This window comes from Triticum aestivum, chromosome 3B (assembly GCF_018294505.1).
Source record: "Triticum aestivum cultivar Chinese Spring chromosome 3B, IWGSC CS RefSeq v2.1, whole genome shotgun sequence".
Taxonomy (NCBI): domain Eukaryota; kingdom Viridiplantae; phylum Streptophyta; class Magnoliopsida; order Poales; family Poaceae; genus Triticum; species Triticum aestivum.
Window position 1 is genome coordinate 345,416,724 of NC_057801.1, and position 72,089 is coordinate 345,488,812.

Consider the following 72,089-nt stretch of genomic DNA (forward strand, 5'->3'; position numbering starts at 1 on the left):
TAAGGAACTAGGATTCTCTTCCTTTCATCAGGATCACGTGTTACTAATCTGTAGACTTATAAGATTGATGGATTCAAGCCTCTGTTCAGTTTCTACTACTTCAGTATGTTGACAGTTGGTCTAGGAACCTTGATATTACGATGTTAAGTGGTTATGCCACCTTTTGTAGCATGTCTCAAATCTTCTTAGGCATTTACAGCTGTTATGATGTCCGAGTCGTCCCAGGTTTCTAAACAGTCTGATCCGTTTGCAAAATCCCTTCCTCCCGTTTCAATGTCCCTTTGGGCCAGATTAACCACACTAATCGGTGAGTTGAGGTACTCTGTTGCCTTGACATATATGTTGGAGTTATTATTATGACCCTAGGTCTTAGAGTGCCACCTAGTAATCTAACCATTTTTTGCGTTCCCAGTGTGATGATTCTGGCCATTATTCTCGAAAGAATCCCGTGATGCCATTTAGTTAGCATGCATTCTACTCCTGGGTTTCTGAGCCCAAGATTCACCCTACTTCGTGTTGATAGTGTTTGCTAGTTCCCTTAGGTTATTATTAACCTTCGTGATAATCCTTGAGGTCTGTGGTATTTCTTTCTTCCAAATACCATGAACTACTGATGGTAGAAGTTCCTCCCTGATCGAAAGATCACAACCAGAGTGCCCTTGACAAGTTCTCCATTCCAATTTGTGACTCTGCCAGTTCAACCTTTCTTCATGGGTTATCCGGAAGAAATATGTTGAACTCGTTCGACATGCTGGTCCATTCATCCACAACTCAGAAAATCATATGTTCTTTTGGGTTGTCCCCCTTTAGTTGTCTTATGACCTCGTCTATCAATTGATAGTCAAGAGTATGCGTGCATTCGTTCATCGATGCCTATTACCCCTGTGGTCTGTCAAGCCATTCTATTCGGAATTACTAGGAGAAACAAACTCCAGTACCTCTTCCATATCCAGGATTGGGTCAAAGTAGTTGTATTCTGCAGATCAAAATGCCAATCCAGCTTTTGCTTCTGTTCTACCCTAAAGTATTACCGTCGTACGTCAAGAATGTCATGGGAATTGCACACCATCCTATGAACTCTTGATACAGTGATACTCTCTCCATCATTTTCATTCCTCGGTCTACGTGTTATTATAATCAGAATGCCGATAGGTGAACTATGTTTTGTGAAATCAATACCCCTAGCAACTTCGTTGTTGGGTAGTTAGAGGATAATAACTTCATTCTTAGCGTGTTGGTTCTTGAACCAGCATTCTAAGATAGATTGTGTTACCTAGTCCTTATTTCCAGTGCACTCTTCGATCAATGAGTTAGGATTGTGTCAATCCCTCGCTCTTTTGATCATATCGTCTTGCCCTGAAAAGCAAGATTATTCTTGAGCTTAGTAGCATATTGGTGGTTCATGATTTTCCGAATATCTTCTCGGAAGTATTACCAGGTTGTCCCCTGACCCTTATGTTGAGTTCGTGATCAAGTTGGTTTATTCCTGTAAACCACCCTTTATCCAAGAATCCGTGTTGGATACCCCTGAGCTAGTTAGTTAAGCTAAACAACAACTTGGAGAGCTGGAAGATAAAAGCTTGTCCGACTTAGTTCATGTTAAGGGATATCTTGTATATATGTTGAAGGAAGATGATATCTTCATCGATTGGTCCCTGTGATCAGTTGTTGGACCTATTATATTATCAAAACTTTGATTTGAGTGTGGGCTACTCTAGAATCAAATCAAAACCAATGATATTCATAATGTTGTCTTACTCGTGGTTGTTTTCCTCGAGCATACACCATTATATCTTTCGGGTCTGACCGATGCTATCACCTTGTTCACATAATTGTGGAATTACACTTCTATGAAAACCTGGATGAATTGTTGTTGAGCCCATCAGCAACATAGTTACCTTCTCCATGATTTGTGTTGAACATCCAGCTAGTATTGGAAACTTTATAAGCATTATCTTCATGTTCCTTTCATGAGGCATATGCTTGGATGAAGGGAGTGACTTTATCTAATTCACGAGCACTTGATGTAAGTTGCCGCCGTGGATCCGAGAAAGATTGTTTTGCTTCCTCTGGAATCGTCCCAAGTTGGTCATGCACATGTGTGAAGTACTCTATGGTTTGGTAGGTTGGCCGCCTCCATTCTATATGTGTTCCTAGCCCACCAAGCCACTGATTGACTTGTTCAAGGAAGAGAAGTATATGCTTGGCATCTAATCCATGGACTTGCGTAAAGACTTGGATATCCTCGACGAGGGTTCCCCACCTGAACTCGGTAGTGTTTCGTTGTAAGACTACTATGTGGTCATGTTTGTCTGGGACAACATGTTCATATGTGTGTAGCAGAACCAGCTCATGTTTTGGAGCTTGCTATCGCAGTTCATTTCCCGAGAATCTTGCAACGCCGTCTCGTCGATCTGTGTTGCAAACCTTCATTTTTCTTCCTAGACTTGAAGAGTCTGGAATAACCTGACACCAACCAGATCTAAATCTCGGGCAGATAGGATGGTTGGAATGTGTCCCAAGAATTATAATATTGGTCTCTCTATAACCCGGTAACATGGATGTCGTGGCTAACACACCTAGCCAGAAGGCCTATTATTGTAGTATCTTGGTTGGAGAGGTTGACCACCTCCCCATAAGGATTTCGTAGGGTTTACTTCAGTTGTCCCTTATGGATTCTTGTGCTCCTGAAGTCCGACCTTTTACTTGATGTTCTACGTACCAAACCATTTAAATAAATGGGTTGCACTAGCACATTAAGGAGAACATTAGAAGCGGAGTGCTAAATGTCTCTTGGTCGATCATCCAGATTTCGTCCCCTTGGCCTCGCTAAGGTGATATCCGAGAAGGTGTTATCTTCCTTTGCATCTGCATCATCCATCACTATTCATCATGGTAGTATGTTGTGTTGCCAGGATCCTTGACACGGATATTGGTAAAACCCTGATGAATATGGAAATGCTTAAGTTCTTGAGAGCACGTGCAAGCTCTAGGTTTTATCATTGGCACTAACTAGGATTGCTCTCAGTTTTGCTCGGTTATGATATAAATCTTCAAGCGGTGGACTCACTCTCTACTGCTGAGCTTCTCCCCAGTTACTAGAATCATTCCCAGCATTTGTATTTTGTTCCCAACTTGCACCACCATTGTGCCATCCGACCATGGACTACCTTTCCTAGTAATTACTAATCAGGATCATTTCCAAGTGGTCCTACCATGGGCTCCATCCATCCCCGATGATAAGCAAAATCATCCATTGCGTTTTCTTCAACAAGGTAATCTACATCATCCATACTAGTCTGAGTATGCCATTCTACCGAACTCCTCCAAACAATCGCTCGAGATTTGCCCTAGGCTGGTATAGAGAGTCTCAGTGATCTCTATATCAAAGGTAATTCTTTCTGCCACTTAAGGTATTGATCCTACGAGTCACCTTCCCTGAGGTGTCTCGATATGGTGTCATGGAAACCTAATTCCTCGCTACGTTGACAACCGTTCAACACCTTCTTAAGTGTGGGGTTGTTGTCTACCTAGTGAACCCTCGTCATCTGTTCCACTCCATCCCTCTAGATGTGTGCTTCGTGTCTTAGCTCGAGAGATGTTGCTATGTCTCATTCCGTGAGTTGATCCTAAGTTGTTCGACCTTCGATAAGATCGATACTTCTAGAGTCTTTCTTTCTCTCTCTCGTTGTCATGTTAGTTGGAGTCCTCAGAGCAAGACATCGAGACAATGTTGGTGATTGAATCAACGTTCTTATGAAGTGCAACCTGGATCGTGAAGATTGTGTTAGTTTGCGTTCCCCCTTCCATCTTACCCTACGCTTGAAACTCGGGACGAGATTCTTGTTTAGTGGGGGGTGAGTTGTCACATCCCTAGTTCTGGTCTGCCTAGTGCTAGCATCTGGTATTGCATCATGTTTAATTTTCTTAGAAACTTGAAATGGGGATGATAGAAAGCCCCAGCACCCCCTAAACTAACTAGGGTTTACTAAAATCATTTTCACTGAACCCAAAATGCCCTTCTATAATGTTCATCATCTTTGCCTTGGTCTAGAACGTCTGACAAAAATGGTGCACACTTTTCCAAGACAATAGAGGGTCACTGAATTAAATCATATAATATTTGCATTTGGGCATTTAAATGCTATAAAATATTTTAAATGCCCAAATAATCATAAACTTGAATGTTTGCTGTTGGATATATTCCAAGCAGTGGGCTTGAGCAAATTTCATGATTTTTGAGCTAGTCCTAGTATTTTTAATAAAGCCCTAAAGAACACAGAAAATAGAAAACAAAAAGAATTAGAACATTGAGAGAGAGACGTTGCCTAGTGCTTACCTGCAGCGCACTGGCCCAGCTCCTGTTCTGGCCCAACCGACCACCGCAACCCCCTGTCGTCTTTCTCCCTGGACACAAGGACAGGGGCGCGTGGTTGCCGCGCGAGGGCACCCGTCCTGGCCAGCTCCTCCCTGCCTGCTAGCCCCGGCCTCCCCTGAGGGCGCCACGCGAGCCCCAGAGCCGTCCAGCTCTCCCTCCCTCTCGCTCAAGCGCTCTTCCCTCCTCTGTCTCGCTCTTCTCCCCGTACCCAAGCGTGCCCGAGAGCGCCGTCGTGTACCACCGCAGCCACCGTCTCCCCCTAGATTCCTCTCTATGCCCTAGAGCTCCGCTACGACCTCCTTTTCATCCTCACCGAGCCACGTTTCGCCAGAAGCTCTGCTTCGCTCGCACGTCGTTGTCTTTGTCCTCGGATCACCGGAGATTCCCGTCGTCGATGCACCATCTCTAGAGCTGCGCTGACCATGCCGAGCCTTCCGTTGCAAGCGCCATGAGCCACTCTCCCTTCTTCCTTTGCTCCCATTCTTGTTTGCATGCCGTAGCACCGTTTCCACCGTGACCGGAGCTCACCGCCGCCCGGCTTTGTCGTCGCCATGGCCTGAGCTCAAACCACCCATGCCCTTGCACCGCATCGCGCTCCTGGTGCCTCCAGGAGGCCGCCTAGCCCTCTACGTGCTCGCCTGCTAGCTCTAGAGCCATGCTCGCACGGAGCCGAGCTCCGGCCGCTGCCTCGCTCACCGCCGTTGCTGATTCCGACCACCCCAGCACCTCCCGCTGCTACCAAATGACGCGCCTCGATGCGCTGCATCCGTAGAGCCCAGCCGCGCGAACTCTCGTCGCCAGAGATGGCCGGGCAAGGAGCGCCGCCGCGTTCTGCTTAGTACCGGCGGCTAAACGTCGGTTAGGTGACGTGGCAGGTTAGTTTAGCCACCAACCCCACTATTAGTTTAACCCGTGTGCCACTAACAGACGAGCCCCACCCCTTAATTAACCACAGGGTTATTCCCTGTTTAAATTAAGCTAATGCCCGTGGCCCACGGGTCAGTTTGACCATGCCACCTCAGCGTTGACCCGACCCACTGGTCAGCCTCTAATGTTGGCGCTGTTACACTAACGAGCGGGTCCCAGCCATCAGCTTTGACCTAGCTGGCGCTGTGGACCTTCTGACGTGTTGGTATCATCATGCTGATGCAGTAAATGTTTTCTGGAGTTTTAAATAAATCAAAAATGATTTATTTATTTCAGAAAATATCCAAAACTTCTAAAATTCATAGAAATTAAACCGTAACTCCAAATGAAATAAATTATATATGAAAAACGATCAGAAAAATCCAAAGAATCTGTTTACAGCATTATTATGCATGTTTGAACAACTTAAATATGTTGTGTACAACAATTTGGATTAATGGCATTTGAAATTTGAATCTTAGGTTCAAACCAACTCCATTTAACTTGTTGCTAGTTGCCATGTCATGATCATGCATCATATTGTGCAATGCATTGATTGTGTTTCCTTCTGTGTTGCCGGTATTTGTCCCCTCTCGATAGACGTGGTTTCGACGATGAGTTCGATGACACCGATGAAGAGCTATACTATCTTCAGAAGTGCCAGGCAAGCAAAACCCCCTTGTTCATTCTGATACAATCCCACTCTCTCACTCCTACTCTCTTTTACTACATTGGGATAACAACGACTCATGTGTTAGTTGCTGCGGTAGTTGAACCCCCTTTTCCTCTGCATGACCTGTCATTGCCATAGTAAATAGATGAAACCCACTAGCATGAGTAGGAGTTGTTTGAGCCCTGATGTGCCTACTCATTCATGCTTGTTGTCATGCCTGCTACTGCTTAGAGTTGAGTCAGGTCTGATTCATTGGGAATGAATTAGAACAGTGATGAACATGTCCTACTGTGTGTGAGCTAAGTGTGTGAACACGATTTGGTAAGGTAGCGGTGAGAGGACATGTAGGAGTACATGGTGGGTTTTCTCATTGAAGCCGTCCTCAAGAACCGAGTTCTATGTTTTTGATCCATGAACAACTACTACCACTCATTGGGATCCTTAATTGACCCTCTCGGCTTCTTAACCACCCTTGTCCTCTGTTCAGGAGTTGCAAGTAGTTTCCGGTGTTTGTAGTATGCTGGAGGCCATGCGCAGCGCTAACTCGAGGGGTGGGCTGTGACGCGGTAGGCACATGGCACGGTGTACCGGGCACCCGTTTGGTGTCTCAGGAACCCTGCACACATCGTTCATGTTCCTATGTGGAATCCTCGGCCGGACTCCCTGCGGATGGAACCTGAATAGGCGATAAACCTGGACTAGAGACTTGAGTGTTTAGGTAGGCTGTGGCCGACACCCTCGTTGGGCTTCCACTTGAAGGTTGTTGAGTACATGTTGTGTAAACGGCGATAAATGGTGAGAGCATGTGTGAAGAAATACAGCCTTGCAGGGTTAACATAATCTATTCGAATAGTCGCGTCCGCCGTAAAGGACCTCTGGGTTGCCTATACAGTTCATAGATAAGTGAAAGTGGATACTCTAAAATACGCAAGATAAGCGTGAGTGCTATGGATGGCATTCTTGTAGGGAGACGGGAGCATATCCATAGTGGTGTATTGATACGGTGAATATGTGGACTCTTGTGCGCCACCTCAAAAGAGTTACTTGCAGTCGTAGTTCAGGATAGCCACCGAGTCAAAGCTGGTTTGCTACAGTTAAACCCCACCATCCCTTTGTTGATAATGACGCATATGTAGTTAGTTCTGATGTAAGTCTTGGTGGGTACATTTGTACTCACGTTTGCCTATTTTATGTTTTTGCAGAGAGACTTCCGTCTCACTAGTAGTTCCAAGTGGACTTCCACATTTAGCTTGTTACCTCAGCTACGATCTTGTGCCCTCGGCAGGATCTGGTAGATAGTCAGGCTTCTCAGCCTTTTTCATTTATAGATGTCTGTACTCAGACATGTTAAGCTTCCGCATGTGCTTTGACTTGTATGCTCTGAAAATTGTGTCATGAGACCCATGTTTGCAACATCTCGCTCCTCGGAGCCTATTCAATAAAATACTTGAGTTGTAGAGTCATGTTGTGATGCCATGTTGTATTTGCACATATCGAGCATATTGTGTGTATGTTATTGAAATGCTTGGTATGTGTGGGATCTGACTATCTAGTTGTTTATCCTTGGTAGCCTCTCTTACCGGGAAATGTCTGCTAGTGCTTCCACTGAGCCCTGGTAGCTTGCTACTGCTCCGGAACACTTAGGCTGGTCGGCATGTGTCCTTCTTTGTTCCCGTGTCTGTCCGTTCGGGGAAATGTCACACGGTGTCTACCGGAGTCCTGTTAGCCTGCTACAACCCGGATTCTCCGGAGTCTTGCTAGCCCTGCTGCTACAGCCCGGATTCACTCGTTGATGACCGACACGTTCGTTGTTGGGTCATGTATGCCTGTCCCTGTAAGTCAGCGCCACTTTGGCTTCACGACTAGCCATGTTAGGCCGGATTCTTTGTCATATGGATGCTAGCGACACTATCATATACATGAGCCAAAACGCGCAAACGGTCTCCGGCTTGGTAAGGCGACACCCGTGGGAATACCATGTGTGAGGCTGCAAAGTGATATGAGGTGTTACATGCTAGATCAGTGTGGCGTAGGATCGGGGTCCTGACAGTCCATGACGGGAAAAACCATGGTAGAAGCGAGGGCGAGGAAAATATTGGGGAGTTCTCGGTTACGATGGGTGGTCTGGGGCTGAGCGATGCACATTTCTCTTGTACACGTACGCATGGGTGTGAGGCGTTGGGCTCTAACTGAACCCGAGCGAGGCCTTCGCCTACTGAACTCGAGCGATTTCACTTCAGGCTACGCGTTACTGAACCCGAGCGATCGATCGATCTAGCTGCTAACTGAACTCGATCGAGCAATTCCTTCGCTACTGCTGCTAACTGAAGTCGATCGAACCTGATGCCTCCTTCCCTTGATGTACATTGAGTGTTTTTTTGGGGGGGGGGGTTGGATGAACAGTTCCCGGTGGGGGTTGGATGTACAGGACTCCATGGTAGTAGAGGTTGTTGCCGCTGGATGAACAGGACCCTGATCGGTCGAGCTAGTTGAGGGTGGATGAACAGGACCCCGTGGAGGGCTGGATGAATAGGACGACCCTGTGGAGGGCTAGTTGAACAGTAGCCGATGGAGGGATGATGAACAGTAGCCCGTGGAGGGGTGGTTGAACAGGACCCCATGGAGAGGGTTGGTTGAACAGTAGCCGGTGGAGGAGCGGTGGACGCTGGATGAACAGGGGCCCATGGATGTACAGTCGCAGGTGGAGACTGGAGGAGGTCGACGGTGGATGAACCGTAGCCTGTGGAGGATGGAGGAGGTCGACAGTGGAGATGAACAGTAGCCCGTGGAGTCCCGTTTTGCGGTATGCCACACCCCTCCCGATGAACATGACCCCCGTTTCGACCGTAGCGCTCCAACATAAGTCTGTTTCCTCCGTTTTGCGGTATGCCACACCCCTCCCGATCAACAGGACCCCGTTTTGACCGTAGGCACTCGAACACAAGTCTGTTTCCTCCGTTTTGCAGTACGCCAGACCCCTCCCGATGAACATGATCCTATTTCGACCGTATGCGGTCGAACACAAGGACGTTTCCTCTGTTCGGTATGCCAGGCCTCATTTCGATTGGCTGTTCCGTCCAAACCGATTGCCTCCTGATGAACACGACAACGCAGTTTCTCCTTTCCAACCCAGCTGGTTGGCTGCCAATGAAGAGGACACCGTTGCTGCCTCTCCATGTACACGAGCCCTGGGCGTACGTATGCGTGAGTAGGCATTTGAGACCCTGCCTGTATGTACGTACGTGTCCGTATTTACTTTCTTGCACCCTGGTTGTATGTACGCGTACATGCTACGTGCGCGCCTCTACTACAACACGTGCCCTTCCTTAGTCGGCCATGGTTCATCGTTGCGGCCTGCAGATAGACTGATCAACTAGTATGTACGTACACGTTCGCGACCAGAATGACAACGCTACGTAGGCTTCGACCAGGTGGGTCCCGACTGTCAGGCACTTCCTTGCGTGCGAATATGTATATGGTGGGTCCCAGCAGTTGGGGGGGACATTTTTTCACGAAATACTATGGCCCGTCCGATGGTTCCCCGCTGTCGGGTGCAGGAATTATTATTTTACGCGTAATAAGGTTGCACTTCCTTGCTGCGACCATGGACCCAGCTGTCAGCCTCTCCACGTACAATACTCTTTCGATGGAAGTTGTTCCTTGACCACATTGACCACACCACGCTGAGAGCACCAAGGCGGTGGACGGCGAGGCCTAGGAAGGGGACGATGTGGATCGGGGAAGATGCGATAGTGGATGCCCACACGGAGAGGAGTACGAGGGTTGACGGGTTCGGCTGCGGTGTGAGGCTGCTGTCGCTGCTGAATAACAGGGGTTATGTGAGAGTAGAGGGATGGCCTGGCCAGAGGTTGGAGTAGGGTGGGGCGGTCAGGCCTGCGCGACAGCAGAGCCGGCCACCGGAGGCAGGAGCAGGAGGCACGATCGACGCTCATTTGTGCGGCTGGAGCAAAAAGACCAGAGGTTGAAGAAGCACTAAGCCGTTGGATGGACATCGTACGGTCACTGGAGCTAGAATCGTTCATATTGACTAAGTAATGAGGCACTTCCTTGTGTGCAAAGATACAGCTGGTGGGTCTGAGCTATTAGTGGGGGGAACGTTTTTCGCGAAATACAAAGGCCCTTTCGGTGGGTCCCTGCTATCAGGTGGAGGAATAATTTTTTACGCGTAATAAACATGCACTTCTTTGCTATGGCTGTGGACCCAGCTGTCAGCCTCTCCACGTATAGTACTCTTCCGCTTGAAGTCGTTCCTTGACCACATTGACCATGCCGCGCTGAGAGCAGCAAGGCGGTTGACGACGGCGAGTCCTAGGAAGGGGACGACGCGGAGCCAGGGAAGACGCGGCAGTGGATGCCCACACGGAGAGGAGTACGAGGGTTGACTGGTTCGGCTGTGGTGTGAGGCTGCCATCGCCGGAGAATAACACGGGTTGTGGGTGAGTAGAGGGATGGCATGGCCAGAGGATTGAGTAGGGTGGGGCGGTGAGGCCTGCGCGGCAACAGAGCCGGCCACCGGAGGCAGGAGCAGGCGGCACGACTGGCACTGGTTTGGGCGGCTGGAGCAAGAAGACCAACGGTTGAAGAAGCACTACGGTCGTTGGATGGACATCGTACGGTCACTGGAGCTAGAATCGTTCATATTGACTAAGTTGACAAAGTCCTTCGTCTGCGTCAACTTTTAGTAGGCCCACAAATCATCCTCCCACTATGGTGGATCCCAGCTATCAGGGGGAGTATTCATTTTTTGTGCGTAATAAGGAGGCACTTCCTTGCGTGCGAAGATACAACTGGTGGGTTTGAGCTATCAGCAAGGGGAATGTTTTTTTCATGAAATATAGAGGCCCTTCCTGTGGGTCCTAGCTGTTAGGTAGAGGAATCATTATTTTGCATGTAATAAGGAGGCATTTCCTTCCGTGCGACCGTGGACCCAACTGTTAGCCTCTCCTCATACAGTCCACTTCCGATGGATGTCGTTCATTGACCACATTGACCACGCCACAGCGAGTGCACCAGGGCGGTTGACGACGGTGAGGCCTAGGAAGGGAACGACACGGAGACAGGGAAGACTCGGTAGTTGTTTCCCACATTGAGGGGAGTATGAGGGTTTACTGGTTCGTCTGCCGTCACCAGAGAATAACAACAGGTGTGGGTGAGTAGAGGGATGGCTAGCCCAGCGATGGGAGTACGGTGGGTCGGTGAGGCCTGCGCGACAGCACAACCGGCCACGGGAGGAGGGAGCAGGCACTCCCGCCGGCGCTTGTTTGAGCGGCTGGAGTAGGAATAGCAGAGATTGAAGAAGCACGACGGCCGTTGGATGAACATCCAACAGTCACTGCTCTTGTGTGTTGACTAAGTTGACATGGCGTTGCATGTGTGTCAACCTTTTTTAGGAGTGTACGCGTCAACCTATAGTAGGCGCACAAGTTAGCCTCAAATGTGTGGAAAACAACATACAACCCATCTACCATTATTTCTAATAATTTACAGCCATTTGCTAATTCTTAAGGATTTTTTTGGAGCCATCTTCTTTTTGTTAGCATTACAGCCCATATTGTGGGCACGGTTCAAAATTACACGATATTTTGCATATTTTATTGCGGTCAACTATTTTTAATTCCGAAATTTAGAATCACATTCAAACTTGTTTGAAAAATAAATTTATATAAATATAAAATCCAAATAATTGTCCACGCATAAAAATCAATAGAATTTAAAATCTTGAAATAAAAAATGAAAAAAATTCCTGGTTTGATGTGTTCTAAAAATGTACAGGCCATTTCTCATTACTAATACCCATTTTTTGGGCAAGCCGAATGAAAGTCTCCTCGTCTTGTAAGCGTTGCAACCCAGCAGGTCCGACAAAGAAAGGAGTCCTTGCTTGGGTATTTCTTTAAAAAGGTAGAACTGGGCTAGCCATTTTCAGCAAGAAAAAAACACAACTGGGCTCATTGTGTGGTAATCATAAATAAAACCCTGGCTAGACGGGCCACAGCCCCCGCACAGCCCCGTTGTTACCCTGATCCGCCTCTAAAATTAGTATAAAAATAACAACGGCTTCTTCCTCAAAAAAAGTAAATAACAATTGCACGACCTGTTGGGTCCCTGTTGTTAGCCGCTCGTTGTATAATTCTCTCGTTTATTGACTACGTTGACAATGGCTTGGGCCCCAGATGTCCAACCATTAGGAGGAACCATTTTTTGGGCTTGTAATAACGAGGCACTTGCTTGCGTACTGCCATGACCCTGGTGGGTCCCTACTATCATCCTCTCCACTTACAGTCATCTCCCTGTTCCTCTCGGTTGTTGACAACGTTAACCTTGCAAGAGGGCGGCGCACCATGCAGGGTGAGCTAACCAAGGCGGAGGACGACGACGAGGCCTCGGGCGGAACGAACAGGAGCCGTGGAAGATGCGCCAGTCCAGTCACAGGCGGAGGGGAGTACGAGGGTTGACTGGTTCGGGTGCGGGTGCGTGTTGTGGCTGACATCGTACTAGAATAACAGGATGTGTGGGGGATAGAGGGAGGGACTAGCCAACATTGGAGGGTGCGGTAGTGCGGCGAAGGTGCAGCCAGCCTTGGGAGGCGGGTGCAAGCGGAATCGACGGGGTGGTTTGGTTTGTGCGGCTGGAGGAAGAAGATACGAGATAGAAGATACATGACAGGTGTTGGATGTCAATCCAACTGCTGGTAGGCAAAATCGTTTGTTGACTAGCTAGTAAGTCGACACCACCTTGGATAGGCTTTTTCCTCAGGAGTCCCAAATGTCAGAATCCAAATTTGTCACGGTCATGCAGCCTTTCTTATGAAAATTTATAGCCCATTTGGTGTGCTAGTTCAAAATAAGTTTGTGGGTGCTGGTGGGGGCTAATCACTTGGGTTCTGTAATGCACAGCGAGCTCAAGCAGCCGATGAGAGTGATGTTATTTCCCTTGGTTGGGATTTGTTACAGTATTTCACTCTTAATTAAACTAATGGCAAGCCATTTGCCTTATTTCAAAGAAAATATGATAGTCACAGCCGAGTTGATAAGGGCAACAACATCTAACTCCATCTTACAAACTGTACAAAGCACGACGGTTAATTGTTCATCAGGTTTAGACAAAAGGTCCAAGAGCACTAGAGACCCACAAACTTGCAATATATGTGATGGTTTAGTCCACAAACTTGCAAAAGATGGTCGATCCATCCTTAAACTTGCATTGTGCATGAAGTTTTAGTCCACAACCAATCAGGAGCGGATAAATGGCACCTCGCTGGAGGCGGCGTGCCACAGCCGCTCACCTCTAGCAATTTGCATAAGGACCTTCATCTTTCCTAAAATCACGCATGCATACATGCCTAGGCCGCCCTTTCTAAACTGAGTGTGCAACATATATTGGTTGACCATATCGATAGAAGAATGCACACAAATAGCTGAGGCAAGCTAAAAATTTCTCATAATCTTCATAGCATTGGCAGGATAGAACACACGGGATGGCCACAGGTCACAAGTCACTATTTGGCACAAAACTAAGAACATAACAGAAGAGCAAAGATAAATTGTTCACCTTAATTGATGGGCAACGTGCGTGCCGCCGCTGCTGCTACTACTGATGCAGGCAAGCTTTGCTTGGTTTAAGGCATCTCTAACGCCAATCCATAAATTTTCTTCCTTATCCGTCCGCGTACACATATGCCGGAGACCGTCATCCAACCGTAGCAGCATATATTTGGAACCAACCAGACAAAATTGATGCAAACACGGCCGAATTTCATACAAACTGGGCTAAACATTTTCATCTTGAATATATTTTAACTAAAGAAGGTAAAACAATGTGCACGTACGGTTGCGCGGAGCTTCACTCCCACGACACGGTACACTAGTCTACGGCCAGTTGCGACATATCCCTTTGTCTTCCACATCTCTGACAGCCTGCTCACCAGACTACCGGGAGCCCCAGAGGTATATGCTTCAGTGCATAGGGCGGCTCGCTTCCCCATCGCTCATCGGAGTGGAACCGCCGGCTGATGCTTCAGCCAGAGGGGAACGTGGGCCGCCTCCGCTTTTGTCGAGCCCAGGCGGGGAGTCGGCGATGGTGTGCGTTGAAGAACCAGACAAGAAGACACCGACTGTGTACGCCGGTGTTGCCTCGGCGGTGGCCTTCATGGGACGCAAGAAATGGTGGCCTCCGTGTTCTACTTCTCCTCGATGATGGTGGCGGGCATGGACGTGCTGGCCGCCACCTCGTCAATGTCCGTGCAGCCGGCTTCTTTCTGCACCGGCATGGCGCGGCTACGCGCGCGTCAACAAGGGATGGCGCGTTTCCAGAGACATGCAATCCTACACGCCGACATTCGGGATATAGTAGACTACGATGGCATCGCAAGTTACGAGATAAGGAAAAACCCTAGGTGTTTTCGATATGTCTTTGGATGCGGAAGATAGCAGTATATACAATAGGGCCAGAGACGGTATCGTGTCGTGATCACGATCTCAAACTAACTTTATATAATAGGACCAGAGACAGTATCGTGTCGCGATCACGATCTCAAACCTACTTACCGGACAAGAAATACTTAACTTGTGTGTCAAGACATCAAAAAATAAAATGGCAAAAGGAAGCAACAGTTCTGCAAGCTCACCTCGTTCTTCTTTCATGCTTGTGCAATGGACAAAATGTGCTTACCTGGCAGTCCAACTTTTCCTTCCCCGTTGTGGATCGCGGTGTAGTTCCAGTTCTTGATGACATTGTGAGGTCCATCGTGGATCTCCATCTCAATGGTGTACCCCCCTTGTTGATCAGGAAGATTATGTTGTTCTGTCTGCACCACAACATAGTCGACACATCATGTGCCTTCGCCTGCAGATGATGGAATTACCCGAACATCATATTAAAAATAGCACGCAGTGCAAACAAATTGCAGCACACGTCACCAGAGATCGGATCGAGGGGTGTTTCACTAGAAAGCTTCCGTCACCAATGCAGCCCATGGCATGCTTGTCACTTGCCACTTGCGCGTACACCGAGCAATGCACCCACTGGCCATCCAAAGGAGCATGCAACATATCAATGAATAACTAGGGCGGCCAGGCATGTACGCACATTTTAATAAAGCTGCGGGATTTTTTCACAAAAGTGCCGGGGCGAGGGGTTGTGCCACGACACGGCCAGCGTGGCACCATTTGTCCGCTCCTAATTGGTTATGGACTAAAACTTCATGCGCAGTGCAAGTTTAAGGATGGGTTGATCACCTTTTGCAAGTTTCTGGACTAAGTCATCACATACATTGGAAGTTTGTGGGTCTTTAGTGCTCTTGCCTCTAGACAAAACCTAGATTGAAAAGGGAAACAACATCTAACTCCAGCATTGTTTTCGACAGTCACAGTCAAATGGATCGGCCAGGTCCATAGAATGAACATCCTGGGTCGTAAAATTTACTGGATTATGACCACTAGATGTTGTAAATAGAAGCCCAACACGTTTAGAAGCTCTTGTGTCCACCTGCAACTCCTTTTTTTTACTCTTCGACATACCCATCCGTCAAAACCATGCTGCTGATGAACTTCAGCCTGATGGACAATAATAACCTCGCGTTCAGCAGGAAGAATGTGACAAATCTAGTGTTTGCATGGTTGGCTACATATCGTTCCAGCGTTATTGTCTTGAATCGAATGTCATGAGAAGTAAGAAAATCCCGGTGCTTATGAATCCACCGATTGGCTATAACTTTCTTATCCCGTCCTGTTGCCTAAATAGACATGAAGATTGAAAACAGTTAAGGTCAAAAAAAGAGTGGCGAAAGAGCAACAGCTGAACGGTTAATTCTAGTACACTATATGTGGGCTTCCAATGTGCGTGAAATTATCACCTTTATATACAAATTGTGTAGACATGGAAAGCATCGCAGCAAGCCAATAATCTTGTTTAGATCAAAACTATTCATTTGGATATATAAGATCTTGACAGAATCCAGCACCATTGATTGGCTATCCATGGAGAAACTCTTCATTGAGCATAGAACATAATATTAGTACAAAATGTGTACTCCAGGATGATATAAAACTTATGCCTAGAAATTTAAAATGCAGCTTATGGTTACTAGTGTAAATGATAATTTACAGTACCTGAATAACTGTGGAGCCAAACACCATCTTGAATGAGCACAAAGATCATGTATTACACCCAAGGTATCCAGTTTAGGTGCAGAGACGTGGTTATTTGCGATGGTGAATAACTGGAATCGAGGATCAACCTTTGTAGTGAAGGGGCATCTTGGATGATGAGCTGCCTTCCGTCAAAAGAAATTCCAATTCGGCAACCGATTGTAACTTCGAAAACAAGAACCAAGCACTCTAGGGCAAGGCAACTGGAGTGGATGATGGTGTGCAATGAGGCCTCCGATATACGAACCCGCACAAGTGAATGTTTTTTGAGAAATGTGAGTCAAAGATTTAGTACCAGGTTGTTTGGTAGTAACCACATCACAAAGGTTTGAGGTGTGGAGAGAGGAGGAAAACTGCGAGATGGACATCGGTGCTGAGGGCACAAGTACATGGCGTTCGGTACCTGGTAGGTGATATCTCGGGGCATAGTAGAACTCAAGCAGCTGTAGTTCTGTGAATTCAAGGGATTTCAGCCATGCGTCCACCATGCAGGGAATGGTATGCTTGCTCAGGTAGCATGATAGGATGTAGAGGCTTTGAACGGAGCCCTAGTGGGACGAGATGATGGCTTTGGGGAGTTCAAAATCATTAAAGACAGATAGCTGATGACAATCGAGATTAAGGGGCCCGGCGCACCATAGAGGGCGCCGCCAAATTAAGAGGACGTGGGTGCGGCAGCAATCCTTGGTGAGGAGAAGCGAGATGATCTCCCCAAGGATGGCGTCTGGGAGATCACTGATGCGGTCCACCCGAGATTCTACGGGTTCCTGGGATCCGATGGGGGAGGGTGTCAGTGTCAAAACCGGCGGATCTCGGGTAGGGGGTCCCAAGCTGTGTGTCATAGATCAATGGGTAGCAGGAGACAGGGACACGATGTTACCCAGGTTCGGGCCCTCTCTATCGAGGTAATACCTTACTTCCTGCTTGATTGATCTTGATGAATATAGGGTTACAAGAGTTGATCTACCTCGAGATCATATGTTGTGGTCTAAACCCTTGAGGTATGATGTGTAATGTCATAATGATCTAGCCTGTCTTTCGACTAGCCTAGCCTCGGTTTATATAATGTACCAAGGCCTAGGATAACAAGAGTCCTAGCCAAATACGTCGGTGGGGAGGAGTCCTTCTCTTGATAACCAAGTCTTGTGGGATCTTCCTCTTGTATGCATCAGCTGTCCAAACTGGCCCATGAGTATACGACCATGGGGGTCCTCGGCCCAATCTAACTGATCGGGAGACGACGTGGTGAGTACCCCATAGTCCAGGACACCGTTAGTAGCCCCCTGAACCGGTCTTCAAGTTGGGGACACTCCTCGAGTTTTCCAAACTGCTCTTTGTCTTCGGTCGTCAGTCTTGAAAACTAGTACAACAAATCTTCCCATCATCTATCTTGAGGATTGCCGAGCTAAATCTGAAGAGTTTACACGTCGAGTATCCGAGAAGCCCTTTAAGTCTCGACATTTATCAATGCCTTGTTATTTTTATGCCTTCCTCGGGCTTGAAGTTGTTCCCAGGCGGCAGTGTCCTCTTGCGTCCGAGCTCCAACGCTGGATTGCATTCGAGGTATCTTTTGCATCCGAGCACCAACGCTGGACCGCTTCTGAGCTCCAATGCTAGAATGTATCCGGGCTCCACCGCTGGACTATGTCCAAGCCCCAAGGCCGTATTGTATCCGAGGTGTCATAGATCACCCTGGTTCAAAAAAGTTGAAGGAGTTTAGCTGAGCTTAATGCTGGAAATGCCCTCTATGGAGACAGCCACTAGCGCGTGAGGTTTATGCCAGACTGCTTCCCAGGTGGTGCACCACCCCGACTGTGGGCCGATTTTTTGTCAATATTTTTGATTGGTGCAATTTATTCTCTACCGAGATATACAGCTAGTAGCCCTCAAGGTGTGTATCGGTCTAAAACCCGAGATGCACCTGAAGGATGACATAAGATCGCTAATCCCAGAAGCCCCTGAGACTCAGGTTGATTCGCAAAATCGGCCTGAGGATCAACTCCTAGCTTGGTAGAATACTTCGGGACACAAAAAGCGGTGTGCAAACCTCGAGACTCATGTTGGGTGCGGCCGACCAACCTGAGGATCATAATCTCCTCAAAAACTATATTGCACTTTAAATTTTCTGCATTGGATTGTCAATGCAGTAGCCCCCGAGCCACTGGTCGGGTGGCAACACCAGATCAGGGGATCGATGTACCCCTTTAATATTGTAAATTATAAGCACGAAGCCCAGTAGCCCCCGAGCCTTAATGTGGGCACAGGTGGCCGAATTAAGGATCAATATCTAGAATAAAACCACAATTTATGTGTAATGATTCTATGTATCCAAGTACTCTACATCATTAATGCTCGAATCCGTATTTTACAAAACTTTGTTGACCGACCATCGGCTTCAACCTCTTTGGCCAGTAGCCGAGGAGTGTTTTCCTACTTTATAAAGTTGTTGTAAGGGCAAAGATTTATGGAAAACAAGGCAATCCGGCCATACAGTTTTATAAACAAAGGTACACGGAGAGATATGTTATATTACGTTTTAACGTAAGAAACATCTTCCAAAGAAAATAGTCCCGCTATCGGTTCCTTTCCTTGGGTTGTCATGCTAAGCATGATCATGGAACCTCACCTCCGACCAATGCGGGAGAAAAATATTAAGGATTTAGTTCGGGGAAAGTTCTCGAACTCTATGGTATTAATGAACCAAAATTTTCACTTCCGTCAATGCCGACCAATGTGATCCTTTAAGATTGCTAGCTTTCGGCTTCACCCAGTCTGAGGTACTAACTCAAATGACACGGTAGTAACAATCACAGAGGTGCTCCCTTTACCACCTAGCTGAACAATCGGGAACGTAGGGGTAAGCACAGGAGCCTGGCAATCCAGCTTCGCTAAAATCTTAAGTCAAATTGATGCATATTTATGCCTTTATAACGACAATTGTGGAAGGAGGCTCTTGTATATTAAATTCAAACACCGATGATATGTTTATTTTGACTCTGTTGCGACCGTTTATCATTTGAAAGTGGTCCATCGTCGGCTTCCACCCCCTTGTAGATGCTACGCAGGGTGTTTTTGCAATAACAAAACAACCCTTAGCCGATGTCTCGATGCCCAAAGGTGGTTGTGTTAGCGGAAACGAGGCAACCAGATATGCGGGCTTTATAACTTTCACTTAGTGATAGGATCTTAAAGTTGGGAGGCCCATAACTAGCCCCCGGTTAGTGTTCGGCGACAGTCGAGGTCAAGCCGTAAACACTTCGGCCAATGTTATGAACACCGTCATTTAACACGGGGTGACCTCTATCGATCTTATAGTTTAATACAGTCGTTGGATCGCTGACCAGTTTATGCTTATTGTGATAGTCAGTTTTCGGCTTCCTCCACTGAGGCGCTTAACCATGCTAGCTGGAAGTACAATCGCAGTGGTTCACCCTTTCGCACCTAGCCGAACAAAGCGGAACATAGGAGGCAAGCATAGGAGCCGGGTAACCCAACTATTTACCGAAGAGACAATTCGAAACCGATGCATATATAGCAATGTACGAGAATGTTTTTGCCGAATCTCTAAAGGTGTCCGGCGTTGCACTGCAAGACTAATGCTGGAAATAGGCAAATAGTTTAAAAGTGCTATAGGCTTGAAAAATCAATAAACTGCCGTAAAAACTTGACGTCCGAACTAGATCAAGTGTTCGGTGGCAATCCAAAAATTGGTCTTAGAAAAAAATTGTGCTTCTGTCGTGTTTTAACATGACACATCTTATCTCAAGACTTCAAGCGGGTCAGCCTACGGCTTCAACCTCCTATCCCGAAGGCGGAGTACTTCTCGTTAGGCTAGTTTAGCAAACTAAACTCTAGCAGCTTTGAGAGAGAAATTAGGCTAATGGCTATTGACCACACACCCGCGTCGAGAAAAGGAGTGATAGAAAAAGACATTGCAACGACTAAGAAGAAAACACTTATTATAGAACGGCTCGTATGAATTTAAGAGCCCCCACGTGACTTGGGTAAAAAGAGTTTTATATATAATGATTGTATGTACCGAAGTACATATATCATATCTGTGTTCACCCGAACTTTAAACGTGTCTTAACCGACCGTCGGCTTCTCCCTCTTCGGCCAAGGGTCAAACAGTGTTATGTACTCCACATGTTGAGAATGTCGACGGTGTTTCCAATAACCAGGCAATCAGGCCATAAGGCTGTAACAGACAAAGCGCGCTCAGGGAACTTATGCTATATTACTGACGAAGCGTAAGAACCATCTTCGAAGAAAATAGTACCCCCACCGATACCTTTCTTCGGTTGCTCATTGTTACTATGAGGCTTGTGCAATAGATTTTTTGTACTCATGAGTTCCGTTGTGTGCTGACCATGATTGAAAACAATAGGAGCGCTAGCTTTCGGCTTCACCTAGTCTGAGGTCCGAGCTCGGATGACTCGATCATGACAATCGCAGAGGTGCTCCCTTTACTCCCTAGCCGAACAATCGGGAACGTAGGGGTAAACATAGGAGCAAGGCAACCCAGCTTGCCGAACACTTATGTCAACATGGTGCATATTGTGGCGTAATACACGAACAAGGAACGAAGTTGTACAAGTATAATCTTATGCAAGAGGAAAAGCTCGATAAAGGAAGCCCCCAAATAAACGGGTATTTGAATATGTGTGTCACAAACAAAGTTTTGACAAGGAACTTTGTCACAAACAACTTTTTGCCAAAAAGTATAATGCTTGGTCGAACTGAACAAATTTTAAAACTGAAAGTTTTTGAGCATGAAAGCGACTTAGCTGGTTAATGTGCTCGGTGTTGATGACGCGATTCGGGCTTGTGGCGGGACGAAGATGACCATTGATCTGTGACAGATCCGACAAGGTTCGTAGTCCTCGGCATGGCCGAGGTCCCAGCCCCCAGGCCCGAGGTATCTGAGCAAGGAGTTCGGCACTCCGTAGTAGTGACCGCGTAATGCAGTCAAAATCGCTTACCTGCACACACAAAATAGTGCGGTCCAGGAAATAATATATATATATATATAATCCTTGCATAATTTCTTTATGCAAAAATAATTTATTTAAAGAGATGTGCCCTGGCGCCGAAGCCAATGTCGATGCAGGGCGTCGGCGTGACGCAGTGAAGGCGGGACAAAGCCTGAATCTGCAGGGCGGTCCGGGCTCTAGATGCGGCGCTCGCCGAACTACGGATGGGAAACGAACCGAACCATTGCGAAACCATCGCTACTGCGGCCATCATTTGACAGACCTATGTACAGATGATGGAACAAACCCGAGTAATAACTTTTCGGAAAAATAAACCCAAGCAAGAAAAAATTACAAGGATTAATAGCACCTGGTTTATCTGTTATAGCAATTTGAAAAAAGGGCTCCCGAAATTGGGACTTAATACGCACACCCATTGCCTGGTGAGCGATGGAGCGGCGGCATGGAGATGTTGGCAAAGGTTGGCTTGCCGAGGCAAAGCCCCCGGTCCAGCTAACATGACGAAGTTGGTCGGTTGACGATGCCGAAGTCTCCGGAGTAGGTCGATGAAGGGATGACAAAGCCCCCGGTCTAGAGAGGATACGAAGCAGGTCGGTGAGGAGATGTTGTAGCTGACCTGTCAACCAAGGTGTTGAAGTAGTTCGGCATGATGGACATCGGCTAGATGAAGCAATGGTTCGGCCATGCCGATATAGGTCGTAACTTATGACGTGTTCAATGCTGGCTTGATGAAGTAACCGTGCGGTGATGCCGGTGTGCCCGCTCCATGTAATCCGTGGGGCGACGATGTTGGTGATGATTTATCCTTCGCAATGCCGAACTCTTGTTCGGCTTGCCGAGATGATGATCCAGAGAAGTTGTGCTCGGCTCAACAAAGCGACGACGTGTCAAGCGCAGGTCGGCAGCCGTAGAGCAACGTTGTTGGGCTGGTTTTACACCGGCGCGATGGTGAAGATCATATTGGAAAATACTTTAAAATTAGCGGGATGTGTTTGGGAACAAAACACAATACCCCATACAAAACTTCCATCAAAAATCCCGTTCATAAAAAAGTTGAACTCGGGTCGGATTCGTTCTCGCGCAGAAAACAGATCTGAAAAGTGATGCACTACTCGGAAGATTCCCGGAGTTTGGACGGTCGGATCAAGCTGAAATATTGAGGGGTGGTAGATATGGGAATTCCGCAGTAGATGAACGGTTGGATCTTCCAAAGGACCTCCGAGCTAGGCTCTGAAGACCACGCCTTAAACTCGTCCAGATTCCCGTCCAGATTTGACAGGGCTTTAGTATATCGTAGATTGCTAGAGATTCCTCCATCAGAACTCAATGAAATCTTCCAGGGTTGTTGTAGACTCAATTCCACATAATTCCACCTAAGCAATCATCAAAACGACACTCGAGGAGGTGGTGATACAAGTTTGTTGTCCAGAAAAACAGCACGGGCGCCCGAGGGCAATGTTGACGTTGAGCCCCCGAGCTCCATGGATAATTTCTCCACGATCATGATAGAGATCAGAGTTGATGTTGATGAAGGCCCTCGTCCGGACATGACTATCGGATGCAGGGCACAGGCCTCGGTCAAGCCGAGGTGACCAGTCGAGCCGGTGACGAAGACGCCAATGCCGCAGTTAATCTGTAGACGAGCCATCGATTCTTTGTCGATCACACAACAAAACTCTCAATGAAAGCACCAATGTTGGTGTCAAAACCGGTGGATCTCGGGTAGGGGGTCCCAAGCTGTGTGTCATGGATCGATGGGTAACAGGAGACACGGGACACGATGTTACCCAGGTTCGGGCCCTCTCTATCGAGGTAATATCCTACTTCCTGCTTGATTGATCTTGATGAATATATGGTTACAAGAGTTGATCTACCTCAAGATCATATGTTATGGTCTAAACCCTAGAGGTATAATGTGTAATGTCATAATGATCTAGCCTGTCTATCGACTAGCCTAGCCTCGGTTTATATAATGTACCAGAGGCCTAGGATAACAAGAGTCCTAGCCGAATACGCCGGTGGGGAGGAGTCCTTGTCTTGATCACCAAGTCTTGTGGAATCTTCCTCGTGTATGCATCAGCTGTCCTAACTGGCCCATGAGTATACGACCATGGGGGTCCTTGACCCAATCTAATTGATCGAGAGACGACGTGGTGAGTACCCCCTAGTCCAGGACACCGTCAGTGGGCTCGCCGCTTCTCCCCGCGCTACTGGGTGTGAGATCTACAACAGGCGTTGCCGATGGCGAAAGCCTCATCTTCTTGGTGCTGGGGTCAGCCAACTACATTTTCCTCGAGGGCGTTGCGTCGAGCTCACGGATTTGAGCAGAGTAATGAATGACGAGCCTAGTTGTAGTGCGAGGGAAGAAGAAGGGGAGCTGGAGTTTTTCTGTAGTAGTGAGGAAGAAGGGGAGCTGGGGTTTTCTGTATGAGTGAGGTGAGGAATTTGGGGGTACGAGTGGAGCGAGCTTGATGGCAGGTGGGTGGGAGTGAGGAGGAAGAAGAGCACCCAGTTTTCATACGGGGCGGTGTGCTGGGTAGCGTCTCTCATTAAGTAAATATATGGGCTTTTGAATTGATTTTATTATTTACTAGGGTGTATGGGTTGTTTTGTGTTGGGCCCAGAGAAACAATTACTACTAGTATAGTGGAGACACTCTACAGCTACCCAGAGAAACAATTACTACTAGTACAGTGGATACACTAACGCTTCTGGCTCCTCCGAGGTCATCGAAACGTCTCCTTCTACTGAATGCCGTTTTACTTTTGTTCACCGACATGCGGGCCATGCAGCGCTCGGGACGAAACCCATCCACCAAATTAGAAGGCAGTATGTAGGCGGAGAGTAAACCGAGTCATAGTGCGGCAATAATGAGCCGTCGTATCACAAAACCCCACCTCCCCGCAGTCTAAGTTTGACGGACGAAGCAACCATCATTTCACTCTTTGCTGAATCCCCTTCTCCCTCACCATCTTCGAGAAAGCCAACACTCGCATCTGCCACTGTTCTTCTCTCCCAATGAAGGGAAGGTAAACGGATCCGTGATGTTGGTATATTTTTGTTCAGAAAAAAAGAACTTTTGCAAAGCAGTAACCGATCCTCACTCTCTTTTTTGTTTCATTGTCATTCCGATTGTGTTTTCCTTTCAGTGGTCTCCTAGTATTCGTCAGTTTCATGATGGACCAAGGAGAGCCAGGCAAAGATCTGCTGATGTTGGACCAGACGCGGGAGACTGATCCCCACGAGATAGAGAGCTCCAAGAAGATGGAGGCAGCCACAGAGCCGACCCCAGATACGCTCACATCCACTATTGAGATGGTCAACGCCCCGTTTGAGGTTACAACCCCCGTGTCACTGCAGGAGCAGTTTCCCCTTCGAGGATGTGAACCCCCCCGCTAAGCTGCCCAAGGTGATTTTCTTCTTTCCGATCTCAATTTTGGATTTTCATCTAAGTATGTGGTGATAAATAATGCAATATTTTATTAGGTTCAGTCCCTTGCATACTTTTGGCTCTACATAGTAGTTTAAATAACTTGTGTTCCTTATATTGGAAAGTAATTCCGATTTTTTCTGTTTCAGTTAGAGCCTTGATGCAGACAAGGATTGTGTGGTTGTACATGTCACTCGCTATGAGGCGGATGACCTGAATACATGCACTGGGAAAACAGAGTTCTTAGGCTGTTGGATCCCGGAAGCCATTTGCACTTATACAAATGTCGAGATGTATTCCAGCCTCACTATTGTCAAGCGTGTTATCTAGGGTACTGAAGCACAAGAAGTTCTGTCGGGGATATACCCCACAGTTTGGCGATTCACCGGCGACCCACTTGGACCTGGCGGTTTAAGATTCATTGGTAATCTAGCAGGCGGGTCAGAGGAGCGACAAGACCCGGTGGCCCAATGAGCGGTTTATGGAAGGCCGGATAACGCTATGGTGGGCCGGTTTATGGGGAAAGCACAAGGAATATTTTTCTACAAAGGAAGCAAGACAAGGACTCCACTTGTAATAGAGTAATCCTAATCCTACTAGAACTAGTCATGTAACCCGCCCCTTCAACATATATAAGGAGGGGCAGGGCTCCCCAAAGAGGGACAAGGAAGCAAGAAACAATCTCTAGGGCTAGACACAACTAGAGGAGAGCCGGTTTACAGCGACTCCCTCGTGATGATAATGAGATCTAGCCTCAAACAACATGTAGGGTTTTTACCGGATGATGTTTTCCGGGGCCCGAAGCTGTCTAAACCCTTGTCTTGTGTTGCGTCTCTCGATTCTGCTCAACCCCTCTCAAGCTACCACATAGATGTGTTGGCCTCGCGACTAAGTCCTCACACTAAGGACATCTGACGTGTTAATTCCGCGACGGTTGGCGCCCACCATGGGGCCTGCGCACGGTGGTGATGAGTTCTTGGAGGGATCCCCAGGGATCGAGGATTTTTGCAATTTTTCGGATGAAGATTTTTACAATCCATGACATTGAAGTCAAAGAAGAGATTAGGGTTGAGATATTCATGTCTGCTGCCGCCGTTCGATGATCCGCCGAAACTGACTGGCGTCAAATCCCAGAGAAGGCGAGGATGGCCGTTTTCTGCAGCACCTAGTATTGGTTGGACACGCAAAGGACTAAGACCAAGGAGGACCGTTCTGATGAAGAAACCAGCAAAACCGTTGAGTTGACGAGACCGGCAAGCAGTCTAATCCAAAACCGGACCAGTTTCTTGGGATGCTGCCGCGCGTTGCTAAGACTAGTTAGACTTCCATAACACACTGCTAAGGATTCGGAAGTACGGAACATGTTTCCCGTCCATAGCAGCCATACGTCAGGGGAGCTTCAAGTCCCGAGGAGCTCAGGCGCTGCTGGTGTTTTTACTACTCGTTTTTCTAATCAACACTACAGCTGTTGTGAGGACTATTGCTGCCACGAGACCATATTGCTGTCACTTTTCATCAATCCAAGAACTCCAATCTAGTTACACACACGGGCCAAATCCGAAAGGACTCCTGTGGTGGCAGGGAATAGCGGCGGCCTCGTATTTTCTGATCTGCGTTCATTGAGGAGACAGAAGAACATGCATATTGTGGCAAAAAGTGTACTAAAAACAGACTACAAAACACTGGTTTTGCTGATACATAGCGGAGTACTGCCCGTATTACATGGAGATTAAAAGCTACTGCGGTTTCTTCATCTCATCAAACCAAATTAGTTTTTCATGGATGGAATAAATAAAAGACAATAAATCATCATGGCAGTCGTGAAGCCACATGGGGTGCTACTGCTGCTCAGCTAAAACGTACATACAGGCAGGGTATTTTCTGTCCGGCCACAACCAACATTTGCGGTGCCTCGTTCCGCTGCCGAACCGCCGCGAGCGCTCTTGCATTGAGTCGCCGGATCACCTCTGCTGAATAAACCGCCGGGGCCGTATTGAGCCGCCTCTGCTATATTAAACCGCCGGGGCCGCGTTGAGCCGCCTCTGCTGTGTTGAGCCGCTGAGGCTATATTGAGTGGCCAGTTTGTCAGAGTTGTTTTTGGCACATTGAATGGATCATTGGTCACCCGAACAAATCAGGTGATATCCATCCAAGTTTATTTTATTAACACATATTGTTTTCATCAAAGAACAATTACTTGGTCTGATAATTTTTCACAGGACCATTATTCCTTACAAAGGTGTCGCATAAAGGGTGCGAGCCAGCATTATTTTTTCAAGTCATCGCCCCCGCTACATCCGTACGCGTGACTAACTCATCATCCGCGTCCGCGTTTGTATCGCCTATGTCCGGGCCGTTTCCAACGCTGTGGCCATCTCTCGTGACCGCACCGACTTACAACGCCACGGACGACTCGTCGTCCGCCCTCGCAGCCGGTTCACGCGTCCGCGCCGGCTTACAACGCAGAGAACAACTTACTCGTCCGCACCGGCTTACAACACCGGGCCGACGCATCTGTCTGCTCCTGTGGCCGACTCATCCGTGAGTGATTTCAGTCTCACCTAGTGACCATCAACTTCATGGCGGGTTATTTCCGGCCTAAACAAATCAGGTGCTATCCATCTAAAGTCTATTTTATTAGCACATATTATTTTTTGTCAAAGAACAATTACTTTGATCTATGTATTTTTATAGGACAATCATTCACTACAAATATGGTTTATACCATGGATATGGAGCACGGGCTGACAATATTCCGCCTGGCGATAGTCCGTAACATATTACCCGATGAATGGACGTGCACAAGCCGCCACCCGTACAGCCCGGTCTACATCAACTAGATGGGACTGCGCATGTGATTGACTCGCGCGTCCGCACCGGTTTACAACGCCACAGACGACTCACCCGTCCACTCTCGCGGCCGGTTCACGCGTCTGCGCCGGCTTACAAACGAGGAGGACAACTTGCTTGTCCGCACCGGCGTACAACGCCATGGCCGACTCGTCTATGTTACCTCTGATGCTGCGGTCGTTTTTACCGTTCATCTCTCGCGGCCTGGTCTACATCAACACACCGGGCCGCACCTATCTGCATGAGCTGTTTGAGCAAGTCACAGCTTGGGTAGCATGTTTTTTCTTTCAACAAAATGGAGGCAAATTATCATATACTATCAACCGCCGTCTACACTGGGTGGCTCAATCGGCAGGCACACAAGTCGCCGCCACTACAGTTTGGTTAACTTCAAATCGCCAGTTGGAAGGAACCATTGGCCGAGTTGTTGACACGGCTCATACGGGATCATTTATAACCCGCCGCAGTCACCTCAACCTTCTGTGGATTCACATCGTGCTATCAACACAAATGACATACAAGTTATGCCGGTTTATATCACAGTCAAATATGAGAGTTTCAAGCCAACTCCTCGAGTCACCTTTGAGACTCGGGGGCTACGATGACATGACTCAGCAAATCTTGCCAGTTTTAGCAAATTTAAGAACCCCAGGACGATGGAGGGAAGGATAACCCGGTCCCGGAGGCTACTATTATATTCATGAAAATTTAAAGGCCGTCAGAAAATTTCCGGCTTAGAAAGTATATGGCGGTTACAAAATCCCGGCTTAATGAAGAAGTTCCGGGTCATCAGAAAGGATTCCGGTTTACAATCCGGCTCAAGGGAAGTCAGTCTCACTAAAGCTCTCAAATATCAGGTTTACAATCCGGTTCAAGAGAAATCTATTCTCCCACAAAGCTCTGAAGCTCTCAAATCCGGTTTAAAAATGTCCGGTTCAAAAAGGAATTAACTTCTCGCAAGTTCGAGTTTAAAGGCCGTCAGAAAATTTCTGGCTGAAAATGAAGATTCCGGTTTAAAATCTGGTTCAAGGGAAAGATGTCCCGCACAAAGCTTTGAAGCTCTCAATATCCGGTTCAAAATCCCGGTTCAAGAAGAATTTATCTCTTTCAAAAAGTTAAAGGTTGCTGAAGAGGACCTGCTGCCATGATGCGCGGTTCAAACATGGGTATCCTGCCTTATTGGCTTATCATATTATTTATCATGTGGGGGCTTCTTCTTACATAGCAACATCCTGTTTTGTACATTAAACCGGCTATCATGCCACAATACAGCTTGGGAGCTTCACACCGAAGGGGCCAAAGAGAGTATTGTTGCTAAAAGCACAACTCAAACATAGGCACCCATTGAGCACAACTCACAGTTACTTGGGGGCTCTTTGTGTAAAGTAACAAAGAGTTTGAAAGGACCCTTGTAATTGGGTATCGACCCACGGCTTGGAAGCCTGGTGTATTCACCTAAAACCCCGGGTTAACCTGCCTTCATCAAGTAAGCCACTCCTATCCAGGTAATCCTGGCATGACCCGCCGAACGTTTGACAAGTTACTCTCATTGAGACCCTGAACTTGTCAAAGTTAAAATGACGATTGGTTAGTTGGAGGCCCATCTTAAAAGGCTTTGTCAAATGGTTTAACTCAGCGGCCTGGCAGCCCACGAAAAGCCTCGAATTTGGGCCTGGCAGCCCTCGAAAAGCCTCGACTAAAAGTTTTATTACATTTTTTTTTGCAAATTTAATCTCTATTAATAAAGATCTAAGTTAAACCGGTGTCTACTGACCCGGCCAGACCGTATGTCATTACATCAACCCGGTGTTTCTTAACCCGGCATGGCTTACAGTTATCAGCCATTAGCACATAATCCATTATGAAGCGGCATCTCTTAATCCGGTCTGGCATTGACTATAAGTCGCCAGGATGATCATCCGGTGTTTATTACAACCCGACACGGTTTTATTACAAACCGGCAAAATATGAGGGGAGTTATCATACTCAAGATTTAGGTTATCACCCTTACTACAAAAAGTTGGTAAACCAACAATGTGATTCAATGTCACAGGTATGATATATTTCATATTTGATTATTCTTAAGTGCAACCTTGGTTATAAACCTGGGTTATATGTTGGGCATTATGACCCGTCCGGCAGTAAACCGCCAGGACACTTTAAACTTGTTGTATGCAGAAACAGGTTGAATAAAGCATAAATACAAATCACCTATGTTTATTAACCCGACCTGGCTTTGGACTATAAGTCGCCAGTATATATTTGGATTGCGCCATTGGAATCATGCGCTTATAAATCATTGGGTATATTATTCAAATCTTTAATAGCCAACATGGCTGGATTTTTATTATGGTTATCAATAACCAATATTATGATTGAGGTTTTCAAAGTCGCTTCAGCGCAATGGCTATTATTTTATCAATGGATATGATTTATTCTACAACGGAGGGAATAGTCCCGAGTCGCTGCAGGCTTACGACCCTACACTTGGGGGCTACATTATTTAAGTTGAGATTACATCAAATACACAAGTCTCATGTCGCTACAAGCATGCACCATGACACTTGGGGGCTAATGCAAAGTCATTGTTTGCTCACCTTGTTGAAGACCCGACTCATCACATCGTAATGGGCCGGCCCTTGGGGGCTACCAATTGATCCTGTCAACAATTCAAGGTACAAAGCTTTTTTTTCATTATATTGAAAGGTCCACTGCTCAGTTGGTAAAGCACAAGGCTCCTAACCTTGCGGACGTGGATTCAAGTCCCATGATGGGGGTTACATCATATGATGTTATTTTCATTGAAGTATATACCAAGTCCCAACTCAATATTATCTTACTGAGCTGGCCCTTGGGGGCTACACATCATTGCTCAAATCTACATGATTATACCTACAAAGTCCCTGCTCATTATTGCATAATGACCCGGCCCTTGGGGGCTACACTGGTTGAAGTTTTTATGAGTATAAGACAATTACAAGTCCCAGGTTGCTGCAAGCATGACAACCCGACACTTGGGAGCTACATAATATGGAGTATTCAGTTTTTACTAAGTGATTGGGATGAACAACATGGATTTCTTCTTAAGTGGCAGTATTTATATTGAAGCAAGTCTTAAGCCATCACTTTGTTCTGCTCAAGACTTGGGGGCTACAGGTATTATATTATTATCGAAGAACTATTTTCAAATTCTCTATTTTGAGCAAACCGGATTGACCCAGCGTCACCAATCATTACGACCCTGTGTCTGCAACCCGGCGTCATCAATAATCATGAACCGGCGTTGGCAACAATCATGACCCGGAATTATCAGTTTTTATAACCCAACAATGGTGGTAATCATAAACCGACAAGTTTTACATCTTCAAGCCGGTTGGATATGAGTTGAATATTTCAGAGACTAATATCTTTGTCAAGTCAGAGCATTGAAGGCCAATTCAAATGGATTCTTTATTTACAAAATATCTTTTGCAAGCAAATTAGTTATGAAACTGGTCTATTGACTCGGATTTTTTAGAAGGAAGAAATGACAAGGATTTAAGGATGATCAAGTGCCGGTTTACAAGGATATTTAAACCGGAGCACAACCTGACAAATTTGTTCTTGTGTTTATGTTGCATATCAGTTTAACATGGATGAATCCAAATTAAACTGGGGGCTAATGCCGGGGATATACCCCACCACCGCCGCATGTATGACCCGGCTAGAGTTTGGCGATTCACCGGCGACCCACTTGGACCTGGCGGTTTAAGATTCATTGGTAAGCCGATAGGCGGGTCAGAGGAGGGACAAGACCCGGTGGCCCAACGGGCGGTTTATGGAAGGCCGGATCACACTATGGTGTGCCGGTTTATGAGGAAAGCACAAGGAATATTTTTCTACAAAGGAAGCAAGACTAGGACTCCACTTGTAATAGAGTAATAATAATCCTACTAGGACTAGTCATGTAACCCGCCCCTTAAACATATATAAGGAGGGCAGGGCTCCCCATAGAGGGACAAGGAAGCAAGAAACAATCTCTAGGGCTAGACACAACTAGAGAGAGCCGGTTTATGGCGACTCCCTCATGATGATAATGAGATCTAGCCTCAAACAACATGTAGGGTTTTTACCAGATGATGTTTCCCGGGGCCCGAAGCTGTCTAAACCCTTGTCTTGTGTTGCGTCTCTCGATTCTGCTCAACCCCTCTCAAGCTACGACATAGATGCGTTGGCCTTGCGACTAAGTCCTCACACTAAGGACATCTGACGTGTTAATTCCACGACAAGTTCCAAGCTACTCCTTAGTTTGTGAGGCATATTTTTCTTGTCAAGCTTACGCAGGAAGATGATGTGGCATGCCTCCACAAACAAGTTTATGAGTGGCAAGGCCGCAAATTTATCTTCAGGAAGGTTCACAGGATTGAGCTGCTGCCAGACGTCCTCGATGATGTTCATGGCAAGGCCCATCTTGTGTTCATCCCAAATTAGACCGAGGCATGAAATAGTTGCCCCACCTAGTGTTTAATAGTAGTTTGGATTGTGTCTAATTATCCGAAACTTTCCAGTTATCGAGCCCTATGGGGCTAGTACTTTGTTCGAATCCGTCTACAGGAACTGCTGCTACTTTTGTGTGCCCGTGACTCATGTGAGAACCATCCTAATTGTTGCCAAAACAGATGTGTCCTCACTAGTTTTTTCATGAATATGGCATCGTAAGACATAAGTTGTCACGGTTTATCATATGAGCAGTGTGTGCTTGATGAAATAGAGTACTCGTTCGAGAACTGTGCGCCGATGTATACATAGGGTACGTAGGCTGGTTAAGTACTTGGAAACACTGTTGGTGCTACCCCACTTGTAAGCAATTGTGCAAAACACGGCACATTGGCTCAGCTCGCTTCAATACTAGAAAAGTCGGGTATCGACCAGCTAACAATCAATAATCTGCTGTATGACATATAAGCAACTATGTATCTTGTTATAGTGGTTCATCCAGTTAACTAAGACCACAATGTAAATTCCAAATGTTCACATGATAGTCTAGTGTTCATGTGGAACATTCACATTAAACTCTACTTCATAGAATACTTGAAAAGCATAAGTTAAGCAACTTTGTATATATCACTGATTCATAGAACATAACAAGCATATACTAGTCCACAGCAAAAGACAAAGTTGTGAGAAGGTTTACAAATCAGGAAAAATCAAGAAAGGCTTCTCCGAGCAACGGGCCTCCCTAGGCAGGCTTTAATTTCCTGGAGTTCACTCTGGTTTTTCTTGTTGCCACCATCCAGGGTTAGGTTCTCTCATTCCAGAATAACCAATTATAATTGTGTTCTCAGTTGGAATGCTGAACTGAACCTTGTAGTGTACTGACAATCTGAAATTCTTGTGCAGTTCCACTAAATTTAAGCACCGCTATTTGCAGAAATAAGCAGACCACAATGACTCTTGTCCGCGCACCTGTCCCAAAAACCTCTGTGTAGGTGTGCCAGCTATTCCTCGTCCGTGGATAAACTGGGAGAAAGTGCATTCCCTACTAGGATGCAGTTGTTTTTGCTCGTCCCTACACTGCAATCAGGAAGTAAAACATATGAATCAGCTTCTTTTAGATTGTGTTAGTCATTCTACCTAGTTACTACCAATTCAGGAATACCTGAAAGACGGGTGGTTAGACGAAGGCAGCGGGGGATAGCTATCTCATTTTGCGCAGTTCTACTAAATCTCAGGTGTGTACTTTTGATTGCGCAGATAGAAATGATATGGAGATAGAGATCCCTGTTTTCGCAAATATGAAATACGGTTATTTAAACTATGACAATTATTTGAAGGGGCATATGATTAACAACAACATATATTGCATTATAATTGGCACTACATTGACAATATGAAAGTGCCCTTAAGTAGCATCACATCACATCAATATATCCACTAGATTAACATGCAGAACAATAGCATTAGTATTAGTGTCATGAGAGTAGCACATGGTCAATAAATGTGCAGTCAAATTTGTGCAGTTCCATTGGGATGAAGCAATGTTAGCGGTGTGAGATTTAAGTGTAACTGCAAAAACACAATTCATGGGAAATAAAGCAAGACGGATGCACTTCATAAAATGGTGATGGCATTGCTTCAATTTATCGACGGCACTAGACCATTACTTAATAGTGACATTAGGTGGCATTGCTTAATGCTTCATGTGATTTGACATTAACGGTAGTGATATGGGCGCAGGGACAGCAGGGGCATAAAGTGGCAAGGCAGATGTGGTTGTCGAGAGCGGCAAACACTCAGTCATCATGTCTGCATTTTGTCCCATTTTTATCTCCTCGACGACATTTTCCTATGTGAGCACAGGAAATCTAGAATTGCTCATTCTCATTTGCGTTGTGCCCCAACACCCCTCACTTTCTTTCCATTTTCGACCAAGAGACAGGTCCACTTCCCCCCATCGTTCGCCATCCACCATGCTTTCTTTGGCATTTCAGCTAAGAGACCGGTTGGGAAGCCAATATCCATTACTTTCCCCCATTTCCTCTTAGAACCAAGTCCTAGATTCATGCTACGGCTTTCCCACTTTCTTACCTGTTTGAACCAACTCTTAGATTCGACTGTATGAACTAGCTTTACATCTAATAATAGTAAAAGTCTAGTGGCTTTGGAGCAGCCGACGCAAGTAAAAAAGATCCACACGGAGTCACGTGGGGAGCTGGGGCAGTAGAGAAAGGCAGGTTTCGAAGGAATATATACCTGAGGGTCATCGGCATGTGGCAAAGACAACATCGAAGGTTGCATCTTGGCCACAATACCGCAGGGAGGAAGAAGGGGTCGAAGGCCCTCCCGAGCCAGCGCTGTCTCAGAGAGAACGGCACTGCCGTCGATCGGGACGCACCAGCAGTTCTTGGTTTCCTCCCTTGCCGCGGACGACCAGGTGAATGATACACCTACACCCCTACCCCAGTCGAGGTGGTCCAGCTGGATTTGTGACGAGCCATGAGCAGAGAGAGTGTGGCCACCTATGTCAAGGATGAGAGAGTGAAGAGAGGAACCCTAGTAAAGCAAGCGCCGAGGCTACTTCATATATATAGTGGAGTGATTTTGTTGTAACAGCCGTTATTAAGTTTAATGCACGCGAACCACTACTTTCATATAAAGTTCAATTAAAAATAAAACTTGATCAATAATGTGCCATCGCGTCCAGGAAGCACCATACTGTATCATTCACGTGCGGTCCCCGACCCTCCATCAATTTGAAAACTAGACTAGTCAAAATGTCAATTGGGATGCCTCTTTGTAAACAAATGCGCTCGTAGCTTCAAAAAATGCGCTCCTACGTGTACCCGCGAGTGGGTGTGAGAGAACTAGTGCGTGCGTGCACCGCTTCTCTCCGTGAGAGTACAATATACTATGCCCAAATAACGTTCACCACAAGAGTAATATTATAAGTGTGTGATGTGTGTGTTAAAATAAAAGGTGCCCGACGTCTTTTATTTTTTAGAAGTTTTGAGGGTAGGGTGTGAATAACAGATATGTGTGTGATGTCTACCTATATACGGTGGGTGCAAGAGGACTCGGGAGAGTCGTGACTCGTGAGGATGCGTGTGTGCGTGAGAGAGAGGGCACGTATCAATGCAATGCATGTGTCCGTAAATCATATCTGACAAACGTTCCCCAAAAGCCGTTTCCTGACGAACACCGTAAGAACCGTTAGATTGGCATCTGACAATGTCAGTTTTGCCATGTCATTTAACAGAACAACGACTCATCCGACACACAAATCTTCCACATGAGTGTAAGCAGCTGTCGTATGCTCCGCCCTCTGTTCCAAAATGTAGTGCATATAGCTTTATTGAAAATTCAAACCTCGCAAAATTTTACCGAGTTTTCGTATACCAAATGCACATATAGAATACCCAGTATGTATCATTTCATTCGTCTTTGAGAGGTAACTATAAAGATGGGGGGGTGTACAAAGAAAGACCGTCGTATGACCTGCAGCAATTTCAACCATCCTTTGATGCGGAGGAATATCATAGGAGCTCTATATTATATGATTTTTATAGGTTTTTTTCCTTTAGAGCCAATTGGTTCATAGGAATAGATTCATATACTCCATATTTCAAAGGAAAATAAACACGATATCATTTTTATAGCTTTAGAGCCACTTGGTTCATATGAATGGATTCCTATACTCCCACAATTTCAAAGGAAAATAAACATTAGCATATATTCAATACAAAAGTTCCTATGATGTGAACCAAATGACATCTCTTATCTAATCCCTCCTCATAGGAATTGAGATACATGTCATCTTTAGATTCATTAGAAAAGTTCCTATGATGTGAACCAAATGACATATCTTTTCCAATCCCCACTCATAGGAATCGAGAGACATGTCATCTCTTTTCCTACAACTTCCATGTATACATCTTCTCTATTCCTAAATAGCTAGTACAACCCACTAATAGATTTTTTCATGGACATGCATGCAAGTCATAAATCACATTGTTTTTGTACTCTATGCATGCAAGCACCACATCATCAAGTCGTGCATGTTACTCATAAGTTATTTCTTACATTAGATTTTGTATTGACAATGTATGTGTTGGTCACGTGCACACATATGTAGTTCACATTCACATTTTTGTTAGAAATGTCATTCTTTTAACTGCAATTCATTTTTTTCTTTTTGTATTACATATTCATTTTAAGCATACATTCACTCCCATTGGTTATTGTTGTTTTTGGAGGAACTTTTATGCATCATTTTGAGTAGCAAATTTCACGCGGCCGCGGGTATATCAAAATGCGGGCCTCATGCGTCATTGCCTTTCGGTCGAACCTACGTCCACAATTTTTTGTACTACGTATATCTCCACTAGTCCCCAAACCCAAAATGTTGCCTCCTTCCCGTAAAACCAAGTGGCCCGTCCGTATTAAGGCGTCGACTCGAACTCAATCCTCTCCTGTTTACTACGCCGTGGCTCCGCACGCCGTATTACTCCTACAAACCCTACCTGCAGCATGAATCATCGGTTTTCTTCAAGAGAACGAGGGAGAAGCGGATTTGTAGTGGAGGCTCCTACCCTAGGGTGCGCTAGGTAGCTGCCGCACACATCATTGGTTTTCTCTTTTCTTTATGCTCTTGCGCCCTAGAGTGAAATGATGGTTGCTTCTTCTGTCCAGCTTAATGCGGGAAAGGTGGGGCTTTGTGATTTGACCCCTCATCGCGCATTTACTACTACTACGGTGGTACGACCAGGGTGCCTCCAAGTCCAACCGCTGCTCCAAACTGTAATTTGGTGCATCGCACGTGGAACAAGACCCACATGTCATCCAAAGGGGTCCTTGAGGGAGTCCTGGATTAAGGGGTCCTTAGACGGCCGGACTATTAACATGGGCCGGACTGTTGGGCTATGAAGATACAAGACAAAAGACTTCTTCCCATGTCCGGATGGGACTCTCCTTTGCGTGGATGGCAAGATTCATGGTTTGGATATGTAGATTCCTTTCTCTCTAACCGACTTTGTATAACCCTAGTCCCCTCCGGTGTCTATATAAACCGGAGGGTTTAGTCCATAGGGCATATCATAATCACATAGGCTAGAATTCTAGGGTTTAGCCATTACGATCTCGTGGTAAATCAACTCTTGTAATACTCATATTCATCAAGATCAATCAAGCAGGAAGTAGCGTATTACCTCCATACAGAGGGCCCGAACCTAGGTAAACATCGTGTCCTGTCTCCTGTTACCATCGACCTTAGACGCACAGTTCGGGACCCCCTACACGAGATCCGCCGGTTTTGACACCGAAATTGGTGCTTTCATCGAGAGTTCCGCAGCATCGTCACCAAAAGGTTTGATGGCTCCGTCAATCATATACAACAATGCAGTCCAGGGGGAGGGTTTCCTCCCCCGACAAATCTTCATGTTCGGCGGCTTCGCACTACGAGCCAACTCGCTTGGCCATCTAGAGCAGATCGACAGCTACGCCCCTGGACATCGGGTCAGATTTGGAAGCTTGAATTACGTGGCCGATATCCACGGAGACTTGATCTTCGATGAATTCGAGCCCATGACGGCTGCTCCCTGCCACCACAATGAACATGACCTAAATTTGTCATTGGACCGTGCTCAGGAGATAGCACCTATAACTGCTCTGGCCCTAGATCCGGTGCAGATTGCGCCATCCGAGGATGGGAAGCTCAACCCCGGTACGGAAGCCACAGACTCAGTAGGGTTAGAGCCGCACATAGACTCAATCTTGAGTGGGCCCTGTGTCTCCGGAACATCGGACTCGTATACGACCATGGGTTCCAAATTGCGTACATCCGCACCCATCCAATCTGATCGGGCACTGATCGTTGAGTTCAGCTCCACAGACATCTTCCGGCACTCGCCCTTAGGCGACGTGCTAAACTCATTAAAAGCCCTCTCCTTGTCAGGAGACTCTCAGTCGAATTATAGCTAGTTTGAATTGGAGGCTGATGATGGAGAATTCCGTTTCCCACCCACCACCCACTGCATAGCCACTGTCGAAGACTTAACCGACATGATCAATTACGACTTCAAAGACATCGACGGTATGGACGACGATGCCGGAGAGGAGCAGGCACAAAACCCACCGCCTACAGGGCACTGGACAGCCACCTCCTCATAAGATATATACATGGTGGACACACTTAAAGAGAAGGAGGCCGATGGTGATAATGATATGCCTGTCGATGAACCTCCCAAGCGTCAGTGTCACAAGCGCCGATCTTGATCCGGAAAATGGAAAAACAGTGACATTGCATTGACGACGGTGATAATCCGGACCAAGCTGAGGACCCCGCGGACCCACGTTGGAGCAGGATGAGCGAGAAGACAGCGAATACAATCCGGGGATGTTGTCTGACCATAGCGATGCCAAAGATAGCAATTATCAACCAAGAGGAGGTCAGTCTGGGTGATGACGAATTCGTCGTTCCAGAAGAACCCTTAGAACAAGAACGCCTCCATCAAAGGCATATCGCCACAGCAAGGAGCCTGAAGAAGCAGAAGCAGCAGCTTAAAGCCGCACAGGATACGCTCAATGATAGAGGGAACGAAGTGCTAGACGCTGAGGAAAAATATGGCTGTAATCACCAAACAAGGGGCTATCCTAAGCGTAAACTTCTGCCCGAATTCGAGGACGAGGCTATTGTGCCTATACCGCCGAAAAACAATATGGCCGACAGGCTGGATCGACCACCTCGTGGACGAGAAAGAGTGGCTAGCAATGTCGTACACAAGCCCACACCCCCTCCTCGTAAAGGAAGGGAGGTTGCGGCTCAGGACCAGAAACACGATCTACGTGAGGACTGGACAAATAGGCTGGTAAGGCCATATCCATCTATGGATCTAGGGACCATGCCCCCATACGGGATTGTAGCTATCAAGCCAAATATGCCGGCCATATACCAGTTCAGAGTCGATACCGAACATCACAACCGTCGAACCCACGCCATAACAAAGTCAAATATAGGGGTGCCGTGCACCCCCTGTGCTTCACCGATGAGGTGTTGGATCACGAATTTCCATAATGGTTTAAACCGTAAACATCGAGGCATAAGATGGAACGATGGATCCTGTGGTCTGGATAGAATACTTTATTCTTCACATCCACATGGCTTGCGGAGACGATCTCCACGCCATTAAATATTTACCCCTCAATCTGAAAGGACCAGCTCGGCACTAGCTGAAAAGCCTCCCAGAAAATTCCATTGGAAGTTGGGAAGAACTTAAGGATGCTTTTCGGGCCAATTTTCAAGGGACCTATGTCCGGCCCCCGGACACTGACGATCTAAGTGACATAATCCAACAACCCGGGGAATCAGCCTGTAAGCTTTGGAATCGGTTTCTCACTAAGAAGAACCAAATCGTTGATTACTCGGACGCCGAAGCCTTAGCGGCCTTCAAGCACAGTGGCCGGGACGAATGGCTAGCTAGACACCTCGGCCAGGAAAACCCAAGGGCGATGACAGCCCTAACTACGCTCCTGACCCGTTTTTGCATGGGCGAGGACAACTGGTTAGCTCATAGCAGCACCAGCGTGCCTGCCACATCCGAAGTCAGGGATGACAATGGAAAGCCACGACATAACAAAAACAAACATCGAAACAATGAGGGAAGCCCAGATGATACAGCGGTAAATGCCGGATTCAGTGGCCCCAGACCTGGTCAACGGAAGAAGCCATTTAAAGGCAACAAGGACGGTCCATCTAGCCTGGACAAAATATTAGACAGGCCCTACTAGATTCATGGCGCCCCCGCTAAATCTGCGAACCATACCAACGGAAGTTGTTGGGTCTTCAAGCAGGCCGGCAAGCTCACCGTCAAACACAAGGGGAAGGGACCTCAGAGCGAAGACGAGGAGGAATCTCGCTATTAGAACACAGGGGGGCAGAAAAAATTTCCACCGGAGATCAAAACAGTGAACATGATCTATGCCACTCATATCCCAAAGAGGGAGTGCAAACGCGCACTCCGAGATGTCTATGTCGTTGAGCCTGTCGCCCCCAAATTCAATCCTTGGTCGGCCTGCCAGATCACCTTTGATCATAGGGATCATCCTACTAGTATCCGTCATGGGGGTTCGGCTGCCCTAGTGCTCGACCCAATAATCGATGGATACCATCTTACTCGAGTCCTTATGGACGGCGACAGCAGTCTCAATCTGATATATCAGGACACTCTCTGCAAAATGGGGATTGACCCGTCAAGAATCAAGCCAAGCAACATGACCTTTAAAGGAGTTATACCAGGCGTAGAAGCCCGATGCACGTGCTCTTTAACATTGGAGGTCGTATTTGGCTCTCCCGATAACTTTCGAAGCAAAGAGCTAATCTTCGATATAGCTCCGTTCCGAAGTGGCTATCATGCACTACTCAGAAGAACGACCTTTGCCCGCTTTAATGCAGTCCCGAATTATGCCTATTTAAAGTTCAAAATGCCTGGACCACGTGGCGTCATTACGGTCAATGGAAATATGGAGCGCTCTCTTCGTACGGAGAAAGACACTGCAGCCTTAGCAGCCGAAGCCCATAACGGCCTATTCAAGCTGAACAGATCATCGTTAGTTAAGACCGCGGACACAGCTAAACGTGTCCGGATTACGCCTCAGCGCGGTAGCTTAGACAAAGCTGAGCTCGATTAGCAGTTGCGCCTCCACCGACTGCCCCATAAGGTGATCGCATACGTGCATCATGTACACAAGTACACCCTTAAAATTCCTTGAGCGGTTGTGGGGGCACACTGCAGACAAATAGTCCATAGTTCGGCTCGACCCTATTCGGACTCTATGGTTATCTTTCAAGGTTCATTAAACGAACTAGCTTTATTCACGGCCACACTATATTTCTTTTTCCAGGTTTTTCTTTTTTTACAGATGGCCATCACACTCCCCCCTCAAGGACACAACACAAAGGAGAAAACGACGCAGACGTGCAGCAGGGCCCCGCACTAAGGTTTCTTTTTAGATTAAGACCCTGTGTAAACCTTTTTATCTCCTTTTGTTTTACACCTTTTTGACATGGAAATTGTCCAAAGAAGCTATCAGCATTATCTATAAGTACACAGCCCGCCGTACTAAAGATCGCCAAACGTGCCTTGATACCAGGGTCCATTACCAGGGGCTGTATTCGGCCCGGTACACTTTGAAAAGTCCGAACACCTATAGGGAGTGTTCGGCGTCGCGAGTTTGGCCTTATATGCATCAGCACCGAATCATGTCTTTGGTCAATAGTTGGGTTGCTCGGCTCCTGTGCATTCTACCTTACTTCCGCTCTATCGTCTTAGGTAGTAAAGGGAGAACTACTGCGATTGTGTCCTGGTTCGTCCGGATGAGCACCTCAGTAGAAAAAGCCGAAAACTGACTGTCATGATGTGGCGAGAGCTGGTCAACCACTCGATGACTCATCGGGATCCTCGCGATTCCTTCCGTATTACACGAAGGACCGTTCTTCTGATCACGTATGTCAAACACACCGTATTCGGATAACCGCGTACATACTAGGGGCTATATCGTAGACCACCGTCAAACTACTATGGCTAAGTGAAAGTGTTAAAGACCTATAGCCCGATTGCCTGGTTCGCCGCATTGACACCTCCTTAATGGAGCAAGACATTGGGTCAAAGGTGATAAGTGCTTTTCCGAACACCCCCGCGTTATACGTGAGGGGGCAGAAGCCGACGACTAGCAAACTTTTAGATTATATAAAAAAACCCGGCCGCACAGGAGGCAGCAAAAACTTTTCGGGCACAAGTATAAAAACAGAGCCTTAAATATATCATAATATTGTTTTTACAATTTTGAACCACCTCACTCGAACATTATATCTTTCGAGCACTTACCCTCTATCAAGCGGGCACCCCCTAGGACATCCTCAAAATAATGCTCTAGCGGGTAATGGTCCTTGCCCTTGGGTGGACTTTTTGCTACAATATCAGTGGCCTTCATCTTTGTCCAATATGTCTTGACGCGGGCAAAGGCCATACATGCACCTTCTATGCACGTTGACCGCTTCACAGCGTCGATACGCGGCATCACATCAACAAGTCGCTGCACCAAACCAAAATAACTATTCAGAATTGGCTCAGTCGGCCACAGCCGGACTATGATGTCCTTCATGGCAGATCCGGATAGCTTGTGGAGCGCGGCCCACAGGGCCATTTATTCGTTCAGCAACAATGGATGCTTTGGCATGCTGAATTGCGACCAGAAAAGCTTTTCCGTCGCATGTCCTTCTTGCACTTGAAAAAACTGCGTCGCATCGGAGACACTCTTCGGCAAGTCCAGTAATGCGTCTGGAGAACTCCACATCTGATTAAGCGGGGCATACTTCGGATCGCCAAATTTAGTTTGCAATAAGAAGGGCTTACCAGCCGCGATCTCCCCAGCTTGTCGGATCTCCTCCCGAGCTGCTCTAGACTCGCATTGTGCTTCCCGCGCCTCTTGTAAGGCCTTGTCAAGATCAGCCGTTTTGGTTTTGTTATATCTCTCGAGGAAGTCACATCGGCTAGCAGCATCCTTTAGCTCAAGCGCCATAGTAGATATTCTCTCCTCGCACTGGCGCCGAGCAGCCTGTTCGGCCTTTAATTCAGTAGCTGCCTTTTCGGCAGCCGCATTGCTCATCCTGGCCTGCTCTTTGGCCCGGGCAAGCTTAGCCCGAAGGGTCTCAACCGCGGCGGTACTATCTGCAGTTATGCATATTTCGGTATACAATTTCTCAGCATCATGCTCATATCATAATAATTGCATATACCGAGTGCCTCAAAGACATACCTTGTCCTCGTCATGCCGCCTGTTCATAAGCGTGATGTCATCATCCGCCACATCAACTTTCTGCTTCAGATATTCAATCTCTGTAGCTCGGGTAGTCGCCACGGATGTAACAACCTGTGTTTCAATTAGTCAGCTCATTTCCTGGGCATATATTTCTTGATCCTCTGATCGCCTCCCTTTGGACGCCAACCAGAGTCTTAGGGGCTACTATCTATACACAGGCGCATTTTGTGTTTATAACACAATTAAAATATTACATTACGTACCCCGAAGCCTCTTAGCAGGCTCATACAGGCTTCATTCAATCCGCTTTTCACGGACCGAACCCTCTCAACCACCGTACCCATCAAAGTATGATGATCCTCTGAGACGGATGTCGGTGTCAAAACCGGTGGATCTCGGGTAGGGGGTCCTGAACTGTGTGCTAAGGCTAATGGTAACAGGAGGCAGGGGACACGATGTCTTACCCAGGTTCGGGCCCTCACGATGGAGGTAATACCCTACTTCCTGCTTGATTGATCTTGATGATAAGAGTATTACAAGAGTTGATCTACCACGAGATCGTAGAGTCTAAACCCTAGAAGCTAGCCCATGATTATGATTGATCCTGTCCTCTGGACTAAACCCTCCGGTTTATATAGACACCGGAGGGGGCTAGGGTTACACAGAGTCGGTTACAGAGAAGGAAATCTACATATCCGAATATCCAAGCTTGCCTTCCACGCAAAGGAGAGTCCCATCCGGATACGGGACGAAGTCTTCAATCTTGTATCTTCATAGTCCAACAGTTCGACCAAAGTATATAGTCCGGCTGTCCGAGGACCCCTTAATCCAGGACTCCCTCAGTAGCCCCTGAACCAGGCTTCAATGACGATGAGTCCGGCGTGCAGATTGTCTTTGGCATTGCAAGGCGGTTTCTTCTCCAAATCCTCTAGAGCATTGTTATAATGAGCAGTGTCCGGATCCTCATCAATGTTGCGCTCCTCGGCTTTTACGCTTTAATAATGGCTGTTCCCACGTGTCGAGGGAATGCGAGAAGTCAAGGCATTTTTAGATTTGCCACCCCAACCATGCGGGTAAATCATCTATAAAAGAGATGAGGATTCTCAGATCCAAATCACACCATCTCCTCCCAGCGAGTATTCATCAGAGCTCGCCCGGACAAATCCATACCACCATGGCCAGTCGTCGCGGTTCCTTCTCTCGTTCCCATAGCACTAGGCCAGGTGATTGGGAGAGATGTTCTGTTCCCCACAGCTGACTAGTAGAGTTGCAGACCAAAGGGTTTCTCCCACCTACATACATGGTCCCCGTCTGAGCTGGACTAGCCACTTATAATGGCGGGGAGCAAGCGGAGAGCCTTCCAAACCCATCCAACGGAGAGCGGGTGTGCTTCGTCCCCTACTTGCCGGGGGGGCTCAGATTTCCAATCCATCCTTTCCTCTGCGGGATCTTGGAGTTTTACGGCCTCCAGCTGCACAGCTTTACCATAGCCTCCATACTGCATATCGCAGGCTACGTTGCCTTCTGCGAGATTTTTCTGGGCTGCGAAGCTCATTTTGAGCTGTTGAAGTGGCTATTCTATCTAGTACCCCGTACCCAGAAGGGGTCGGTATTTCAAGAGGGCGGAGCCGAAATATGGCGCATCACCGGGACCGGATATCTATCCGGCACCCCGAAGAAGACATCTGAGTACTGGCCCTCGGAATGGTTCTACATGGAGGACGTCCCTCTTCCAGACCCTGTTCGGAAGGGCCTTCCTGAGTTTGTAGATTCCCCATTGAAGAGACCTCACAGCTGGCGCCCCAGGAGCCCCCAGGTGGAAGATAATAGAGAGATCCTTTTCCTGATGGACAGGATAAATACACTGGCCAAATCAGGGCTGACAATAATTGAAGTTATGTCCATATGCATAATGCGGGGAGTGCAGCCACTTCAATATCGGGGAAAACCCATGTGGCACTTCAATGGAGAAGACGATGCCACCCGCTGCAGCCATAAAGGACCGGACTCTTCTGCTACTTCGGCGAAGATACTATCCTATTTGTTCAAAGGAGAAGAGGAGGAGTTCATCCATATCAAGCCACGGGATGGATTCTCCATGTACAACCCCCGAGCTGGGGGAGTCGCTATCTTTTATTCCAATCTTTCCCACATTTTTAGCACAGATGTTTTAATTCATCAATTCATAGCAGGAACTGCGAAGGGCTATGAAGGATGTTCACACCCCATCTCCACAGCCCGAGGACCCTAACCGGGCTCTCGACCCCGGACTCGAAGATGATCCGGACATGTTTGTGGAGCTTGTCGACAGGACATTTTACTAGTTGAGCTGCGATGGTGTGATGGTGGCCATTATAGCCGATTATCCTGGCTTACTCCCTGTATCCTAGGTAAGCAAAGCCACAGTCCCAACTTCCGAAAAGTATTCCCCTTTACACTTCACCCACCACACATGTATTGCGTCTTACAGGGAAGGCCATTGGAGAGCCAAGCTGAACCCGCGGCGACTCGCGAACAAGGGGCACCGAAGTTGGGTAGGCTTAAAAGAAAGGCGGTCAGGACCGAGATGCCATTGCAAAGGTATGTTTACAAACCTACCATGAGGTTATCATTGTTAAAATATAACGATGTCTTCTTCCTTCTGACAGAAAGAGCACTCGCCGAACTGTATCCGGAGAGCCTGCCGGTCACGCTTCCACCAGCCGGACTCCAAGGCCGGACTCAAGGGCAGAGGTCAATGCAGATGATCCTCCTACAGAGGATGCAGATAGATTTTCCGCTACAAACTCCAAAGTGGAGAGCACCATAAATCATAGGCGCCTACGGGCCGCACTACGTGATCCTAATTCCTCTGAAGAGGCGTTCGATGCCGTCAACTGAGGGGACGCGTACATCCGGGCTACTCAAGGTGGCCTCGCCAGGGCCACGGACCAGTACGTAAAGGATATACGGGTAAGAAAATTTGATAAGTATGTATATCCGTAGCCCCTAAGACTTGAAACAGTTGGCACAACTGATTTAAGGATCCTCGCGTGCATAGATTTCGACAGAGAAGAATACCCAGCTGTCCAAAGAGCTGGAGGAGTGCAAGGCCCAACTACGGGCCGCAATTGACGTGATGGAGGAGTCTATGAAGGCTCCATCTGGTAATATTTGCTTTAAACTGAAATAATGTCATGGCATGTACCAGTTAAGTATTCGGCATGAATGCAATTCTAACAATAGAATCTGCAGACAATCCCGGAGGCAATCCGGAGATCGTACCAGAGGACGAGCAACATGTTTGGCAGCAGCTGAGGCTGGCCAGCGTGTGCTTACAAAGGTTATAAAGGAGAAAAATACTCTCCAGGACGCGAAGGTTCGACTGGATGTCGAATTGAAGGATGTTCGGGCCCAACTTGCCGACTCCGTAAAGGAGGATAAGAGGCTACGGCGTGGCATATTTAGTAAGTGCCCTGACGAACCACTATAAAGTTCGACCGAGAAGCGCGCTAACAGAATTATGTCTGTAGGCATGCTAACAGGCCTTCCCGAGGAGGAAATGCCCAGATCTACGGGTGATCTTCTGCCGGAGCTCTCCCAACTACACGAACAAGTTCGATAGGTGATCCAGAGCATTGCTCAGGCCTTGTGGCCATCCGCCTCCCTGTCAGGAGGCATGGGGGAGCTTGTGGAGATGCTCAAGGGAGCACGTTAGCGCTTCCGATTATGGAAGATATCAGCCTGTCGACAAGGCGCAAGGGAAACCTGGGCCATGGTGAAGACGCGGTACACCAAGGCTGACCCGAACCACATGGCCGAGGTCGAACCTGTAGGGTCAGATGGGAAGGAGATCCCTGTACATCTGGTGTATGACCAAGTAGCATTAGCCGCTAAGTATTCCCAACAGGACTGTAGGCTAGACAGACTATTGGATGGTATAGAAGAAGAGTTTAGTCAGTCTAAGTGACATTGTACTTCGAAGGACATATTTTGTCGCTAGCCGGATTGTAATTCATTTGTCTTGGCCGACCTTTTTGCTTCAACCTTTGGACCCGACTGTCCGAAGTGTATCCGAATACCCGCTCAGTTACGTAAAAACTGGGGCCCGCGTGGAAACCAGGCGTAGGGGTCATAAGTGCTTGAACAAACAAGTACCCAACTAGTTATGTTATATTACATGGGTAGTAAGAAACATCTTCCAGGGAGAATAGTTCCGTTAAGGGTTCCTTTCCCGGGTGTGCATGCATTGAAGTGCGTGTCCGAACTGCGAAAATTTACACATGATATAAGCACCTGGGGGCTTGTTTTGTAATAGGTAAAATACATCTTTTGTTCACCGACTGAATATTCCCTTAAGAACGCTAGCTTTTGGCTTCACCCAGTCTGAGGTACACATCCGGCTGACCTGGCAGTAACAATCACAAAGGTGCTCCCCTTATGCCCTAGCCGAATTAACAGGAACGTAGGGCATAAACACAAGAGCCAGGCAACCCAGCTTGGCCAAACTTAAGTCATATCGATGCATATAGTGGTGAAAAAAGGCACATACGTAGAAGTGACGCATATGTGGTGGGCATAACGCCCAGAAGACAAATAAGTTTCTGTGTAAGAAGCCCCCAGGTATGATAAGCGTGCATAGCGCGGCCAGAGTGTGCGGTCAAAGCATACTTAAAGCTTTTATGGCTATAAATGTAAAAGGGAGAGAGAGAGCAGATATAATTTAAAAAGGAAGACGGAGGTAAGGAGACAAACACGGAGTTCGGCACTAGGCATAGAATCTTCAGAGTCTGGCCGCATTCCATTGGTTTGGCTCGAGTCGATTGTCTGATGCATCATGTAGACGGTACGCACCTCCAGTGATGAAGGGGCCCTCCCACTTGGGCTTGAGCTTGTGCTTTTTCTTCTCTGGTAAGCGTAGAACGAGTTCGCCAATGTTATAAGTTTTGGCGCGCACTTCTATGCTTTGATACCTTCGAGCCTGCTGTTGATAGAATGCGAAACGGGCCTTCGTGATGTCACGCTCATCCTCCAGGGCATCTAATTTGTCCTGCCGATCCATCTCGGCTTCTCTCTCTTCGTACATGCGCACTCTAGGTGAATCATGGATGATATCGCAGGGTAGCACTGCCTCTGCGCCGTACACCATAAAAAATGGTGTGTATCCAGTTGTGCGATTTGGCGTGGTCCGCACTAAGGTTTCTTTTTAGATTAAGACCCTGTGTAAACCTTTTTATCTCCTTTTGTTTTACACCTTTTTGACATGGAAATTGTCCAAAGAAGCTATCAGCATTATCTATAAGTACACAGCCCGCCGTACTAAAGATCGCCAAACGTGCCTTGATACCAGGGTCCATTACCAGGGGCTGTATTCGGCCCGGTACACTTTGAAAAGTCCGAACACCTATAGGGAGTGTTCGGCGTCGCGAGTTTGGCCTTATATGCATCAGCACCGAATCATGTCTTTGGTCAATAGTTGGGTTGCTCGGCTCCTGTGCATTCTACCTTACTTCCGCTCTATCGTCTTAGGTAGTAAAGGGAGAACTACTGCGATTGTGTCCTGGTTCGTCCGGATGAGCACCTCAGTAGAAAAAGCCGAAAACTGACTGTCATGATGTGGCGAGAGCTGGTCAACCACTCGATGACTCATCGGGATCCTCGCGATTCCTTCCGTATTACACGAAGGACCGTTCTTCTGATCACGTATGTCAAACACACCGTATTCGGATAACCGCGTACATACTAGGGGCTATATCGTAGACCACCGTCAAACTACTATGGCTAAGTGAAAGTGTTAAAGACCTATAGCCCGATTGCCTGGTTCGCCGCATTGACACCTCCTTAATGGAGCAAGACATTGGGTCAAAGGTGATAAGTGCTTTTCCGAACACCCCCGCGTTATACGTGAGGGGGCAGAAGCCGACGACTAGCAAACTTTTAGATTATATAAAAAAACCCGGCCGCACAGGAGGCAGCAAAAACTTTTCGGGCACAAGTATAAAAACAGAGCCTTAAATATATCATAATATTGTTTTTACAATTTTGAACCACCTCACTCGAACATTATATCTTTCGAGCACTTACCCTCTATCAAGCGGGCACCCCCTAGGACATCCTCAAAATAATGCTCTAGCGGGTAATGGTCCTTGCCCTTGGGTGGACTTTTTGCTACAATATCAGTGGCCTTCATCTTTGTCCAATATGTCTTGACGCGGGCAAAGGCCATACATGCACCTTCTATGCACGTTGACCGCTTCACAGCGTCGATACGCGGCATCACATCAACAAGTCGCTGCACCAAACCAAAATAACTATTCAGAATTGGCTCAGTCGGCCACAGCCGGACTATGATGTCCTTCATGGCAGATCCGGATAGCTTGTGGAGCGCGGCCCACAGGGCCATTTATTCGTTCAGCAACAATGGATGCTTTGGCATGCTGAATTGCGACCAGAAAAGCTTTTCCGTCGCATGTCCTTCTTGCACTTGAAAAAACTGCGTCGCATCGGAGACACTCTTCGGCAAGTCCAGTAATGCGTCTGGAGAACTCCACATCTGATTAAGCGGGGCATACTTCGGATCGCCAAATTTAGTTTGCAATAAGAAGGGCTTACCAGCCGCGATCTCCCCAGCTTGTCGGATCTCCTCCCGAGCTGCTCTAGACTCGCATTGTGCTTCCCGCGCCTCTTGTAAGGCCTTGTCAAGATCAGCCGTTTTGGTTTTGTTATATCTCTCGAGGAAGTCACATCGGCTAGCAGCATCCTTTAGCTCAAGCGCCATAGTAGTTATTCTCTCCTCGCACTGGCGCTGAGCAGCCTGTTCGGCCTTTAATTCAGTAGCTGCCTTTTCGGCAGCCGCATTGCTCATCCTGGCCTGCTCTTTGGCCCGGGCAAGCTTAGCCCGAAGGGTCTCAACCGCGGCGGTACTATCTGCAGTTATGCATATTTCGGTATACAATTTCTCAGCATCATGCTCATATCATAATAATTGCATATACCGAGTGCCTCAAAGACATACCTTGTCCTCGTCATGCCGCCTGTTCATAAGCGTGATGTCATCATCCGCCACATCAACTTTCTGCTTCAGATATTCAATCTCTGTAGCTCGGGTAGTCGCCACGGATGTAACAACCTGTGTTTCAATTAGTCAGCTCATTTCCTGGGCATATATTTCTTGATCCTCTGATCGCCTCCCTTTGGACGCCAACCAGAGTCTTAGGGGCTACTATCTATACACAGGCGCATTTTGTGTTTATAACACAATTAAAATATTACATTACGTACCCCGAAGCCTCTTAGCAGGCTCATACAGGCTTCATTCAATCCGCTTTTCACGGACCGAACCCTCTCAACCACCGTACCCATCAAAGTATGATGATCCTCTGAGACGGATGTCGGTGTCAAAACCGGTGGATCTCGGGTAGGGGGTCCTGAACTGTGTGCTAAGGCTAATGGTAACAGGAGGCAGGGGACACGATGTCTTACCCAGGTTCGGGCCCTCACGATGGAGGTAATACCCTACTTCCTGCTTGATTGATCTTGATGATAAGAGTATTACAAGAGTTGATCTACCACGAGATCGTAGAGTCTAAACCCTAGAAGCTAGCCCATGATTATGATTGATCCTGTCCTCTGGACTAAACCCTCCGGTTTATATAGACACCGGAGGGGGCTAGGGTTACACAGAGTCGGTTACAGAGAAGGAAATCTACATATCCGAATATCCAAGCTTGCCTTCCACGCAAAGGAGAGTCCCATCCGGATACGGGACGAAGTCTTCAATCTTGTATCTTCATAGTCCAACAGTTCGACCAAAGTATATAGTCCGGCTGTCCGAGGACCCCTTAATCCAGGACTCCCTCAGTAGCCCCTGAACCAGGCTTCAATGACGATGAGTCCGGCGTGCAGATTGTCTTTGGCATTGCAAGGCGGTTTCTTCTCCAAATCCTCTAGAGCATTGTTATAATGAGCAGTGTCCGGATCCTCATCAATGTTGCGCTCCTCGGCTTTTACGCTTTAATAATGGCTGTTCCCACGTGTCGAGGGAATGCGAGAAGTCAAGGCATTTTTAGATTTGCCACCCCAACCATGCGGGTAAATCATCTATAAAAGAGATGAGGATTCTCAGATCCAAATCACACCATCTCCTCCCAGCGAGTATTCATCAGAGCTCGCCCGGACAAATCCATACCACCATGGCCAGTCGTCGCGGTTCCTTCTCTCGTTCCCATAGCACTAGGCCAGGTGATTGGGAGAGATGTTCTGTTCCCCACAGCTGACTAGTAGAGTTGCAGACCAAAGGGTTTCTCCCACCTACATACATGGTCCCCGTCTGAGCTGGACTAGCCACTTATAATGGCGGGGAGCAAGCGGAGAGCCTTCCAAACCCATCCAACGGAGAGCGGGTGTGCTTCGTCCCCTACTTGCCGGGGGGGCTCGGATTTCCAATCCATCCTTTCCTCTGCGGGATCTTGGAGTGTTACGGCCTCCAGCTGCACAGCTTTACCATAGCCTCCATACTGCATATCGCAGGCTACGTTGCCTTCTGCGAGCTTTTTCTGGGCTGCGAAGCTCATTTTGAGCTGTTGAAGTGGCTATTCTGTCTAGTACCCCGTACCCAGAAGGGGTCGGTATTTCAAGAGGGCGGAGCCGAAATATGGCGCATCACCGGGACCGGATATCTATCCGGCACCCCGAAGAAGACATCTGAGTACTGGCCCTCGGAATGGTTCTACATGGAGGACGTCCCTCTTCCGGACCCTGTTCGGAAGGGCCTTCCTGAGTTTGTAGATTCCCCATTGAAGAGACCTCACAGCTGGCGCCCCAGGAGCCCCCAGGTGGAAGATAATAGAGAGATCCTTTTCCTGATGGACAGGATAAATACACTGGCCAAATCAGGGCTGACAATAATTGAAGTTATGTCCATATGCATAATGCGGGGAGTGCAGCCACTTCAATATCGGGGAAAACCCATGTGGCACTTCAATGGAGAAGACGATGCCACCCGCTGCAGCCATAAAGGACCGGACTCTTCTGCTACTTCGGCGAAGATACTATCCTATTTGTTCAAAGGAGAAGAGGAGGAGTTCATCCATATCAAGCCACGGGATGGATTCTCCATGTACAACCCCCGAGCTGGGGGAGTCGCTATCTTTTATTCCAATCTTTCCCACATTTTTAGCACAGATGTTTTAATTCATCAATTCATAGCAGGAACTGCGAAGGGCTATGAAGGATGTTCACACCCCATCTCCACAGCCCGAGGACCCTAACCGGGCTCTCGACCCCGGACTCGAAGATGATCCGGACATGTTTGTGGAGCTTGTCGACAGGACATTTTACTAGTTGAGCTGCGATGGTGTGATGGTGGCCATTATAGCCGATTATCCTGGCTTACTCCCTGTATCCTAGGTAAGCAAAGCCACAGTCCCAACTTCCGAAAAGTATTCCCCCTTTACACTTCACCCACCACACATGTATTGCGTCTTACAGGGAAGGCCATTGGAGAGCCAAGCTGAACCCGCGGCGACTCGCGAACAAGGGGCACCGAAGTTGGGTAGGCTTAAAAGAAAGGCGGTCAGGACCGAGATGCCATTGCAAAGGTATGTTTACAAACCTACCATGAGGTTATCATTGTTAAAATATAACGATGTCTTCTTCCTTCTGACAGAAAGAGCACTCGCCGAACTGTATCCGGAGAGCCTGCCGGTCACGCTTCCACCAGCCGGACTCCAAGGCCGGACTCAAGGGCAGAGGTCAATGCAGATGATCCTCCTACAGAGGATGCAGATAGATTTTCCGCTACAAACTCCAAAGTGGAGAGCACCATAAATCATAGGCGCCTACGGGCCGCACTACGTGATCCTAATTCCTCTGAAGAGGCGTTCGATGCCGTCAACTGAGGGGACGCGTACATCCGGGCTACTCAAGGTGGCCTCGCCAGGGCCACGGACCAGTACGTAAAGGATATACGGGTAAGAAAATTTGATAAGTATGTATATCCGTAGCCCCTAAGACTTGAAACAGTTGGCACAACTGATTTAAGGATCCTCGCGTGCATAGATTTCGACAGAGAAGAATACCCAGTTGTCCAAAGAGCTGGAGGAGTGCAAGGCCCAACTACGGGCCGCAATTGACGTGATGGAGGAGTCTATGAAGGCTCCATCTGGTAATATTTGCTTTAAACTGAAATAATGTCATGGCATGTACCAGTTAAGTATTCGGCATGAATGCAATTCTAACAATAGAATCTGCAGACAATCCCGGAGGCAATCCGGAGATCGTACCAGAGGACGAGCAACATGTTTGGCAGCAGCTGAGGCTGGCCAGCGTGTGCTTACAAAGGTTATAAAGGAGAAAAATACTCTCCAGGACGCGAAGGTTCGACTGGATGTCGAATTGAAGGATGTTCGGGCCCAACTTGCCGACTCCGTAAAGGAGGATAAGAGGCTACGGCGTGGCATATTTAGTAAGTGCCCTGACGAACCACTATAAAGTTCGGCCGAGAAGCGCGCTAACAGAATTATGTCTGTAGGCATGCTAACAGGCCTTCCCGAGGAGGAAATGCCCAGATCTACGGGTGATCTTCTGCCGGAGCTCTCCCAACTACACGAACAAGTTCGATAGGTGATCCAGAGCATTGCTCAGGCCTTGTGGCCATCCGCCTCCCTGTCAGGAGGCATGGGGGAGCTTGTGGAGATGCTCAAGGGAGCACGTTAGCGCTTCCGATTATGGAAGATATCAGCCTGTCGACAAGGCGCAAGGGAAACCTGGGCCATGGTGAAGACGCGGTACACCAAGGCTGACCCGAACCACATGGCCGAGGTCGAACCTGTAGGGTCAGATGGGAAGGAGATCCCTGTACATCTGGTGTATGACCAAGTAGCATTAGCCGCTAAGTATTCCCAACAGGACTGTAGGCTAGACAGACTATTGGATGGTATAGAAGAAGAGTTTAGTCAGTCTAAGTGACATTGTACTTCGAAGGACATATTTTGTCGCTAGCCGGATTGTAATTCATTTGTCTTGGCCGACCTTTTTGCTTCAACCTTTGGACCCGACTGTCCGAAGTGTATCCGAATACCCGCTCAGTTACGTAAAAACTGGGGCCCGCGTGGAAACCAGGCGTAGGGGTCATAAGTGCTTGAACAAACAAGTACCCAACTAGTTATGTTATATTACATGGGTAGTAAGAAACATCTTCCAGGGAGAATAGTTCCGTTAAGGGTTCCTTTCCCGGGTGTGCATGCATTGAAGTGCGTGTCCGAACTGCGAAAATTTACACATGATATAAGCACCTGGGGGCTTGTTTTGTAATAGGTAAAATACATCTTTTGTTCACCGACTGAATATTCCCTTAAGAACGCTAGCTTTTGGCTTCACCCAGTCTGAGGTACACATCCGGCTGACCTGGCAGTAACAATCACAAAGGTGCTCCCCTTATGCCCTAGCCGAATTAACAGGAACGTAGGGCATAAACACAAGAGCCAGGCAACCCAGCTTGGCCAAACTTAAGTCATATCGATGCATATAGTGGTGAAAAAAGGCACATACGTAGAAGTGACGCATATGTGGTGGGCATAACGCCCAGAAGACAAATAAGTTTCTGTGTAAGAAGCCCCCAGGTATGATAAGCGTGCATAGCGCGGCCAGAGTGTGCGGTCAAAGCATACTTAAAGCTTTTATGGCTATAAATGTAAAAGGGAGAGAGAGAGCAGATATAATTTAAAAAGGAAGACGGAGGTAAGGAGACAAACACGGAGTTCGGCACTAGGCATAGAATCTTCAGAGTCTGGCCGCATTCCATTGGTTTGGCTCGAGTCGATTGTCTGATGCATCATGTAGACGGTACGCACCTCCAGTGATGAAGGGGCCCTCCCACTTGGGCTTGAGCTTGTGCTTTTTCTTCTCTGGTAAGCGTAGAACGAGTTCGCCAATGTTATAAGTTTTGGCGCGCACTTCTATGCTTTGATACCTTCGAGCCTGCTGTTGATAGAATGCGAAACGGGCCTTCGTGATGTCACGCTCATCCTCCAGGGCATCTAATTTGTCCTGCCGATCCAGCTCGGCTTCTCTCTCTTCGTACATGCGCACTCTAGGTGAATCATGGATGATATCGCAGGGTAGCACTGCCTCTGCGCCGTACACCATAAAAAATGGTGTGTATCCAGTTGTGCGATTTGGCGTGGTCCGCAGCCCCCATAATACAGAGTCAAGCTCCTCGACCCAGTGCGTATCTGGTTCCTTCAAGGATCGCACTAGTCTGGGTTTGATGTCGCTCATAATAAGACCGTTCGCTCGTTCGACTTGACTGTTTGTTTGGGGGTGATAGACAGAGGCGTAATCAAGTTTTATGCTTATTTTGCTGCACCAGGTTTTCACCTCATCGGCTGTAAAGTTTGAGCCGTTATCGGTGATGATGCTGTGGGCGACACCATAGCGGTGCACAACCCCGGATATGAAGTCTATCACTGGTCCGAATTCGGCTGTTTTACCTGGTTTGGCTTCTATCCATTTGGTGAATTTATCGACCATGACCAACAAGTATCTCTTCTTATGGCTTCCTCCTTTAAGGGGTCCAACCATATCGAGCCCCCAGACCGCAAAGGGCTAAGTTATGGGGATTGTTTGGAGGGCAGTGGGCGGCATATGGCTTTGATTTGCAAAAAGCTGGCAACCAACGCAGTGTTGGACAAGGTCTTGTGCGTCTGCCCAGGGTGGCGGCCAGTAGAAACATGTACGGAAGGCCTTGCTTACGAGTGCCCGAGCTACGGCATGGTGGCCACCGAGTCCGGCATGAATTTCAGCCAAGAGCTGTCGCCCTTCCTCTTCGGAGATGCACCTTTGGAGCACTCCAGTTGCACTTTTCTTATAAGGCTCTCCCTCATGGACTTTTAGGATTTAGAGCGCCGCACAGTGCAGCGTGCCTCATTTTGGTCCTCCAAGAGTTCTTGCCTATTTAAGTAAGCTAGCAAGTGTTCCGTCCACGGGGCGATGACTGCCATGATCACGTGGGCCGAAGGTGTGATTTCGGTGGCAGAGCCTCTGATTATGTTAGATTGTTCAAGATCTGGGGTTGTATGCAGATCCGGATTATTATTGTCGGATTCCCCTTCCCATACCATAGATGGCTTGAACAACCTTTCCAAAAAAATATTTGGTGGGACGGGGTCACGTTTAGCGCCGATCCGGGCAAGGATATCCACCGCGTGATTGTTTTCTCGAACCACATGGTGGAATTCGAGCCCCTCGAATCGAGCTGACATTTTGAGGACGGCATTACGGTAAGCCGCCATTTTCGGATCCTTGGTGTCAAAGTCTCCATTTATTTGAGGTATTGCAAGATTTGAATCCCCACGTACTTCGAGACATTGAATGCCCATGGAGACTGCCATCCGAAGACCGTGCAACAGAGCCTCATACTCTGCTGCATTGTTGGAGTCTGTGTAAAGTATTTGGAGTACGTACTGGACTGTATCTCCGGTGGGGAACGTCAAGACGACGCCAGCCCCTAGACAAGCTAGCATCTCAGAGCCGTCGAAGTGCATGATCTAATTGGAGTACGCGTCGTACTCTTTAGGGAGTTCGGCTTCTGTCCATTCGGCGACGAAGTCAGCCAGTACTTGGGACTTAATGGCCCACTGTGGTTTGTATGTTATGTCGAACGGGTGGAGCTCCATAGCCCATTTTGCAATCCGGCCCATGGCATCGTGGTTATTTATTATGTCATTGGGTGGTACTTCGGAGGCCACCGTGATTGAACACTCTTGAAAGTAGTGTCGTAGTTTTCGGGATGCCATGAAGACCGCGTATGCTATCTTTTGAAAATGTGGGTACCGTGACTTGCATGGAGTGAGGACAGTGGATACGTAGTATACCGGATTTTGTAATGGGAACTTATGTCCATCTGTTTCTCATTCGACGATGAGCACTGCGCTTACAACCTGGTGTGTTGCAGCTATGTATAGCAACATGGGTTCGCCGACATTTGGTGCTGCCAGAATTGGATTGGTGGCCAGGAGGGCTTTTATTTCCTCCAGCCCCGCCATAGCCGCATCCGTCCACTCGAAGTGTTCGGTGCGTCGAAGAAGGCGATAAAGAGGTAGTGCATTTTCTCCTAATCGGGAGATAAAGCAGCTTAGGGCGGCCACACATCCAGTTAATTTTTGGATTTGCTTGAGGTCTGTTGGGGTAGCCAACTGTGACAGTGCTCAGATTTTAGCCGGATTTTCCTCGATTCCTCAATTGGAGACAATAAAGCCCAAGAGTTTTCCGGCTGGTACGTCGAAAACACATTTTTCTGGGTTGAGCTTGATGTCGTATGTTCGGAGATTGTCAAACGTAAGCCTCAAGTCGTTTATTAATGATTCGACATGTCTGGTTTTAATGACCACATCGTCTACGTAAGCCTCCACTGTTTTGCCGATTTGTGTTTCTAGGCATGTCTGAATCATGCGTTGATAGGTTGCACCAGCATTTTTGAGCCCAAAAGGCATGGTGTTAAAACAGAAGGGAACGTATGGAGTGATAAATGCTGTTGCGGCTTGATCGGACTCCGCCATCTTGATTTGGTGGTATCCGGAGTATGCGTCGAGGAAACACAATGAGTCGTGTCCCGCGGTAGCGTCGATAATTTGATCGATGCGAGGGAGTGGGAAGGGATCCTTAGGGCAAGCCTTATTAAGGTCATTGAAATCAACGCATAGGTGGCAGGATTTGTCCTTCTTTGGTACCATCACCAGGTTTGCTAGCCAGTCCGGATGTTTTATCTCTCTGGTGAATCTGGCTTCAAGTAGCTTGGCTAGCTCCTCTCCCATGGCTTGTCGCTTGGGTTCTGAAAAGCACCGAAGAGTCTGTTTGACCAGCTTGTATCCCTTTACTATGTTTAGGCTATGTTCGGCCAGCCTGCATGGGATACCTGGCATGTCTGAAGGATGCCAAGCAAAAATGTCCCAATTCTCGCGCAAGAACTCTCGTAGTGCGGCGTCTATTATGGGGTTCAGTTGTGCCCCGATTGATGCTGTTTTTGTAGGGTCCGTTGGGTGGACCTGGAATTTGACTATTTCGCCTGCTGGTTTGAAAGAGGTGGACTTGGGTCGTTTGTGAAGTATCACGTCGTCCCTCTCCACTGCAGAGCACAGCGCAGTTAACTCTTCGACCACGAGGGCTTCGGATAGTGCCTCCAGGGCTAGTGCGGCAGTTTTATTTTCAGCACAGAGTGCTATGTCCGAATCACTGGCTAGAGTGATGATCCCATTGGGCCCGGGCATCTTGAGCTTCATGTACCCGTAATGGGGTATAGCTTGGAAGCTTGCGAATGCGTATCGCCCCAAGAGGGCATGATATCCACTGCTAAACGGGGCCACTTGGAATGTGATTTCTACGGACCGATAATTCTCCGGTGTACCGAATACCACATCCAATGTGATTTTCCCTGCGAATTGTGCCTCCCGACTAGGGATGATTCCCCTGAAGATCGTGTTGCTTTGCTCAATGCGGCTCTTATCTATTTCCATTTTGTCAAGAGTTTCCTCATAGATGATGTTTAATCCGCTGCCACCGTCCATCAGCACTTTAGTAAGCCGGAATCCATCCACTATAGGACTAAGGACCAAAGCGGCTAGTGCTCGGACTGTTCGGAATTGAGGTTCGTCCCTGGCGTTGAAGGTTATGGCCGTATCGCTCCACGGGTTTATTGCTGCAACGTGGCAGACTTCGGCGAGGCTGCGGAGCGCTCGCTTGCGCCTGTTGTTTGAGGCGAAAGTCTCGAAGATGGTCAGTACTGTATTGTTATTTTCTGCGGGATGGTGTTCGGCGGTATTGTCGATGAGAAGGTCCTTGCCGCTCTTGGCCACCTACTGGAGTACCCAACATGCTCTAAGGCTGTGTGTTGGTATGGTATCCGGTGTGCTGTGAATTTTGCATGGCCTATTGAGCCATCCCTCCAGTACGGCTCCACACCCTGTAGAGGGATTTGGCTTCTTTGTAATTGGGTTGGGTGACTTGCGAGAGCGCACCCTTTTAGTTCAGACGAGGGGTTTAGTTAGGGATGGAGGATCCCAAAATTTTGTTTGGGTCTTCCAGGCGCTTTCCATCGTGCAGTACTTCTGTACTATGGCCGCCAGGTCGGTAAAGTGTGCTATGTCACGACGACTTATGGCATTGAGAATTCCCTTGTCCGTGCAATTTTTGCAAAAGAATGAGATTGCGTCTTCCTCGTGATAGTTCTTAACCTTGCTCATTACAAGGAGGAATCTGGCCCAGAAGTGGTGTACTATCTCTTGGGGATCTTGTCTGATGTGGGAAAGATCGCTTGCGTCTGGGTGGGTGGGTGAAATTAAGTCCACGTCCAGGCCCAATCTGGAACCCAGGGGCGAAGGAGCTCCTGAGCTTGGCAGCTCGGGCTCACGGATATTGCCCAATATTTGTGGCCCACTGCTCGATTCTAAGTTCGGAGCCTGGGCCACGTTCTCCCGTAGACGGGTACCCGGCTCAGAGAGCTCGGGAATCTGGACATAGTTCGTCCTCAAAATAGAGGAAGAATTGCCGTTTTGTTCCTCCACCACCACTATCTGATGGGTGACCGGCGGAGAGTTAATCTCCCTTAGGTCGGGTTTAAGCCCGATCCGATCATAATATGTAGAGACTCCCAGGGCGGTGATGCAATCCAAGAGCTCATTCAAGGAGGAGAGCTCCATTGGACCCATCTGCTCGGTGAATTCCGGGCTGACGCGGAGGTTGTTTTTGATGACCTGAGATGTCATCGTCGGCGCGGTGGCCGAACGGGCGGCCATGAAGAAACCTCCTAGCCGGAGAGTTTGGACTACAACCAGGGATCCTCGGGAGGTGATGTTATCCTTAACAACAAGGCGAGCCATCAAGACTTATCGGGACGGCACAGTGGAACTCTCAATGAAAGCACCAATGTCGGTGTCAAAACCAGTGGATCTCGGGTAGGGGGTCCCGAACTGTGCGTCTAAGACTAATGGTAACAGGAGGCAGGGGACACGATGTCTTACCCAGGTTCGAGATCTCACGATGGAGGTAATACCCTACTTCCTGCTTGATTGATCTTGATGATATGAGTATTACAAGAGTTGATCTACCACGAGATCATAGAGGCTAAACCCTAGAAGCTAGCCTATGATTATGATTGATCCTGTCCTACGGACTAAACCCTCCGGTTTATATAGACACCGGAGGGGGTTAGGGTTACATAGAGTCGGTTACAGAGAAGTAAATCTACATATCCGAATATCCAAGCTTGCCTTCCACACAAAGGAGAGTCCCATCCGGACACGGGACGAAGTCTTCAATCTTGTATCTTCATAGTCCAACAGTCGGCCAAAGTATATAGTCCCGCTGTCCGAGGACCCCTTAATCCAGGACTCCCTCAATGGACGCATGACGCAATGCGTCCATCAAGGTATCCGGCGCCTACGGATTCGGAGCAGATCGCGCCATCCCTCAGAAATCAGATAGTCCGGGGCCTTTATTATTGGTCCCTATAGGGGCCGCACACCCTGAACCTTGGATAGCCGAAGTATTTCCTTCAGGCCTGGTCTTCACTATCCCTCGCACTGCTTGTTGATCGGGAGAGATCCTTCGGGACGACACCTCAGCGTCATTTGCCCTGTCAGGCGGGGAGATCTGTGGAGGCATCTCGCTCTCCATCATCTCCGGAAGAAGATCCCCCGAGGAGGAGGATTGTTGAGGAAGGCTGCATGCGGGACTGCAAACATATACTTTATTTTTACCCTTACAACTAGGAAAGAATGGGATATGTTTAAAACACCCTTGTTCACTTACGATTCAGCTAAGGGCCTATCTTTACGAAGAGGCTGCGTGTCAACGTCACCTCCCAAACCAGAACCCCCTGACAGGGATATCTTCCCCCGCTTAGAAGCTTCCATCTCCAATCTTCGGAGGCGTTCCTCTTCTTCCTATAAGGAAAAGGAATGTCAGTTTTCCCTTCCCTTCCATCTTCGAAAGTGGAGTCCCAATCTCCCTGGACAAGGTGCCCGGCGTTCCTCTAGAATGAAGGCCACCTTGGGCCTCCTCGCCCTCCTCCTTGTATTCCCTCGCCGACACTTGGTAGGGTGCCGGAGCCAGCATCCTTGTTAACACCAGATCATCTGAGTCTTCGGGAAGAGGGGCCGAACACCTAATTATCTCCGCCTTCATTGTCCAGCCTTTGCCGAGTATGATTTTCTCAGTATTGTCATGAGAAATTTAACTAAACTGTGTTCGGAAGTCGAGTACTTACTTAGGTATCCGGATGGTTTCAGTCAAGGCCGATGTCCTCTGTAGTATTCGGACACCGTTTTCACGTCCCAAAGAATGATTTCCACATTCCTTTGAGCATTGTGTCAGAGAAGTCCTGAAGGGTTTGCAGTCCTTCCAGATTAAACTCCCACATATGGAGAGGCCAGCGCTGGCACGGTAGGACCCGCCAGACCAACTTTACTTGGATTATGTTGATGAGACCAGTGTCCTTTTTGATGAGGCTCCGAATGCGGCTTTGAAGCGTCTGCACTTCATTGATGGATCCCTAGTCCAGCCCCTCATTAATCCATGACGCAAGCTGTAACGGAGGACCGGATCAAAACGCAAGTGTAGCTGCCTACCTGTTACCACAGGGTTCGGTGATGTAAAACCACTCCCGCTACCACAGGTCAGAAGTTTCTGTGAAGGAACCCTTTGGCCAAGTAGTATTTGCTAGTTTGCTCACCGCAGCACCTCTGCCTATTTCCCGTCGACTACCTTCGGCTTCACATTGAACGTCCTAAGCCACAAGCTGAAGTGTGGGGGAATACAGAGGAAGGCCTTGCACATGATGATAAACGTCGAGACGTGAAGAAAGGAGTCCAGAGCTAGATCATGAAAATCTAGCCCATAATAGAACATGATCCCTTGAACAAAGGGATGAAGAGCGAACCCTAGCCCTTAGAGGAAGTGGGAGATGAATACAACCCTCTCGCCGGATCTGGGGGGTAGGAATAACCTGCCCTTGAGTAGGAAGCCCGTGGAGGATTTCCACGGTCAGATATCTTGCCTCCCGAAGCTTCGCAATATCCTCCTATGTGACGGAGGAAGTCACCCACCAGCCTTGAGGGCTGGGTCCGGACATGACTGGGAGGCACAAAGCGAATATCTTGAATGTCGGGTGTTGGAACTCGAGGCGGGAGAGGTTGAGGAAGGGCTTGGCGTAAAGGAAGAAGGACGAGTCTTTGCTCCTTTATAAAGGCGATGAATATCAAACGTCCCTCCTAGGCCTTAAAACATGCCTATTCCCAAGGAATCATGCCAACAGAATGGTTGGGTTATCCATGCCCGTGTTGATGAGAATCCCGCAATAAAGGGGACACGATCTCTCCTTTGACAAGATGTGCCAATAAAACCGCATCTCGAAATATGGAGAGACAGGCTAAAAAATAGTTTGAATAATGGCCGGGCGATGACGTGATGTCACGCTACCAAAAGTTGTCAGCAGATTGGAATCGTGAAATATTATACTCTCTTCCGTTGTGTGTGGGATTTGTTTTGCAGAGCCGGACACGGTTTTTGTGTTCGACGACTATTTTGGGGTATTCGGAGAAGGAACCCACCTTGCAATGCCGAAGACAATCTGCGCGCTGGACCCTCATCATTGAAGCCTGGTTCAGGCGCTACTGAGGGTGTCCTGGATTAAGGGGTCCTCCGAAGGCCGGACTATAAACATGGGCCGGACTATTGGGCTATGAAGATACAAGACAGAAGACTTCTTCCCGTGTCCGGATGGGACTCTCCTTTGCGTGGATGGCAAGCTTGGTGATTTGGATATGTAGATTCCTTTCTCTGTAACCGACTTTGTATAACCCTAGTCCCCTCCGGTGTCAATATAAACTGGAGGGTTTATGTTGTAGGGTCAAACCCTAGAGGGGATCTTTTCACACTTGGAGGGGGAAAAGGAGGAAGAACACCAGGAACAAAACACTCAAACAAACCCAAATATCACATCCACTAGAGTAGCATACATGAGATCCACAAGATTACATGAACAATTCAAGGATAATAGCACTAGGTAAGTTCTTCCCACTAGGTGAGGTCTTGATGACGATCTTCTCCAAGAGGAGGCCTTGACAATCCAAAGGATTCTTCGCTAGGTGGGGGCTTGATCTCCAAAGAGGTGGGGGCTTGATCTTCACAATGTTTAATCTAATACTTTGCTAACCCTCCAAATGGTCTAGGAGATGAGTATATAAAGGCTAGGGACGAAACTTAGGGAAAGGGGGGTACGAAGGACTAAAATGTCCCTAAAATGTGTAGCCACGGTGGAAGGGTCCGGGCGCCCGGGGTGGAACCGGCCGGGCACCCGGACCGGTCAGGGGCACCGGAGGATGGAGGACCGGGCACCCGGGGTCCAAGGCCCGGGCACCCGGGGTGGCAGAGGGCGGCCGGGGCGGTGTGCCTCGGGCACCCGGGGCCGGTTGGCCGGGCGCCCGGGGCCGGCTGGGTGCGGGCCAAGTGGAGGGCCGGGCACCCGGGGCTGGTTGGCCGGGCACCCGGGGCCGGCTAGGCGTGTTGGGCCGGGCACCCGGGGCTTTGGGGCCGGGCACCCGGGGACGGCTGGGGCGCTGCCCGAGCAGAGGGCGGGCACCTAGGGCTGAGATGGCCGGGAACCCGGGGTGTCCAGGGGGGTCGGCCCTCCCCTTATCTTCTAGTCCGGGCAGCCGGAGTCCTTCCGTCCGGGCACCCGGGATGTCCAGGAGCTTCTTCCCTTCCTTCTCCTTGGCCACTCCTTCATTCTCTTGCTCCATGGATGCTCGGAGCTTCACCTTCTCCTTCTCACGACCATCTTCTTGGTACCCTAGAATGCATAACATATCTTTATGAGGTAGAACCCAATTCTCATGCGAATTCGAACGAAACTTGAAGAGGAGAGAATCAACCTCGTTCTCGATGGCGCGTGAACGTGCTCTTGTCATTGGTCCACTTGGTGCTTGCGATGGTGATGGAGTGTCCGTGCGGTTAGTCGAGGGATGTTCCGTATCATCTCCCCCCTTGGGAGAGATCCGTTCACAGATCGTGCTCTTCATCACCATGGTAGTTGGCCAAGTCTTTGATGTTGAAGATGTCACTAACATTGTACTTGTCGCGTGGGATGTCGACCTTGTAGGCGTTGTTGTTGTAGCGTGCAAGCACCTTGAATGGTCCGTCGGCTCTCGGGAGTAGCTTGGACTTGCGTTCCGTGGGGAAGCGGTCTTTGCGGAGATGTATCCATATTGATCACCTGGTTGGAACACCATAGGAGACTTGTTGAGGTTGAGCTTGGAAGCGAGTCGTTGTACTTGGCGCTCGATCGTGGAACGTGTTTCTTCATGCATCTTCTTGAGGTAGGCGGCTCTTGCACTTGCGTCCATGTTTGCTCGTTCTTGAAGAGGTAAAGGAAGGATGTCCAATGGCGACAAACGATTGAAACCGTAGACTACCTCGAAGGGGGACTTGCCGGTGGTAGAGTGTCTTTCACAATTGTAGGCATACTCAGCGATGGGTAGGCACTCCTCCCACTCATTGATGTTCTTCTTGATCAACACACATAGGAGAGTTGCAAGCGTCCGGTTGGTGACTTCTGTTTGGCCGTCAGTTTGAGGATGATACGCCGTGGAGAATAGTAGCTTGATCCCGAGCTTGGCGCATAGCATCTTCCAAAAGTGGCTTAAGAACTTGACGTCTCGATCCGACATAATTGTCTTTGGTACACCGTGCAACTGCAAGATTTCCCTACAAAAGAGATTGGCAACATGTGAAGCATCGTCTATCTTATTGCATGTGATAAAATGAGCCATTTTAGAGAATCGGTCCACAACAACAAAAACGGAGTCCTTGCCATTTTGAGTCCTAGGTAATCCAAGCACAAAATCCATGCTAATGTCTTCCCGAGATTGATGTGGAATAGGTAAAGGCATATGTAAACCATGGGATTGAGAGTGTGACTTATCTTTGCAACATGTAGAGCACCGGTTGGTGAAGCGGGTGACATCGCGAAACATCTTGGGCCAATAATAGTTCAGGGAGAGCGTGGCGAAAGTCTTGTCGCGTCCAAAGTGTCCCATGGGTCCGCCTCCATGAGCCTCTTGCAAAAGGAGCAAACGAAGAGAAGACCCGGGAATGCATAGTTTGTTAGCTCTCATAAGATAACCATCTTTGATATAATATCTATCCCAAGAAGTATGTGTCACACACTTACCATAAGGAGTAGCAAAAGTCACCCTCATACAAATCTTTGATATGATAAATCCAACTACATTCAATTCAAGTTGAGTAAGTAACATGCATTTGCGGGAAAGGGCATCCACCACCATGTTTTCTTTGCCCTTAATGTACTTTATCACATAGGGAAAAGATTCAATGAATTCACTCCATTTAGCATGCCATTTATTCAACTTGGTTTAACCTTTAAGGTATTTAAGTGTTTCATGATCGGTGTGTATGACGAACTCATGCGGTCTAAGGTAATACTCCCACACATGTAACACACGCACTAAGGAAAACAATTCTTTGTCATAGATGGGATATTTAAGTTGAGCATCGGAAAGTTTTTCACTAAAATACGCAATAGCTCATTTTTCTTGCATCAAAACTCCACCGATTCCGGTACCACTTGCATCGCAATGAACCTCAAAAGTTTTGTCAAAGTTGGGTAAAGCAAGAATCAGAGCATGTGTAAGAAAAGATTTGAGATCATCAAAAGCGGTTGATTGCAGAGGTCCCCAAACAAAAGGAGCATTCTTCTTACTCAAGGCATGCAAATGAGCGGCAATAGTGCTAAAATCTTACTCAAGCACAAAATGCATAAGACGCATGAAAGTACCGGGAGCTTCTAATAAACACATAGGCATAACCAACCACTCGTATAAGCCAAATTTAGTTTTGAAAGCGGTTTTCCATTCATCACCTTCTTGTATGCGGATTTGATAATATCCACTTTTAAGATCAATTTTTGAGAAAATGGTGGCACCGCTAAGTTCATCAAGCATATCATCTAAGCGAGGAATGGGATGCCTATAACGTACGGTAATAGCATTGATAGGTCTACAATCCGAGCACATGCGAAAACTACCGTCTTGCTTGGGCACAAGTATAACAGGAATGACACAAGGGCTTAAGCTTTCACGTACATGACCATTGTTGATTAGTTGTTGTACTTTCCGTTGGATCTCCTTTGTTTCTTCGGGGTTGACGCGGTAGGGAGCCTTGTTTGGAAGAGGTGTGCCGGGGATGAGGTCGATCCGATGTTCAATGCCACGTAGAGGAGGGATACCGGGAGGTAGCTCATCGAGAAACACATCCTCGAATTCCTGCAACAAGTTGGAAAACACTATAGGACGAGGATTAGGATTGTTAGTTTTGGTAACCTCATCTTTGCATAGGAGGACAAAGTGGACGACACTCGATGGGTTCTCATACACTTCTCTCATCTCTCTTTTTGTGGCTAGGAGGACTAAGTTTTTCTCTCTTGGCGAAGATGCGCTCAATTTTCGCTTGTGGCTATCACTTTCTTTTTGTTGGTGCACTCTCTCACTAGTTTCTCCATGATGGGTGGAGGCTTTCTTGTCGGCGATCACTTGGCTTGGTGACATTGGTCGAAGCACATACTCCTTGCCTTTCATCTTGAAGCTATAGTGGTTGGTTCATCCGTTGTGGATGACACCGCGGACGAATTGCCAAGGTCTTCCCAAAAGAAGGTGGCACACGGACATAGGAACCACATCACACTCTAGGGTGTCCTTGTATGCGCCGATCTTGAAAGACACTTGCACCATGTGCTCCACTTGAATAGTTCCGGAGTCGCTTAGCCATTGCACCTTGTAGGGACGGGGGTGCTTCTTCTTGACCAATTGCAGCTTGGAACATAGCTCTTTACTTGCCAAGTTGTGACAACTACCTCCGTCGATGATGACCTTGACGGAGCGCCCATTGATGCCGTCCTTGGTGTGAAAGATGTGGCACCGTTGGTCTTTGTCTTGGTGGTGTTGGAGCGTCAAGACCTTGGAGACCATGAGAGAGGTACTTGAATCGTTGTCACAAAAGACTTGATCATCTTCATCTTCATTCACGCGCCGGTGCATGGCCACGTGCTCAGTGGCTTCCTTTTATTCTTCACTAATCGAGTCGTATGTGCCGTCATTGTTGAAGATCATTGTTCGCTTGTTGGTGCATTGGAAGGACTTGTGTCCTCGGCCGCCACATGTGAAGCACTTGAATGAACTTGTCTTGACAGGATCATCGGGAGGCGTCGGAGATGAAGGAGTCTTGGATTTGTAGGTGCTTGCCTGAGGACAAGTCGAGGAAGGTGCCACTTGCTTGGAACTTGACTTGTCTCCGGTACTTGGTGATGCTTGAGTTGATGTAGGAGGTGCCGAAGTGGTGGGAGCTTCAGAGTAGGAGCCGTAGTTCTTGGACGAGTACTTGGCGTATTTGAAGTCATCTTGCACTTGTCGCTCTGCCTTGGTCGCTTGATGAACTAGCTCAAGAAGGTTGGAGTATGGTTGGAAGTCGGCGATCCGCTTGATTGGGTGGTTGAGGCTGTTCAAGAAGCATGCCATTGTTTGCTCGTCATCTTCCTTGACATTGGCTCGTATCATGGCAATCTCCATTTCTTGGTAGTATTCTTCCACCGTCTTTGTGGCTTGCTTGAGGATTTGCAACTTCTTGAAAAGATCTCGAGTGTAGTGAGTAGGCACAAAGCGGGCTCTCATGACTTCCTTCATTGCTTCCCAAGTTTTGATTGGTGGTTTGCTTCTTGTATTTCGTCGCTTGATCACTTGTTCCCACCAAATGAGGATATAGTCTTGGAACTCGAGGGAGGCCATGGCGATCTTCTTTTCTTCATCGTAGTTGTGGAGGCGAAAAATCTTGTCCACCTTCAATTCCCAAGATAGGTATTCTTTGGTATCAATGCTTTCGAAGAACTTTGGCATGGTGAACTTGAGCTTGCCGTCGCGGGGTTCTTCATCTTGATAGCGGTTTTGATATCGCTCTTGCCTTGGAAAGTCCTCAGATGCTCATTCCTCGTGATGTCGCTCCTGGCGTGGAGGAGGGTCTTGAAGCACTTGTTCCACTTGGTGTCGCTCTTGTCTTGGAGGAGGGCGAGGAATGTCCGCTTGATTGCGCCTTTCTTGTTGCTCTTCGCATCGGGCTGCTTCTTCTTGAATCTCGCGATGAAGATCTTCCTCTTGTTCTCGCACTTGGCGGTTGCGGTCTTCAACGGCTCTAGTTGCCTCGCGTAGAGCTTGTTGTGCTTCAAGTGCTTGAGCTTCACGTTCGAGGGATTTTGCTTCACGGCGCTCTTGTGCTTGTCAAAGTGCATTACTATCTTGAGGGACTTGATGTGGTACTTGTGGAGGTATTTGCTCTTGGTCCATTGCTCCTTGAGGGACTTGGTGTCGCATCCGTTCACGTGCTCGAACTCGGTCTTGTAAGCCATTGCCATGGACTGGATTTTCTTGAGCTTGGTGATCTTGAGGATGATCACATCGAGGAAGGCGAGCTCGTGGCAGACTTGCACCATAAGAGGAGTAGTCCGAAGATTGCCAACTTGTACGGTGACTTGAGTGGCGCCATCTTGAAGAAGCGGATGAGTAAGACAGGCATCGCACGATCATGTTGTGGTGCTCTTCCATTTGTGTGTTGAATTTGTCGTCGATGTTTTGATGAAGGTCGGAGGCGAGTTGCTCCAAGCGTTCACCCAATGCTACGTTTTCTTGATGAAGCGCTTGTTACGCGATGAAGAAGTGGTTCTTGGAGACGAAGCCGGAGTCATCACCTTGCTCCTCGAAAAGTGGGTTTGACGACGAGTTTGGCCTATCCATCATAACCAAGTGTTGTGAGTAGGAAAAATGAGAGAATAATACCAAAGTTACCTTCTCCGAGGATTGAGGATGTAACAAGTGTCACTCAATGTAATGCCAGAATAGGAGAATTGGAACCGGGTTTGTTTCTCACACCTACAAATAAGAGGCTTATGGGGTAGCTCGCTTAGGATGGTGGCAAAAATTTCAAGCAAATGTTAGTCAAGATAACGATAAGGTTGAGAAGGTTCACAAAAATGCAAGTAAAGCAAATAGATCAAACCCAAAGGTATCACTAGTTACACATGCACGGAAGATAGATGGGATCTGCACAACCATGGAGTGAGCTCAAAATGTGCAACCATGGAAAATGCTCTTGTTGTGCGAATGCTCGAGAGACATTAACTCGATTGCTCAAATGGGCAAGATATGCTTGTGCACCTACCTATGAGAGAACCGTGCCGTCTTCAATCCCAACTATGGTATATATGCGATAACCAAGACGATATAACTATGCAAATGGCTCAACTCTATTCCTTACAAGCTCTTTGTTGCTCCTCTTTTGCTTAAAAGCTTTTCTTCTCTTTTTTTCTCTATGCTTGATGCTCGAGCCGAGTATGATATGAGACAAGTATATATGATATGCACGGGAGAGACTTATGGCATAAGGATGATAACTCGATCATTAAAGTGCACAGTAGCGTGGCCCGACAATTCTCAACTTGCTAGTCTCAAGGGTAAGCAACGCATAGTGGCTCGGGCTGTCAATGCAAAAAGGCAAGGTAAGAAGTAAGTGTCGTTGAGGTTACCGTCCTTTCTCATGGTTAGCGGTGAAGATGGCTCCAGGTCAATGATGGCGATGACGATGTCACACGCTCCTAAGTAGTCGAAACACCTTAGGAAACGGAAATGGCAACACGAAATCGGTCAAATGCGAAAGGTGGGTGTTTTTGTGATGATTTTTTGGATGGGGGCTAATGGTGGTGGTAGTGGGATGAGTGGATGGGGGGTGTCAAGAGCTTCCACACGAGCTAAAGAACACGAAAAACAGACTTGGGAGGTGGAAATGATGGCCAAAACGGTGTTGGTAGTGGGCTGATTTGGGGGGGGGGGGTGCGAGCACCCGGGGATGGGAGGTGCGGGTGCACGGGGCTGGATGGGCGAAATGGCCCGGGGGTGCGGGTGCTCGGGGGTTCGAGGTGCGGGCACCCGGTGTTCTTCGGGTTGGGCAGAAATTTGCGGGAAATGCAAAATTCCGTGGATTTCATGGTGGGAAGGGCGGGGATTGTTGGGTAGGGGCGAGATACACTTGCGAAACATCAAATCCATGGACCAAAACAACCAAATCTCACAAGATCCAACAAATTGCAAGAAAAATATTTGGGGTTATTTTTGTGGGGATTTTCGAATTTGGACGAAAAAAACACAAAATCAAGCTAGCAAATGGGGGGATGGGACACCAAGTGTCGGAGTAATTGATCACGGGTACCCCGAAGACGGCAAGACAATTATTCAAGACATCGGGGCTAGCAAAGCCCCTCGGTCCGACTGCCCGGCCGCACCTGCCGGCTCCCCGTCCGACTGCTCTGCCCGGCCGGCTGCCGGCTGCCGACTGCTCCAACCAGCCGGCTGCCGACTGCGCCAACCAGCCGGCTGCCGACTGCAGCCCGACCCGACACCGACAAGACCCCGACGAGACGGCCATACCGTGGACGAGACGGCTGTACCTCGATGCCATCATGTATAGTGTCACTTGTCCCCTGGCACTATTTATGAAGTGACCTAGGGGACAAGCATGACACCCACCATGCCTTGCCCATACCACTAGCTAGCTTACATACTAAGCTAGCCACACTATATATAGCATCCATCCATCCATCCATTCACTCCCCCATTCTCACATGCACTCACGCATGAGCACCATATGCTTACGACCATGAGCATGGCCGTCCACTAGAACATGCCACACACATGCATATATGATGCCAGATGCCTATGGCACTGACCTCAGATACAGCTCTAGGAGCACTTTGTACCAGATATACCAGATACACTCAGACATGCAGCAGTAGGAGTATTATCTCTCCGGAGAGCTCTGAAGCTGGGTAAACCACCGCGTGCTACTCGCATACCCGCTCCCAGTCCTATCAGTAGCAGTCTTACCCTCACACTAAGCCCTTGTGGCATATGTCGTCTTGCAACACCCCCCGTGAGAATACCACGACATTTGGCGCCCACCGTGGTGTGGTACTACTACTATGCTACCACGCTGCTGCCGGTTTTGCTGTCCGGGTGGGACCCTTTTTTCGCCATCCTCATCAGCTCCGCCGCGACTTCGCCGCCGTCTTTCCGGCCGCGCATGAGGGCTCGACATCAACTCGCCCCCGGGGCGGCCGCACGGGACGGTGCGTCCGCATCGTCGGCCTCGACACCACTGAGCCTACTCACGCTCGTCCCCCTCATTTGCATTTGCTTGCAAGCTAGCTAGATGCAAGTCATGCATGGGTCAAACTATTGGCCATACACATCCCAGACACAACCTATACACTTCCCAGACTATGCTCGTACTCTCATATGCTAGCCATACACTACCCATACAGAGCCCAGATGCAAAGCTAGATATTAGCCAGATAATGGTCAGATAATCCCCGTACACTTCCCAGACAATGGAAATACGCCAGCATTCTGTGCTTTTCTCCGACTGCGTAGGCATGGCGTGCTCGCCTCCACTCCGCTCGTGTGTGCACGCAGCCGCCCCGGCTCGCCTCTGCTCTGCTCCATGCGCGCCCAACCGTCTGGCTCACCTCCGACCCGCCGCACTGGCCCTTCGCCTCGTGCGCGTCGGTCTATGACCACGCTATCGCGTGCCGCGTTGGCCATCCGCCTCCTGCGTCGACCCGGACAAGCCAGCCTCCCCGGCCGCCGTCTCTCGTGCTCGGCCTTCTCCGACCCAGCCGCTGGCTCCAACGCCCCGTGTGGCCCCACGCCCTGCTTGTCAACACACGGCCCCGTCCGGCTCCCGCTCCGCCCGCGCCACCCTGACCCCTCTGCTCGCAAGGCCGTGGCCGCCTGCACCCCTGCCTGGCCGTGTCCGCCCTCGTCCCACGCGCGGGCCGGCTCCACGCGTCCGCCCCCCGGCCGCCCGTCCGTCCAATCATCAACACCCGGTCTCGGCCGGCCTCTGCAGCCTCGCCCCTGGCCGGCCCCGTCCGGCGTCCCGCGACCCGGCCGGGCCTGCTCGCCGGCCACGCCTTCGCGCCCAATCTCCACCTGCAGCGCTGGGTTCGGCCCCGTCCGCTGGAGTCCTCCGACCCGGCCGCGGCTCCTGCTGCTACCCGTCCTCCAGCTCCTCCCCGCCACCCAGCGACCCGACCGCTTGCCGGCTCTGCCCGCAACCCGGTGACCCGGCTGTGCCGGCTTCCTCGCAACCCAGCCTGCCGGCTTCGTCCTGGGCCGGCCTCCCCATGACCCGGCACGCCGGTTCCGCCCGCATCGGCTACCCGGCCGGTCCTGCCGCTTGCCGTCTTACTCGCAACCCGCACGCCGGCTTCCGCCGCGTCCCGGCCGCCGCTTCCACCGTAACCCGCTCCTGC